The sequence below is a fragment of the Canis lupus genome, chromosome 6 (genome assembly GCF_003254725.2).
Source record: "Canis lupus dingo isolate Sandy chromosome 6, ASM325472v2, whole genome shotgun sequence".
Taxonomy (NCBI): Eukaryota; Metazoa; Chordata; class Mammalia; order Carnivora; family Canidae; genus Canis; species Canis lupus.
The window spans coordinates 68273126-68345214 of record NC_064248.1 but is presented as its reverse complement, the minus strand read 5'-3'; the positions used below and the strand labels follow the sequence as shown (position 1 = coordinate 68345214).

Sequence of the window (72089 nt, the reverse complement as noted above, 5' to 3'; positions counted from 1 at the left end):
CATAGAAGAGAGCTTTCCATGTTCGTTTTGCCATAATAGCCTGAGGACCATGGGCAAGTTCCCAGCCTCTTCTGAGCCTTGTTATCTTCTGAGCCTATCTTTAAAATGTGGAGTTATGGGACACCTGGGTGGCTCAGTGGGTTGAGCATCTGCCTTTGGCTGAGGGTGTGATTCTGGGGTCCTGGGATCAAGTCCTACATCAAGCTTCCCGTGGGGAGCCTTCTTCTCCCTCTGCCTATATGTCTCTGCCTCTCTGTGTCTCTCATGAATAAATAAATAAAATCTTTTTAAAAAAATGTGGCATTACAATAGATGTTCTTGAATTGAACTTTCCCAGGCTGTTATTATTATAGGATTGTGACTTTAGTTCAATAAAATTTGGAGGGAACTAGAGTTATCAGTTATTTGCTGCGCTTGATTAGGCAAGCTACTTAGAATCTTGGAACTTCAGGTTTTTAATCTATATGATGAAGAACAGAATAAGTATTTACCTTCTGGGGTTGTACAGAGGATTCAGAGATGAAGTTTGTGTGGAATTACAGGGAACACTGCCTCGTGCAATCGTAGGCACTCAATAAATATTAGACATTATTGTGATTTATGGTAAAGTTGGCAACGTCTTTTGGAAATGGTCATGTTAATTCCATTCCATTGTTATTTATACAAAACAGTACACTAGAGCCATACATTTAACTTTAAGCTTCCAGTTAGGTTAGATGTAGGACGTTTATTTTAGACATAAAATGGTAGCGAACATTGATAATAGCCAACATGGCTTGAATCTCTTGGTGCTATGCCTGTTGCTGGGCCTGACAATGGTGCGTTGCTCTGCATCCCACTCATCACTTACACTTTTAAGGTAGGTGTTGCTCTCTGTGTTCAATTGCTTCACATGTATACATAATTTACTCTTTATAATACTATTAGGGAGGTGTTTTTTTAAATCCCTATGAACAGATGAGAAAATAGAGGCTTAGCAGTTAAGTAGTGGGGCTGGCTTTCAAACCTAGATATTTATGACTCGAGGGTTCTTAGTCACCATTGCAGATTGCATATCATGTCATGTTATGCATATTCCAATATGGTATCTCTCACTTCTGCTAGAACAGTTTCCCCCACCACCCCCACCTGAAGAACTAGTCTGTTTTCATAGCTTGATAAATTGCCCAACAAGATGTATTAAAGACCTAACAGCTATTTTTTAAAAAATATTTTATTTATTTATTCATGAGAGACACAAAGAGAGAGGCAGAGACACAGGCAGAGAGGCAAGCAGGCTCCCTCAGGGGAGCCAGATGTGGGACTCCGTCCCAGATCCCAGGATCATGACCTGCGCCAAAGGCAGAGGCTCAACCTCTGAGCCACCCAAAGCATCCCACCTAATAGCTATTAGAGAGAAGCCTTTGCTTCTGGTTGTTTCTTCAAGTTTTATAAGTCCCAAATAATCAAGTGATAAAATATATATTTTTAAGAATCAATATTGTGGATTTCCTCTGTGAGGTAATAAACATCTTTAAGAATGGCCAAGTCTAGTATGTCATTCAATAACTGTTGACTGGCTAGATAACATTCTGAATGAATAACTTTAAATATATGTATCCTGAGAAGTAGTCCTTCACGGATATTTTATAGCATATATACAAAACAGAAAGGTGGAGGGCACCTGGGTGGTTCAGTCAGTTAGGCATCTGACCCTGAATTGCTGCTCAGGTCATGATCTCAGGGTCCTGAGATCAAGCCCCATGTCAGGCTCCCCACTCAGCAGGGAGTCCTCTTGAGATTCTCTCTCCCTCTCCTTCTGCCCTCCCCTTGCTGTGCACATGCCCCCCCACCCTTTCTCAAACAAATAAATCTTTAAAAAACCCAAAACCCCACAAAGGTGGATAATAATTTAAAAAAGGGAAACAAATGTATGTGTGGGGTGATATTTCAATCTAGTCATTCATGGGAAATTCATTTTAATAGTAAATTCATTTCTTCCAGAGAAAGAAATGTGCTAAGATGTGGCTGAGTTAATTATGTGAATAATATGAGGCAGTATGGGTTCTTTGAATGCCTTTACCAGATGGAATGGTTCTTAAGATCAGATATGATACATTCGAGCAGATTATATATATATTTTTTTGTTAGGGAGAGAGAAGAGAGGAAGGGCCAGAGGGAGAGGGAGAGAGAGAATCTTGAGCCGACTCTCCACACAGCTTGCAGCCTGATGCAGGGCTTGATCTCACCACCTGGAGATCATGACCTGATTGGAAATCAAGGGTTGGACTCTCAACCAGCTGAGCCACCCAGGCACCCCCAGATATGATACATTCGAATTCTGAACTGTTTTAAGCTACTTGTATGATTCTACCTTATACAGCAGTTTAACTTTACTAATCCAACAGATATTTATTGATTCTTGACTGTGTTCCAGATTTGGGATTGAGATACCTGTGGCAACAAAATGGACAAAAATCCTATTTTTTAAAATTTTTAATTCTTTTAAAAAATATTTTATTTAAATTCAAGTTTCCAACATATAGTATAACATCCAGTGCTCATCCCATCAAATAAATGCCCTCCTTAGTGCTCATCCAAAAGTCCTATTCTTATTGTGATAAGCTGAACCGTTGCCCACCAGAGATGTCCACATCCTAATTCTTGGAATCTGTGAATTTGTTACTTTATGTGGCCAGTAGAACTCTACAGGTATAATTAAGAATCTTGGGATGAGAGATTATCCAGGATTATCCCAGTGAGCCTTAAATATAATTACAAGTGTTTTTACTAGAGGGAGGGACAAGAGGATTTCCTTCATAAGAAGAAAAGGCAATGTGATTATGTAAGCAGAGATTGGGGTGATGTGCTCTGAGGACACAGGAAAGGCCACAAGCTAAGAAGTGTTAGTGGCTGCTAGAAGTTGAAAACGGGAGGGAAACAGAGTATCCCCTCAGAGCCTTCTTCCAGCACCTTGACTTTGACCCAGTGAAACTGATTTTGGGCTTCTGACCTCCAGAACTCTAAGAGAACAAGTCACGTTGTTTTAAGCCACCAAGTCTGTGGTAATTTCTTACAGCAGCCGTGGGAAACTAATGCATTCATGGAGGTTTCATTCTGGAGGAGACAGACAGTAAATAATAATGACAATAAACATCAGATAGTTAGAAGGTAGTAAGTCGTGTATGGACAAGAGGAATGGTAGTGCAGGGTAAGAGGGACAGAGAGGGCCTGATCCATGCAGCGGTGAGCCATGGGGTGAAATTTATAGTGTAAGCAGAATTGACAGACTGGACCTCATTGAGAAGGTGAAATATGAGGGAAGACATGAGTTGGGAAAGGAGTGCGCTAAGTGGATCTGCATGGGAAATATTCCAGGTGGAGAGAGCAACAGTCCGGGAGCCCTAAGACAGGAGCCTGCCTGGAGTGTTCAAGGAAACAGGCCGGGTGATGAAAGTGAGAGGAAGAGGAAGATGTGATGGAAGACCAGAGAGGTATAGCTGTGGGCTGATGAGGTGAGCCCTGGTAGCCCTTGAGGAGCCTACCATTAGGGAGAGGAAACCATTCTACAGATTTACTAGAGTTATTTTCTAAAAGATAATACTTAGCTAGTCAACTTAGTTAAATAATTTTTGATTGAAAAATAATTATTGATAGGCTAAGCTAGAGGTTGACCACAGGCACGGAGGCGTCTCCTAAATTAGTTTCAAACACCAACCAGCTTGGAAGAATGAAATCGAATCAACTGATTGCATGTGTGAGATATAAGTTTTCCATTGCCTTTGAGTGTAAATACACAAGGACTCTACTTGAAGCCAACTGAGTTTCAGCTGCTATCATTGTCTGCTATTTTGGAAAGTTGTGATTATTTTAAGATCTAGCTTTCATAATTTTGATGAAATGATTTCTTAATACAAAATTTTTATTATCTTCTGGCATATGCTGTTGGATTACAGCATCCACTTTTGGTGCAGGCTGTCTCTGGATTCAAGGGATTTGAAACTGTGGCAGATTCTGTGTGTGTGTGTGTGTCGGGGGGTGTCAAAGAAGAGTAGCTAAAGTTCAGTTGTGTGGGTCAGCTGTAAGGCAGAACAGGCCAGACTGATTGCTTTGGGCAAATGTTTTGGCAAGTTGAAGGCCCCACGACACGACTGATACTAGCCTAGTCCTGGCCCGGTGGTTCATTTAATATTCCAGGCACCTTCGGCCTTTCAATGGGATCAAGGTTCACCCAATGTGTTTTCCATTCCACACCCTGATGTGGTTCAATTCTAAAATCACCTGCAGATGTGGGATGATTATGAGCTCAACTTCTCTTCTTCACATGTTACATTTGGATTATGTCTACCATGCCAGTCTCATGAAAGGTCTCTTGCCCACTTAAATCTTGGCTGTATAACTTGATGGCAAACCCACTGCAGAAACAATCTAGAATCATTGCAACATAATTTGGTTCAAGCTAAACAAATAAGTATTTGTTGAATAAATGGATAAACCAACTGGTTGAATTAGCAGGGAGTGTCTGTCCTTGCCTTCCCTGGCTACTCTTAATTTTTAAGGTTTTGCAGATTCTTGGGCCTCTTCTGTTATTAGATGGAGTTGTATCAGTGGACTCAGACTATCAACCAGGGGACCTGGGACAGACTTTGTATATGGGGTACTTGGGATGAGTCCCAGGCACTAGCATGTCTTGTGAGCTGAATCATCCACTAATCTTACTACATTTAATCTTTATAAATAGGCTTCTCTCTTGGTTTCTTATTCTACGCTCAAATTCCTTGAGTGACTAGTTCTCCGTGTGGGATGCTATCCCAACTGGCTGGTGCCTCCACCACCTGCATGGTATAGGGAAGGCCAGTTTCATTTAATGGGCTAGAGTATGATCAGGGGTTTGTATCTGGATTCTCCAGAGAAACATCTAATAGGATATATATGGGAACGCCTGAATAGAACAAAAATGCAGGCTTCTCCAAGGATAAGATATATATAATGTAACCATGTGTATAATGTATGTATATATGTAATCTCTTTCTCTGGATAGATCTCTCTATATTTATGTACACACACACACACACACACACACACACACACACACACACATTAATGATTCTGTTTTTCTGGAGAACTTTGACCAATACAGAATTCTAAAGACTAGCCTAGCCATTTCTCCTCTTTTTCTTTCCTTTGCTTGTTTCTCTCCAGAGTAGGTGGGAGTCCGAAGCTTAGAGGGGTCCAGTGACTTGTCCGAGATAATCAGCTGATTGGTGACTGAGTTGGCATGTTGAACTGTTGATGAGGTGGGGAGAGGAGTGGCATCGGTGATGACGAAGACATTGACCCTCTGGATACCTGGGATTGTCTGGAGGAATAGAGATGCTAGGGAATGTACATATTTTGAGACAAAGTTGTGTTTAAATCACCGATTGTGGTAGAGACGTGCAGAAGTGTTCAGAGTGCAGGAGAGGCGCTCTGGGAAGGGAGACATTTTTCTCTGATGATCATCATATTAAGAATAAAGGTTTGATTATGTGAAAGAAATAATTTCCAACATGTGAAAAAAGCAGTTTCTATTTGTCAAGGACACAGTGTTCTGACAGCAGTTTTGTTCCCTCTGCTTTAGTGATCACTGCCTCTGACGGACACTTTCACAAGATGAGCTCCTCTTCCAATCAGAGTCACACTCTGAATGCCAGGATTTTTTTGAACTTTAAGAAAGAAATTCATGACCACACAGGGCTTTCAATTTGATTTTTAAAAAATTTTACAATAGATGAAACGATGTCACCATGTGAAAGTACGTCATAACAAGCTCTTAGAAAACGAGATGTGAATCTTCAGCTCTGCCTGGACATGGAACATACTGGGGAAAATGTGGGTAGTTAGTTGCACGGTTCAGCCAAGAATGACTTGTCTTTTTCTGCCTTGTGTGTTGGACAATTTGAAAGTATTTTTTGTTTTAATTTACTCAGTCTATAATTTTTTTATCCAGTTCATATTGTCTGGAGAGATATAGTCATTGAGACAAGGGAGAAACACTGTGTATATAATTATTCAATACACATCAAAAGACATCACCAAAGGAATTGCATTGTTTTATGGAAGATGCAAAAATACAGAGGACATAGCCCTTTGTCAGGTTAGCAGGTAGAAGGATTTTAGTTCCATTAAGGAAGAAATTATTATAGGAACTTATTCATTCACTTACCAAATATTTACTGATTGCATTAGGCACTATGACAATGTAGGGGGTATACAGATGATTAAGATCCAGCGTTTAGTGTGGAAGCTGAGAGAGAAATGCCAAAAGCAGGCAAAAAGTACTAGTATCTACAGCTTTTTCATTTCTTTTGTGGTGTCTCTCTCAACTTGCCATGGTTTGTTTTTTGCTATTTGGTGTTCTAAGGAAATAAAAATCAAAATGTTAAATTATTAGCATGAATTTTATTGTTCTTCTCTGTATTGTGCAATGCCAATTCAAATGCAAACATCAGAACATTTCTTTTGTGTGGAGCCACCAAAATTACACAATTTGTATTTTGTGGCTTGTCCTTGGAAGGTGCCTCTAACTGGCCAGAGATAAACTCAAGACAGAATGAAGAAGGTAGGAAGGAAGAAGAGAAGATCCCTAGGCATGGAGCTGCCTGAGGGGGCACTTAGGGCACAAGGATACTTGTGGGGCTGGGCAGATTCTCAGGGGCACCCAGGGTCATGTTCCATGATTTGAGGTGTGTGCACATTTGCTTGGGCCTTATGGGAGGGTTCCTCCTTCCATCAGCCAAGGAACCTATAAATAGCATCCCAGCAGGGGATTAGGTCATAGGAGTCAATCCAAGGGTCTCTTATTTCCATAGACCCCATAACTCCAATCCCTGGTAGATGCCACAGTGTGCGTGCCCAACTCCAACCCTACCCAAGCTCATGGCCAGGCCCCTTGGTAGGTGAAGAGTGACAGTAGTTACAGTTAGATAGGGCAGGGGAGGCTGGCTGGGATGTGGGACAGGAAAATAGGTCATGGAGAACTGGTCACAGGGAGGTCCATCCCAGGAAGGTAGGATTGTGCAGGAACCAGAGGTTCTAATCCCTTGGTGCATGCTCCATTGTCCCATTGGACTTCACTTACAAAACACAAATTCAAACAAAAAATGATTAAAAATGATTAAGAGGGCAGCCCCCATAGCTCAGCAGTTTAACGCCGCCTGCAGCCCAGGGTGTGATCCTGGAGACCCTGGATCGAGTCCCACGTCAGGCTCTCTGCATGGTGCCTGCTTCTCCCTCTGCCTGTGTCTCTGCCTCTCTCTATCTCTCTCTCCTTGTGTCTCTATGAATAAATAATCTTTAAAAAAATGATTAAGAATTTCAAGATGGCACTGGCTATGTACCCAAGAAACTAGTCCTACCCTGGAGTTTAGCTTTTTGACACTATTTCCACAGCTGTGATGGCTTCATCTTTCAGGTAAAGCAGTTTCCTCTTCGTGTTGAGTTAGAGGAATAGCAAGCTATCAATATTTTCCCCTTTAAGCTCTCTCTACTTGAATTGCGGTTCGAGAGAGGAACTTTCCATTTTTTTCTTAAGGAGTGATTTTTTTTTCTTTACTTTTCCAAGGATGTTCTCATCATCCTTCAGGGTAGTTGTAGATCTGCTTTGGATTGGATACTGGTGTTTTGAAACTTCTTTAAAGTGAAGTATCATGTAAAAGTGGTGGACAAGTACTGAATGCAGTCAAGAAATCAAGAGGACCCTGATAACCACTTAACCACAGAAGGAAGTTCCACAACAGCTGCCAATATGTGGACAACCTTGTGTGTCCAACTGCAGTGTGCAGGGGGGTTGTGGCTGCTTATCATTTTCAGTGCGGAACTGTGGCCATGGGTTAAGGGCAAGGATGGCATTGAACAGACCTGAGGCTGAGTTCCTCCTCTACTGTTATATCATTTAACCCCTTAATCTTTCTGTGCCTCTGTTGCCTCATGTGCAAAATGAAGATTGTAGTTTTGCCTTTTCTTAGAGTTCTTGTGCAAGTTAATTGAATACACATATAAAGCACTTATATGGTGCTCGAGACATAGTCAGTTCTCAATAGGTGTAAATTCTATATTTTTTCATATGCAGGCGAGAACCAAAGTAGTGAACAACACTGTGCTCCTTTTTGGTGCCCTGTGCTGGGGTCTCCATTGCCTTCAGGCATTTGTGTGATGCTGCATCTGGTCCACCCTCTTCCATGCAACAAGCCCTTGCTCATTACCTTCACTGTCATATACACTGTCTTGTGTCTATATGTCTTGTGTCCCCTCTGCTCAGGGCCATTTTTTAAAAAAAGATTAATTTATTTGAGAGAGTGAGAGAGCAAGCACAAGTGGGAGGGATAGGGAGAGGGAGAGAGAATCTCAAGCAGACTCTGCACTGAGCATGGAGTCTGACAGGGGCTTGATCTCAGGACCCTGAGATCATGACCTGAGCCAAAACCACAAGCTGGATGCTTAACTGACTGTGACACCCAGGGGCCCTGCACAGGGCCATTTAAAAAAAAGTAGTTTACTGGATGGATTAAATTGGTTTCTTAGTTGGCTCCTAGATACTTATATCAAATATTGAAGTCAGATGTGTCAGGAAGAAAGGTTCCAAAAAATAAAGAGGAGCCTGGAAAAGGATGAAGGTAAAATGGAAAGAAAAAAAAAAAAAAAAAAAAAAGAAAAGAGGGCATTGTTAACAAGAAATAGCATTCCACTCTAGATTTTAAGTTTTTTGGGGGCAGAAACTGGAGCTACCTTATCCCTGCCTTTTAAATGTCCTTAGCATAGATGCCTTGCTCACTTTAGGAGTCCACCAAGTTGGGATCCCTGGGTGGCTCAGCGGTTTGGTGCCTGCCTTCGGCCCAGGGCATGATCCTGGAGACCCGGGATCGAGTCCCACGTCAGGCTCCCTCCATGGAGCCTGCTTCTCCCTCTGCCTGTGTCTCTGCCTCTCTCTCTCTGTGTGTCTCTCATGAATAAATAAATAAAATCCTTAAAAAAAAAAAGAGTCCACCAAATTCTTAGAATAAATAGCAAATAGTGATAGGCACCCAGGGCTCTAACAGAGGGGCCAGGAGCAAAGTCCAGGCTGAAGGGAGGTATGGGAACAGACAGGAAGTTTTTGGGTTTTCTTAAAAGATTTTATTTATTTATTCATGAGAGAGACACAGAGAGAGAGAGGCAGAGACACAGGCAGAGGGATAAGCAGGCTCCGTGCAGGGAGCCTGACGTGGGACTCGACATTAGGACCCTGGGATCACACCCCAAGCCAAAGGCAGATGCTCAACCACTGAGCCACCCAGGTGCCCCCAAACAGGATCCACACTGCCCCCTGCTCTCTGAATGAAGCAGAGGGAACTGGCCATTTCAGGGTTTGGACTGCATCTCACTTTCAGCATAGCTGTGTGATCTTGAACAAATAATGTATGCTCTCTGGGCTATGGTTTCTCCATTTCTTCTCTGAATAGTAAAAGTAAATATAACTACCTGCTGGTGTTAATGTGTATGAGTCTCTCATACTGCTGGGGAGGAAATCAATAAATATTGTTTTATTCGGCCTCTTTCCAATCTTTCCCTTCTTTTTACCTCATAGACTTTTTATTCTGCTACTGTCATAAAGAGTCAACACAAACATTAGTGCTAAAAATGTGCCACCATTGGGTCTTGGATATTGTGAAAGAATGTAGATGAATCATTGAAAAACTTTTTGCACTGAAGGAAAACAGTACAGACATCTGTCCTTCTGGTGGTAGGATTAGTAGCAACAAACCTTGTACATAAAGGACAGCACTGTGTGTTTTATTAAACCCGAAGGCAATATGAAGAGTTGGTTGGAGAATGGGTTTTGTGGTGAGACAGACTTGGTTTTGTCACATGTGCTTGCCATTCTAATCAGGCAAGTTATTTTTCTGTGCTTGGGTTTCCACATCTGTAGTGTACATATTTTGTGTTTGTCTATTCACTCACTCATTCACTCACTCATCATCGTGCATTCATTCATACCTGAGCGCCTCCTCAGCATGTGCAAAATGCAGAAAACACAATGGCAATGGCAGATGTGCAGCTGGCATGATGTACAGATTGCACAGTAATTCTGGGGTGCTGAGCCCCGAAGCCTGAATAGAAGTCAGGCAGCACATGAGAGGTTGAAGGAAGGATGTTAAAGGTGGGGGTGAATGAAGGCCAAGAGACAGGGTTCAGGACCTGAGAATGTCAGTGGTGCTGAGACACTGAGTTTCAGGGGGAGAGGGAGGAATGAGAATTAAGCACTGGGGAGAGGTACCTCAGTAGATTAGGAAGGGTGTTGAAAACCATGTTAAAATGTTCAGAGTATCCTAAGAGTGACAATAGCACTTCCCAAACAGTACTTTCCACAGGGACCAGATGCCTGAGTGTTCTGGTCCCTTCCAGAAGATTCACAATGCACATTAGTATCTGTTATTATTCTTCAATAAAGAGTTCTGTTTCACATTTGTTTGGTAGCTTTCCCAAACCTCATGAATGTTTTTAAGAAATTAATCTCTTATGAACTGAGACCCCAGAGAACCTGCTTGGGGGAAATGATGAGAAATGGGAGGCATTTCAAGATTGTAAGCTGGGGCCCAACATAACCTTATTTGCAGTTTATAAATATATAGTAATGCCCACCACATATGGATCACCAGGTATTCTTCAAAGCACTTAACTAATTTAACTTATTTTAATTCTTACAACAAGTCCATGAGGTAGGTATTGTTATTTTTTACATCGTTAAAATGAGAAAATCAAGGCATAAATGAACTGGGTAATTTCCTAAGTTTATGGAACTAGTTGTAAATGGAGGGCCTTGATCCAAGTTTCCCTTTTTTATTAGGACACCAGTCATTGGGTTAGGCCCATCCTGATGACCTCAATTTATCTTTACTACCTCTGTGAAGACCTTATCTCCAATTAAGGTCACATTCTGAAATACTGGGGGTTAGGGCTTCAGCATATGAATTCAGGGGGCATGCAATTCAACCCATAATTTAGTAATAACACCACGAACATCAGTCATCTATATGGAGGAAGCCCCTGGATTCCCACCTCACTTAATACTTAAAAATCATTATCTGAAAGATTGAAGACTTAAGTATGGAAGGCAAGAATATTAAAATGTTTAGAATATTTTTATAAACTGGAAAAAACTTTTAAAATGTGACACCAGGCGTGAATTGCTGGGAAGGTGGCAGAGTAGGAGGACCGAAGCTCACCGTGTCACATGGATACAACTAGGTAACACCCACATCGGTGTAAATAACTCAGAAGACAACCTGAAGATTGGCAGAACAAACTTCACAACTAAATGTAGAGAAAAGGCCACATCAGAAAGGGTAGGAAGGGTGAGGTGAGGGGGGGAGGGACTCACGGGTGTAGCGAGGGGACAGAAACAGACCATCACAACAAGGAGCTTGCACAGGGAAGATGAATCCCCACAACATTTGGCTTTGAACACCAGAGGGGCTGGATTTCTTGAACTCTTACAAACAGTAGGACTTAAAACATGGAATTTTAAAAATCAGTGGGCTTGACTCTGGGAGAGAGGAGAAGGCAAGAGGAAACTGATTCCCTGCCCCTAAAGAGACAGTACCATAGCCCTTGGAGAGGCAGCACAGAGGTAGCAGTTTGATAAATGCCTAGGGCATATGAGAAGGAGAGTTATTTACTAATCTCAGAGCATCTCTCAGAAGGACAGAGATTGTTGGGAGACTTCTTCAGGAATAAAGGAGCTGGTGGCTGCCATTTTCCACCCCCCTGCCCAGCATAAACATATAGGCACCTAAGGGAACCAGTGTGGCTCTGACATTCTGTATCTAATTTGCTGACACCATGCCTTCCCCCTCCTGCTGTGCTTCATTGAGTCTGTCTCATTCAGCCAGGCCTGCCTTGGTCCCAGTGCTGTGGGTCCCCTCTCTCAAAAAACAAGTGCAAACTTTTCTAACACCACATCCTCTGACATGTGCACTTTGCGGGTCTGTCCCCCCCGCCCCCAACGTGGCTGGCCTCAGTCTTGGCAGTGGCAGTGGCAGGTCCCCTCTTACAGAGGACCAGCATGCAAACCTTACTAAAATGGTGTGCCCTGCCCCGATGCATGTTTTGGATACACCCCCTTCAATATGCTCTTAGTTGGAGCCCATCCAAACCAGGGCCAGAAGACTGGCAGTGTACAAGCAGCCCTGACAGGGGCCAGTACCACTCCAAGGTGACTCCTGCCCTGGGGAGAAGGAAAGAGAACCACACACACCAGTCAGACTATGGCCCCAGCAGTGGGCTGGGGGAAGACAGCTGATTGCAGGTCTTACCCATCAATGAATGTTTCTCCAAGGACAACACAGGGAAAGTGCCTTGCAGTTTGGGTGCTACTGCATCTCTAGCAAATTCCTGGACTTACTCAACTCAAGCCCAAAACAGCCCAGACTGGTCCATTAGCACCACAGGGACCAAGCATTGCCCACAACAAGCAAAAAGAGCCACTATAGATGACTGGACTTGAAGGAAAAATCAGCACAGCCACAATAGCAGGGCACATGCAACACACATAGTACACTTCTCTGAGATGCCAGGTTCTGGTAAACAGGAGATGCTGTACTGCAGGGCACCACAGGACATCTTCTTCATAAGGCCATTACTTTCAAGAGCAGGAATCATAGCTGACCTTCCTAATGCACAGAAACAGAGATACAAAATGAGGAGACAAAGGAATAAGTCCCAAATGAAAGAATAGGATAAAATCACAGCAAGAGACCCAAGCAAAATAGAGATATATAATATGCCTAATAGAAATTTAAAGTAATGATCATAAAGATACTCACTGGACTTGAGAGGAGAGTGGAGGACATCAGTGAGACCCTTAGCAAAGAGATAAAATAGGATCAATCAGAGATGGAAAAAACACAATAAATGAAAGTAAAAATAAGCTAGATGGAATAAATATCAGACTAAAGGAGGCAGAAGAACAAATCAGTGACCTGCAGTACAGGGTAATGGAAAGTAATTACACTGAGCAGGTTAGAGAAAAAAAAATTATAGAAAATGAAAATAGATTTAGGGGACTTAGTGACATCATCAAATGTAATAACATTCACATTACAGGAATCCCAGGAGGAGAGGGAAGAAAAAAGAGGGCAGAAGATTTATATGGAGGAATAATAGCTGAAGACATCCCTAACCTGGGGAAGGAAACAAAAATCTAGATCTAGGAGGCACAGAGAGCCCCCAAAAAGATCAACTCAAGGAGGTCCACACCAAGACACATAGTAATAAAAATGGCAAAAAGTCATGACAAAGAGAATTTTAAAAGCAGCAAGAGAAAAGAAAATGGTTACATATAAAGGATACCCTATAAGACTATCAGGAGACTTTTCAGCAGAAACTTTGTAGGCCAGAGGTTGTACCATGATATATTTAGTGCTACAAGGAAGAAAGAAAAGAGAACTCAAATAAACAAAATCATAAATGAAAGAAGGGAAATAACAACTGACACCAGAGAAATACAAATGATTATAAGAGAATATTAGGAAAAATTATATGCCAACAGTTTGGACAACCTAGAAGAAATCGGTAAATTCCAAGAAACATATAACCTTACAAAACTGAATTAGGAAGAAGTAGAACATTTGAATAGCCCAATTAACAGCAATGAAATTGAATCAGTAATCAAAAAAACTTCCAACAAACAGAAGTCCAGGACCATATAGCTTCACAGATGAATTCAACCAAACATTTAAAGAAGAGTTAATACCTATTCTTCTCAAACTATTCCAAAAAAGAGAAAAGAAAGAAAAACCCATATTCATTCTATGAGGCCTGCATTACCCTGATATCAAAACCAGAGAAAAACACCACAAAAAAGGGAACTACAGGCTAATATCTCTGATGAACATAGATGCAAAATTCCTCAACAAAATACTTGCAAATTGAATCCAGCAATACATTAAAAAAATCATTTACCACAGTCATGTGGGATTTATTCCTGAGATGCAAGAGTGGTTCAGTATTTACAAATCAATGTGATACATCATATCAATAAGAGAAAGCATAAAAACGTGATCACTTAAATAGATGCAGACAAAGCATTTGACAAAGGATAGCATCCGTTCATGATAAAAACCCTCAATAATGTAGGTTCAGAGAAAACATACCTTGAAATAATAAAGGCATTAAATGAAAAACTCATGGCTAACATCATACTCAATGGGGAAAAACTGAGAGCTTTTCCCTTGAGGGCAGGAATAAGACAAAGATGTCTACTCTCATCACTGTTATTGAACATAGCGCTAGAAGTCCTAGCCACAGCAATCAGACAAGAAAAAGGAATATAATGCATCCAAATTGATAAGGAAGGAAGAAATGAAACTTTCATTATTTTCAGATGACATGATAGTACATATAGAAAACCTAAAGACTCTGCCAAAAACTGCTAATAATAATAAACTAATAAATGAAATAAACTAATGAATAAACTAATAAATGAATTCAGTAAGTCATAGGAACAAAATCAGTGTACAGAAATCTAATGCATTTCTATATACTAATAATGAAGCAGCAGAAAGGGAAATTGAAAAAACAATCCCATTTACAATTGCACCAAAAATAATAAAATACCTAGGAATAAACTTAACTAAGGAAGTGAAAAATCTGTAGTCTGAACACTATAAAACATTGATGAACGATATTAGAGCAGACACAAAGAAATGGGAACACATTCCATGGTCATGGACTGGAATAGCAAATATTGTTAACATGTCTATATTACCTAAAGCATTCTACAGATTTAAGGCAATTGTTGTCAAAATACCAACAACATTTTTCACAGAACTGGAAAAAAACAATCCTAAAATTTGTACGGAACCACAACAGACCTCCCAAATAACCAAAGCAGTCTTAAAAAAGAAAAATAGATCTGGACTTATTACAATTCCAGATTTCAAGTGATATGACAAAAGTGTAGTATTCAAAACAGTATGGTACCGACACAAGAATAAACACATAGAAAAATGAAGCAAAGTAGAAAGCCTAGAAGTAAACCCATGATTATATGGTGAATTAATCTTTAACAAAGGAGGCAAGAATATGCAATGGGAAAAAGACAGTCTCTTCAACAAATGTTGTTGGGAAAACAGACAGCTACATGCAAAAGAATGAAACTGGACCACTTTTTTACATCCTAAGTAAAAATAAACTCAAAATGGACTAAAGACCTACATGTGAGACCTGAAACCATAAAAATCCTAGAAGAGAGCATCTGACTTCTGCCGTAGCAACATTTTTCTAGATATGTCTTCTCTGGCAAGGGAAATAAAAGCAAATAAGCTATTGGGACTTCCCCAAAATATAAAACTTCTGCACAGCAAGGAAATAATAAAAGTAAAAGGCAACCTCTGGAATGGGACAAGATATTTGCAAATAACATATTCAATAAAGGGTCAGTATCCAAAATACATAAAGAATTTCTACAAGCCAAGACACAAAAAACAAATAATCCAATTAAAAATGGGCAGAAGACATTTCTCCAAAGAAGACATACAGATAGATGGCCAGGGGACACATGAAAAGATGCTTAACATCACTCATCATTGGGGAGATGCAAATCAAAAGCACAAGGAGATATCATCTCATACCTGTTAGAATGACTAAAATCAGAAACACAACTAGCAAGTGTTGGTAAGGACATAGAGAAAAAGGAACCCTCGTGCATTTTTGATAGGAATGCAAACTCATACATCTTGTGGAAACAGGATAGACATTCCTCAGAAAATTAAAAATGGAAACATTCTATGATCCATTAATCTGGGTCCCGAGTATTTTCCCAAAGAACACAAAAACTCAAAAATTTTAAAAAAGTGTTTTATTTATGAGAGATACAGAGGGAGAGGTAGAGAGAGAAGTGACTCCTCACAGGGAGCCTGATGTGGGACTTGATCCCAGACCCCGGGATCACTCCCTGAGTCGAAGGCAGAGACTCACTGCTGAGCCTCCTAGGCGTCCTTAAAAACACTAATTTGAAAGGATATATGTACCCCTATGTTTATTGCAGCATTACTTACAATGGAAGCAGCCCAAGTGTCCATCAATAGATGAATCGATAAAGAAGATGTCGTATATTATTCAGCCATGAAAAAGAATGAAATCTTGCCATTTGCAATAATGTTGATGGGGCTAGCAAGCATAATGCTAAGAGAAATCAGGTAGAGAAAGACAAATGTCATATGATTTCACTCATATATGGAGTTTATGAAAAGAAAAATACAAAGGAAAAAAAGAGACCAACAAAAACCCAGACTTTTAACTATAAGCAAACAGAAAGTTACCAATGGGGAGGTGGGCGGGGGATGGGCCACAGGTGATGAGGATTAAGAGCACACTCATCGTGATGAGCTGAGTCATGTATAGAATTGTCAAATCACTATATTGTATATATAACACCGTATGTTAACTACACTGGAATTAAATCTTTAAAAAAAGTGACACAAAAATATAATACAAAAGACAAGATTTAAAATATTTAAATTTGGTCACATTAAAATTAAAAACTCATTTGACAATTACATAGTATACAAAATTCTCACCAGGATAAGTGTAGTTACCATCTGTCGCTACATAACATTATTACAGCATTATTGATGATATTCTCTATGCTGTACTTTTCATCCCCATGACTTATTTATTTGATAACTGGAAGCTTGTACCTCTCCTCTGGCAAGTTTGCCCATCTCCTCTGGCAACCACTTGATTGTTATTTGTATTTATCGGTCTGTTTCTTTTCCTGTTGCTGCTGTTTTTTTTTTTTTTTGTTGTTGTTGTTAGTTTTCTTTCCTAGAGTCCATGAAAAGTAAAATCATACATCTTTCTTTGTAGGTGTCCAAGATGATGGACATTTAGGCTGCTTCCATACCTTAGCCATTGTAAGTAATGCTGTAAAAAATCTAGGAGTGCGTATATCTTTGAATCAGTGCTTTTGTCTTCTTCAGGTACATTCCCAGAAGTGGAATTCCTGGATCATACAGTAATTCTATATTGTACGCCTGAAGCTACTGTAATATTATATGTCAACTACATTTCAATTAAAAATACAAAATGCAAAATATGCAAAAAATGAACTGCTCATAAAAAAATGATAGCATAAAGAGAATGAAAAGGCAAGATGTGATTTGGAAAAAAGATGTTTTCAGACGTTAACTGTTAGCGGCTAGTATCTAAAACACAAGAATTATTGAGAAGAAGATGAACAACCCAATAAAAAATTGGATAAAAGAGGCAAACAAGTATTTCATAGATGAATAAACATAAAAGAAAAGGGAAATGTAATTTAGGTCTGCAATCTAACATTTTACTACCATCTGGCTGGTAATAATTAAAAAGCTAGACAATCCCAAGCATTATCACAAATGTGGCTGAAGAGGGAAGCTTATGCACCATTTAAGGAGTGTGAAGTGATACAAGATTTCAGCATTATCTTGCGAAGTTGAACATTTTCACATCCTCTGACCTAGTAATTTCACTCAAGGTGCATATTCTAGAGAAACTCCTACATAAGGAGAAGGACAGGAGACCATACTCATAGCAGAATACTTCCTGAGAACAAAACACCGGAAACAACCCCAAGGGTTAGTGACAGAATAATATTTAAAAATTTGGGATATACAAACATTGAGGTCTTGTAGAAGTTTGTTAAAGAATAAACTACTCTGCATACAATAATAGGCATGAATCTTAAAAATCTTGTATGAAAAAAGCAAGTTATGGAAGGTTAAATCATAAGAGAAGGCAAATTAAATAATATGTTAGTTCACCCGCACATTTATGTGATAAAACAACCCAATTCAAGGGAATGGTGACAAACACACAGTTCAGGATAGTGGTAATCTCTCCATCTCTGCTGGCGGGATACAGAGGAATGGACTTGGAGGCAGAAACATACATGTGGCAATATTAGTAATGTTCTCCTATAGTTCTTGTTATGGATTAAATTGCTCCCCCCAAAAAAAGACATTGATGTCCTAACCCCCAGTATCTCAGAATGTGATCTTATTTGGAAATAGGGTTGTTGGAGATGTAGATAATGAAGACCAGGTCATACTGGAGTAGGGTGGACCCCCTAACTCAAAATAACTGGGGTTTTTAAAAGACCCCATGTGAGATCAGAGACACAGGAAGGATGATGGCATATGATGATGACGGCAGAGACCGAGTGATGCATCCGCAAGCCAAGAAACACTAAAGCTGCGAATCCCCAGAAGGTAGGTATGGGACACGGAATAGATTCTCCCTCACAGCCCTCAGAAGGAACAAAGCTGCCACCACCTTGATTTTGGACTCCTAGCCTCCAGGCTGGAGGACGATAAATTCCCATTGGTTAAGCCACCCACTTTGTGGTACTTGTTACAGCAGCTCCAAGAAACTAATGCAGTCCTTAGATGAGGCAGGAGGAGCATGGGTGTTTGTTTATTTATTTATTTATTATTTATTTACTTATTTATTATAATTCACAATTTACAAATGTGTTACATATGCTGCTTTTCATGTATCAAATAGTTATATAATAAAAATAAAAAGACAGAAGATGTTAGTAATTTCATTACTACCAAACCAGGGCATGTTTGTACTATTAATCTCAATGGCAAATTCCAGAAAAGCTTTTCTGGACAGTTTTATGAAAACCATAAAATTCAACTTCCAACACTCCCTTTAACTTTTATGGAGTTTTTATTGCAACCTCAGTGTCACTGAGTCCCTGTTTCTCTGGCTTTAATTACAGTGCACACATCTTCTGAGCAAAGTGTCCTCCTGCGTCTCATTCTGAGTGGAGGTGATTGCCAAGCTCACACCTGTCATGGGAGGTTAGCTCCACGGACACCGGCTGACGGCAGCTTTGCCTCCGTGGAACACAAAGGGAATCCTGGACATCTAAAATCCCTCCCAGGTTTCCAGTCCCATGTGTCCCAAATGTCAGTGCCTTCCCTTAACCTAGAAGTCCTGCTAGAGGAGGGGCTTTGTATGCTTTGTCCATACAGCCGTATGGGCGCCACCAAGAGGCAGCGCCTGATACAAAATTGGTGCTCAAAAAATTGGTGGAATGAATATATCAATGGATAGTTTTATAAGAGTGTCCACTTCTCAAGAGAAGTAACAGTAGCAACTGCCACATTTCAGAAGAGTTTATCAACCATCCCCTATTATTATTATTATTATTATTATTATTATTATTAGTTTTGATCTGTTTCCTTAGCTACTGAATCACCAGCTCTTTGTCCTTATATAAGCAGTTGAAGGCTGCCTTTGGGAACTTTGATTAGAGGATCAGATTCGGGTCCCCTAAGGCCACACTCACGCACACCAAACACACAGGTGTGTATAATTTTTTCTTTCAAGAATAGTGAGCTGTCTAATCCTCCAAAGCAGTTGGTAACTTGCTCTGCTAATAGTAACATATTCTCCCTCTCGGGAGGAGAAGAGATGTCGGTGCTTTAGAATCTTCTAGTGATCTTCAAGTGAAACGCGTCTCGGTAAGGAGTGGATTCTAAAAGAGAAACTCCAAGAATACATGCAAAGTTAGATGATTTTTAAATTTAATTTAATTTTTATTTTTTAGATGATTTTTTTTAAAAAAATGGGATTTATGTAGTACTTTGAAAAATAAATTGCTATTGTTATGAATACGTTACAAAATGCATATTATGACTTGACGTTACATTATTGAGATTGCTTTGTTTGTTTTTCCCAGTAGCTAGAGCAGCTGATGTTAGTGAGGTGCTCCAGTGACAGATTTCAAGATCTCCGACTCTAATATTGGTACCGCTGATGGTAACGTTGATGAATTCAAGCAACATTTGACAAGTGACCAGGCACAGTCCTAGGTGAGGTTGGAGAGATGGATAAGACCTCTGCAGGAATTCATTTCAGGGGGAGAGACATAAATAAATAGGCAATTGCAATGTAATTGTGTAAGTGTTCTTAATCATTGAGGGAAATAATAGTTCCCTTGGCATTCGCGTTTTCTGTGTAGTTTACCACAGAGTTATTCTTTGGATACTGGCCATCTGGATATTATATTCTTTTACTAACCAGAATATTTGTTTAATCAAATTGTTCAATTCCCTGACCATACCTGAGCAACAGTTTATTTTACAAGTTATGATCATATCATTAAAAAAAAAAAACCCTCAATATCTACTACTGTGGGGAAAACTGTGCATTCTTTCCTATAGTTAATAGCTAATTTATTTTATCTCACTTTAGCATTTTACGATCCTTTTCAATTTTCCAGGAATTTAGAGGCCCCTTCTGACTTTCGAACAGAGTAAGGAGGGTTTATTTCCAGGTGGCACTGGTTTTTCACCTAGGTGGTGGCAACATTGTACTAAAATAAAGAGAGCACAGGTCACCAATAGATTTCCCCCAAGTGCTTAGCTGGAAAAATGAGACACAGGAGGTATGGATCAAAACAATATTAGCAAAAAAAGCAGTTACAGTATTAAAATGACCCAAATCATAATTCCTAATGACATAGTGGGCATTTCTTCACTTGATAATAACATGATTTCCAGAAAATTTAGATTCACAACTCTCTGGGTAAATGTATTATTAGAAATACTGTCGACATTGGGCTTTTAGAAATCATTAAAATGTTGCTAATACCTTATCTGCAGGTGTCCTTCAAGAATACTTCTCATCCCTTTCCCTTTTCACATTCCTTAGAAAGTTAGAGTCCAGGCCTCTGATAGTGAACCCCGAGGCAGTGACTGTTTTCCTTTACAACACGTGGCTTGAATACTTGTTTTGGACTCCCTGGGGGTATGGGCCCCGCTGAGCCCTTTCCTCAAACACACCGGCTCTGTCTGCCTGATTTCTTAACCCTTTTCTTTTTTTTTCTTTTCTTTTTCTTTTCTTTCTTTTCTTTTCTTTCTTTTTTTCTTTTTTCTTTTCTTTTCTTTCTTTTCTTTCTTCTTTCTTTCTTCTTCCTCTTTCTTTCTTTCTCTTTCTTTCTTTCTTTTTCTTTCTGTTTCCTTCTTTTTTCTTTTCTCTTTCTCTTTCTTTCTTTCTCTCTTTCTTTCTCTCTCTTTCTCTTTTCTTTTCTTTCTTTTTTTCTTTCTCTTCTTTCTTTCTTCCTTCCTTTCTCTCTTTCTTTCTTTCTTTCTTTCTTTCTTCTTTCTTTCTTTTTTCCTTCCTTCCTTCCTTCCTTCCTTCCTTCCTTCCTTCCTCTCTCTTCTTTCTTTTTCTTTCTTTCTTTCTTTCTTTCTTTCTTTCTTCTTTCTTTCTCTTCTTTCTTTCTTTCTTTCTTTCTTTCTTTTCTTTCTTTCTCTTCCTTCCTTCCTTACTTTTTCTTTCTTTTTTTCTCTCTTTCTTTTCTTTCTCTCTCTTTCTTTTCTTTCTCTTCTCTTTTTTCTCCTTCCTTCCTTCCTTCCTTCCTTCCTTCCTTCCTTCCTTTTCTTTTCTTTTTCTTTTCTTTCTCCTTCCTTCCTTCCTTCCTTCCTTCCTTCCTTCCTTCCTTCCTTCCTTCCTTCCTTCCTTCCTTCCTTCCTTCCTTCCTTCTCTCCCTCTCTCTTCCTCTCTTTCTTTCTTTGGATTTATTCATGAGAGAGCGAGGCAGAGCCACAGGCAGAGGGAGAGGCAGGCCCCTGCGGGGATGCGGAAGCGGGACTCGATCCCAGGACCCCGGGGTCACGCCCAGCCCCACCCCCGCCCCGGGCGCCCCTCTCTCCTTTGCGGGCCGGATCAGGGACGGACCGAGGGTGCGCTGCGGGGTGCCGGGCGCCTGCACCGTCCCGAGTCCCACTCGGCGCCCTGAGCTCCCCGGGGTGGGAGACGCAGCTTCTCGGCGAGCGGCCGGGCGGCTGCGGGCGCGGGGGGGGGGGGGGGGAGGGGGCGGGGAGGAGAGAGGGGGCGGGGAGGGGAGGGGGACGGGGACCCGGACGGGGAGGGGGACGCGGAGGGGGCGGAGGTCCCCGCGCCCTGCCGCCCGCGCCCGCTGCAGCGCCGCCGGGGCCGAGCGACCGAGGAGCCGCGCGCGCCCGCAGCCTCCAGCGTCGGCGCCGGCGGAGGGGAGCGCGGACGGACGGACGGACGGACGGACGGCGGGACGGCGGGACTGGAGGGGGCCGGGCGCGCGATGGCCCTCGGAGCGGGCCGCCCTTCCCCGCCCGGGCCCTGGCGGCGGCCGCGGATGCGCAGGTAACGGGCCCGGCGGCTGCCTCCGCACGCCGGCCTCGGGATGCTCCGCCCGGGGAGGGGGGGGGGACCCTCCGGCGGCCGCCCCGGGGCGCAGCTGAGGCCGAGCGTGGCCCCACGTCCCGGGCAGACGCCCCGCGGGGCCCCCGGGGCGGGAGTGGGGCCGGCGGGGGGCGCCCCAGGGGCGGGGGGGGGGGGACGCGGGCCCGCGGCGTGCAGTCGGGCCGGGAGGGGTGTCGCGGCGGAGCGCGGCCGGGACGGGACCCGGGGCCCGGGGCTCCCCGGCGGGCTGCTCGGAGGAGGGGGCGGCGGCAAGGCGGAGAGGCGAGCGGGGACGCACACCGGGGCCGCTTGGGCGCCCCGCCGCGGCGGCCCGAGTCCCGGCGAGCCCCCGCCCCCGCCGCGTCCCCGTCCCCGTCCCCGTCCCCGTCCCCGTCCCCGCCCGGGGCTTCTGCGCAGGTGGCCGCCGGACCACAGGGGCCTCCGAGACGCAGCCCTGGCCTCCGCGGGCCCCCAGGCCTGGGGTCGGCCGTGAGCTGAGCTACAGCTGACGGCTCCGAGCGGCGGGGAAGCCAGCAGGGTTCGTCTGCTGCTCCCCCCTGTCCCCTCCCGAAGCCCGGAGGAGGGAGGAGGGTACCTGGCCTGCCTGCCCAACAGGTAGTTCCCTCAAAGAGGACTGGGCGGGGGGGGGGGGCGGGGGGGGACAAGCCCTCCAAAGGCAAACGCAGAAACCGCAGAAGGTCACCTCGTTACTTGAAGAGACTATTGCGCGCATTGAAAAACTTTTTAGGGTTTCCCTCTGATCTTGTTGGTGACCCCATAAACTTTAGAAGTTTCAAGGTGTCTGTGAAATGTAGGGAGGCGATTTGGGAGGCCCCCGTTTGCAGAGGGGCCGCAGAGTTACCCCAAAGCAGGTGCGTGTGTGTGTGTGTGTGTGTGTGTGTGTGTGTGTGAGAGAGAGAGAGAGAGAGACTTTGGGCAGCTTCTTTACCTTGAAAATGAAATGTGGAGCCGCAGGCAGACGTGTGCTGCCCTGGTGTGATGCAACCTCGCCTGTGATAGGCCAGATACCTCCGATTCCCCCCACCGGGTGCTGGGGCACATCAGTCTTAAGTGTCAGATGAGCAGTTATCCAGGGCTCACGATTCCTCTGTCTTTGTGCTGCAGATGTCCGGACTGCAAGCCTGCACTGTGCTGAGAGGGAGATGACTTGAGAGGCCAGCTTTTGATCTCCACAACAATGTCTATGAACAGTTCCAAACAGCCAGTGTCTCCTGCAGCTGGGCTCCTTTCAAATACAACTTGCCAGACGGAAAACCGGCTTTCGGTATTTTTTTCAGTAATCTTCATGACAGTGGGAATCTTGTCAAACAGCCTTGCCATTGCTATTCTCATGAAGGCTTATCAGAGATTTAGACAGAAGTCCAAGGCATCGTTTCTGCTTTTGGCCAGTGCCCTGGTAATCACAGACTTCTTTGGCCACCTCATCAATGGAGCTATAGCAGTCTTTGTGTACGCTTCCGATAAAGACTGGATCCGCTTTGACCAGTCGAACATCCTTTGCAGTATCTTTGGTATCTGCATGGTGTTCTCCGGTCTGTGCCCACTTTTTCTAGGCAGTGTGATGGCCATTGAGCGCTGTATCGGAGTCACCAAACCAATATTTCATTCTACGAAAATTACATCCAAACATGTGAAAATGATGTTGAGTGGAGTGTGCTTGTTTGCCATTTTCATAGCTTTGCTACCCATCCTTGGGCATCGAAACTATAAAATTCAAGCATCGAGGACCTGGTGTTTCTACAAAACAGAACACATCAAAGACTGGGAAGATAGGTTTTACCTTCTGCTCTTTTCTTTTCTGGGGCTCTTAGCCCTTGGCGTTTCATTCTTGTGCAATGCCATCACAGGAATCACACTTTTAAGAGTCAAATTTAAAAGTCAGCAGCACAGACAAGGCAGGTCTCATCATTTTGAAATGGTCATCCAGCTCCTGGCTATAATGTGTGTCTCCTGCATTTGCTGGAGTCCATTTCTGGTAAGAGCCTAACATTTTGACAATTTCTGCTTTCTTCCATTTTTTTCCATGTGTAATACAAGGTTTGTTGTCTTTTTCAAAGTTGTTGGTCTTGATGGGCAACACTATTCAATCTTTTAAATACTGGAGTTTATTCCTACTCAGGACTTACTTCGGCACCCGGCTCTGGCTCAGGATTAAGCTGTCTATGGTACCCATGGTATGATTTTCCAACACTCCTACTTGTGAAATGAAAGAGGACCTGGTGTTTCTACAAAACAGAACACATCAAAGACTGGGAAGATAGGTTTGAAAGAAATGTCTTGCTTAACAATTCTAACTATAGCATAACCTGCTTGCAGAAGAGGATACGGTGATTTTAATAGAGCAACATAGTTTTAATATGCTCAATAGAATTAGTTTCTAAAATGTGAAAAAAAAAACCCGACCAACTATAAATATAGTATTGGAATGGGCTCAACTAAGTCTTGGTAGAAAGTCTATGTGAAAAGGCATATTAGCTACTGGGTTTTTCTAAACGCACAATGCTGGGTCTTGGCTTGCAAAGGGAGGTGATGAGTTGAGATAGTTGGATAGTTGAGGTGAATTCTATGGATAGGTTAGGTGAAGAAGTCACTAGTTCACCAACCCAAGAACAATGCCAATACTTCAAGGAGAGGTATGATTGGTAGGAAAACCTTCCTTTTTCATCCCATTTCTTTAAAAAAAAAATTTTTTTTTTGACGTAGCCAGTAGCTCTGTTTGACAGCATGTTATTTTTATTGGGAAATGAAAGCTAAGGTTAAGGAATTAACAACAAACATAAGTCATTTATATTATCTTCTAGGTAGAAGACAAAATATTTATGATTTTTTTAAGTATGGCCTTAACTCCCTTCATCATTTTACTTTATGATGGAAAGAGTGACAACATGCCATGAAAGAGAGAAAGAATCCTCTATACACAACTAGTGGTGGCAGTAAAGATTATTTTCATTCCTTCTTCTGTACCAGTGAAGAAATGGGATAGACATAGTAATACAGGGGATCCACAGGTAAAGGTGAGGCAAAGTGGGGAGACAGAGGTAGATGGAACCCAGAGGTTGTGATCATACCTTGCCTGGTAGTATGAAGGTGCTTGCGACTGATGCAGTTTTCCTAGACCCTCCAGCAGAGCCACTGTCCAAAAACTGTTGCCAGTGGAGTTTTATTTATTTATATATTTACTTATTTTAAAGATTTTATTTATTTATTTGAGAAAAAGAGAGTGGGAAAGTATAAGCAGGGGGCACAGCAGAGGGAGAAGGAGAAGCACGCTTCCCGCTAAGCAGGGAGCCTGATGTGGGGCTCGATCCCAGGATCCTAGGATCACGACCTGAGCTGGAGGCAGATGCTTAACAGACTGAGCCACCCAGGTGCCCCACCAGTGGAGTTTTTTTTTTTTTTTCACCAGTGGAGTTTTAATAAACAATCCTGATGATCCTGATGCATAAGGAAGTTGTGAGAGCCGCTGTTGCAGACAAATCCTGTGACAGCTGATTTTATTCTCCAAAAGGGTTTCTACTTTTTGAATATTTTCTTTATTCATATTATGTTCTCACAATTTGAATTTAGCTTCTGGAATTGTTAAATCATTTAAATATTTCTTCCTGATATTCTGGAATTGGTCCTAGGAACCCAACCACAGGGAAGCCAGGTTGGGTCTGTCAATGGCAAGTCAACATTTTGAGGCCTGCCTGTCATTTTAGGAGGCCTTAGGTGTAACCAAGCAGAGATCTGATCTGTGTTCATTGTCTGGTTATTTGAATCTGAGTAGCAGAGAACAATTCTATCAATACTTAGGAGTCACTTCAGCATTCATTCTTGAAGAGTTTAATTTATGCCACTCAACAGAGGCAATTCCCTTTGAACGATCCTTTTTTTCCCCCTTAAACATTGAAATAATCTAGCTTTTCAAAATAAAAAGTGACCGTGAGTAGCCCAGAAATCAACTGGGGGTTAGAAAGAGAAGATGAAGAAGGTGAGAAAAATGGAGACAGTAGGCCTGGAGAGAGCCTGAAATCAATGGAATAGTGAGAGGAGAGACAAGTGGTCTGGACAACTGAGGTAATCACTGGTGCTTTCTTTGGTTTATGCTTGTTCTCAGTCACCTTTAAAATTCTGCTTCATTCTAGCTTTTGATTGAGAAATAGGAGTGATAGGTTAACTGCTGTGAGACTGTGGAAGGTAGCAAGATTCCATGCTCATCATGGATATTTTGAATTTATGTTTTTCTCTTCCTGAGTTTTTGGTTTCCTTCTCTGTTAAAGTAGATATTACAGTTTAATCCATATTTTGAACATATTTCTGTTGGAGACATAATTTTGTTTTTGTGAAACATTTTCTGAGTTCTATGTTCTATTTATGAATTATCAACACACCTATTACACCAGTGTATCAATCCTTCTAAAATGCTTTTTAGTGTGAGAATTATTTCTGTGTTCGATGCTCAGTTGATACACCACAGATACTTCTTGACGGGTGATATTTTATTGGAAGCATTCTTTGCATTCCTGGTTTCTCTTGTGGACGCTTGGGTCTTCATAGCAAATTCTGACTAAAGGATTTACAGCTTTTGTGGTCCAGACACATGTGCCTTTGACATTAGGTTAAGGCCGTCAGACAGCTCTAAATGGAACCCCTGTAAAGAAACTCAGGTTTGGGAATGCTGAATAACATCAAGCACTAGCATCTCATTTGAAACATGTCTCTTTTCCCCATTAAATGCTTAGGAAAAATTGCATAGATGTTAATGACTGAGCCATCACTCTCCACCTTATATTTTAAAAACTTCTTAGTTTTTAAACTATTTTAAACTTGATTTTAGCCTCTGAAATCAAGCTTCTGGATCCCCATAGTTGTACTATAACGCTGACAGCTTCTCCCAGTGCCCTACTTTACATTATGTATTTTCTTTCTATGATTGATGAGTATGAATTGTTGGATTTGTAACTTGGATGAACATCTGTGCACACTTTTGACATGTTATCACTGTCATTTTCAAGCCTCAAACTGGAACACAGTTACAGGTGCACACACACGAAAGGTAGCAGGTGAATAATGCAGATGATAGTGGTTGTGCTTGGTGGGATTTATTGTATCAAAACTTATCAATCATGGCATAATTTCTGAAATTATTTAAATTTGTAGCTGATGACAAAGGGAATATTTTATGAATTTCAATGATTGAACCAATACAAAACCAATACAAAAGGGAAGATGATCATGTTGTTTGAGTTTTCATCTGTCTTTTTAATAGACTCTTTTTTCTTGATTAGTTTTAGGTTTACAGGGAAATGAGCGGCAAGCATGGAGTTCACGTTATGCCCTCTCATGTTCCCTCCGACGCCTTCATTAACCCTTATCACTTGTCACAATTCATGACCCAATACCAAATCATTCTTATTGACTAAGGTCTGTCATGTTTTACCATAGTGTTGTATGTTGTATGAGCTTTGATAAATGTATATTGACATGTGTCCATCATTGCAGTATCATACAGAATAATTTCATTGCTCTAAAAATCCCCTGTGGTGGATTTTTAATTTTTTTTAATTTTTAAGATTTAATGTGTTATTTTTCCAAAGGAGGGAATGTATGTTTTCAGGAATTAAGATTTTGAAGAGTAGTACAAATCTACTAGTTTAAGCTATAGCTCATTAAAATGTTAAAACTTAAACTTTTACAGTATCTGGATTTTTATAGTTTTAAACATGGTGAACACATATAAGTTCATTTAATTATAGTCCTAACTGAAAAATAAGGGAAACTACAATGGGCAATTTTTAGTTGACAATTTCATTTAGCAACAAATTAGTACAAAAATCTTTAAGAGTCAAATGACAATTATAAAATTGTCTTCCCTGTATCCTAGGTGAATCACTGTTCCTTAATAAATAAATCTCAAAGACATTCTTTTGATGTTTCTAGGGTGAGAGGAAAAAATAACCTATTTACCAGCCTTTCAAGTAACATTTTCTTAATATCATTTTTGTCTTCATATAAGTAACGATTCTTTTTAATGTTCCGTTTCTAGAATACGTAAGCCTGAAAGGAACTTATTATTATTGCTATTCTTATTTCATCAGTTTGGCAGAGCAATAAATACTTTTCGACTGGTTGACTGTAACTTAGGTAGTATGAATGCCCAAAGATTGCAAATGATTGACCAGAATGTGGATTCTCAGTTTTGTAGGTAAGAGTTAATTAAGCAATTACTGAAACCCAAATGGTAATTTTTAATCTGTTCCCTAAGTCAGCAACTGTAGACACTATTAAACTTCAGCAATCTTTTACCAGAAGGACAGACATTTGTTTACTTTCCCTTCAGGGATAAAGGATTATTTTGATTTGGGAAAAGAGGAGCAAGTATATGAAAAGTAAATAGATTTCTTAGGTAGGTAAGTTTACCCCAGAAAAGTGTTCTCCTGCATATATAAAGTTTGCACTTGATTTCTTAAAGATTTTTCACTCTTATGCTAGTGCTTCTAGCCAGTGTAGTTAAACATTTAGTCACTAAGATGTTTGTCAGCGATAAATAAAAACAGTTGGGTAGCTGATTGAAGTTTGACTGAATTACTAAAGGTATTGGCATCATAATGAACCAGGTCTCAGAGGGCTTATGGCAAATGATGGGTGAGCTTTGCTCTCAGGGGAATTACCCTCAGCCAAAGGAAGCTGCTTTGACCATGGTGCTTGCTGCCTTTCTTTGGTCACTGGGTGTGTGGTGATGGGTGGCTGTGGAGATACAAAGCCCTTGCCCCATTGCCTCGTTTGGAACATTTCTGAAGGGTCGTCCATGCTTCCGAGCTTGCTGAGGCCTTGCAACTGCACTCAGCCCTGCTCCTCCCTTTGCCAAGTCCTGCTTCCCTCACCACCTCGCACTCCCCCAGAACACTCCCTGCACGTAGATGTCTGTCTCCAAGTCTCTTTTCTTGCAGAGTCCAGCTTAGGGCAGTCTTTCAGAAGTCCAGTTGTTCCTGCATTATCAAAATATAAAGTATGTTGCAGATAGGTTTACAGTGCGACTTGACTAATATATTGAGCTATGCATAGGCCTTTGGAGTTGAGTTCCTTCGAGTTTATTTTCTCACTTCATGAAAGTGTATAAGATTGGTCCAGCAGAGGTCAATCAACTAAAAAAGACATTGCTAAGTTGAGAATTTTCATAAAAATCTGTTGCTTTAGATGTGTACAGTGGTGTGGAATACTTTTGGTATTTTAAGTTAATTTACTCTTGGCCAAACATGATTTCCTGTTTTTAAGGAGAAAGAGTTATAAAAATGCCCAGAGATACCATAGACATTGGGAGGGCACTTAAAAACATTTGCTTGAGTGATTCAAGAGTAAATGAATCAGAAACATGTGGATTAGATTTATACCCTCTTGGATATAAAAATCTTCTGGCTTAATGTGTCTTGGGGTTTTTATTAAGCTCCAAAAACATTTAAAGAACAATTCAAGATGTTAATGTGCCCAGAATCTCTCTAGGTTGCCAGTTTTAACGTTGTTTAGTCTTTTCCTTACAGGAGGTTCACAAAATACCTTCCATTTATATCTGCTTCGGAAAGCATTTATAGCCACACCGAATTTTACCTGGTATATCAATGGCATTTTTCTCTATTTACAGAAGACTTCACCCAATAGGAGAAAAACTGTCTGTTGATGGTTGCAAATATTGCTTTTTCGGGGCTTGTGTAAATTAGTCATTCTGTCTATCTTCTGTCCTGAGTGTAAGGATGGTAATGCCACAGAGGAGTCGATGCAGTTGTGGCTTCATCCAGACAGGGAGGTTGTTTTTCTCACTCCTCCTTAGCTAATGAATCCTTAAAAAAAATTCAGATGGTGGAATGCCAAAATGGGGTGGCTGTGGTGTGATGGTGAAAGAGACAGAGACAATTGGATTGCATAAAAGGATTTATTTTAGCTTTTTTGTGCACAGTTTCAAATCAAGCCGTCTCTTAAGATACTGTGGTTATGCAAGTACAGGCAGGAGGGATAGGGTCCCATCCCTACCACCTCTTTGCTGTGACATGGGGCTACTCTAAGCCAACTTTGTATGTCTGTGACCTCATTATAATAATACTACATAGAAGTACTATCAGAAAAAATGATATCACCTCCCTACCTCTCCTATCTCTCCTCCTACGGTGGCTGGCCCGGATTAAGTCTGAAATCCAAAAATCCTCCAAAAGTCTATTGCTTTTACTGCCACCCACCATCTCAATTAGAAAAAAAAATTATCTGTGTTTAGGTCAGGCGTTTTCCATGTTTTCCTCTATTAAGGAGGTTTGGTTGTAGTGGAAAGGAGCAGAGGGAGCGCACAGCTTCAGAAAACTTTTCTTGGACATTCCCACCTGAAGTTTCGCGTTACCTTTCCTTACTTCACTGTCTCACTGGAAGTAAAGATGTTGCCTCCTGATCTTTCGCGTATTTTTTGAATTCAAATACTCTAATAATTTGTAATTATAATAACTTGTAAGGTATTAATTTATAAATTATTGGGATCGAGTTAAAATTAGCCCCAGATTATCGAGACTGTTACGTAAAAGGCACTATGCTTGTGCTGTGAGTAGTTCCAGGGAGTAAGAGGAAAAAGAGCTTGCAGCTTCGTAGAAATAAAGTTATCCTGCTGAGAGTTAAGAAAAGTCCTGTTTCTTCCACTTCCTGGCTATGTGACCTTAACCACTCTGTGCCTGTTTCCTCCTATGGGAGATAGGTATTGAAATGCTTCCTTGGGTTGTTGTGGGGACTAAATAAATTAATAAATGTAAATTAACATAGTGTCGTATGCTTCAGTTATTATACTGTTATTGTTATTGTTGCTGTTACTATTAAACACTACTGCTGCCAGACAATAACTTTGTCAATGAGACAATTGAAGGCACTTTTTAATTAGTTGTTAAATGAACGATGAATGCTACAGTATGTGGCTGTCCCTTGTGATTTGGTGGCCCACAAGTAATTATTTGTTTATACGTTTGACAGATATTTATTGAGCATCCTACCTGTTGTGCCAGGCAGTATTTTAGTTACTACAGTAACAATATCTATGATTTAACCGTTCACAGTATCTTTGCTGTAGGCAGCGATACTCATAGAAGATGAGAAGAGAGGGCATGTGTAGGACATTGAAATATGAAGATATTTGATTATATTTCCTGTTATAGCAGAATAACAGGTATTCTGTTGCGAATATATGTAGATGAGATTATTTTTGATAACATAGAAGTGAAAAATTTCTATAGTACATCATTTAGGAGGAAAAAGTACTGGAAGTAAATGTGATCCTAACTGAAGTGATGTAAATTGTAAAAACCAAGGAGAGAAGAAATAATAATGTATATAATTCCTAGAGGTATAAAAATGTACAAGTAAGAACTTTAGTGTTTGGGACAGACTTTGATAATGTCAGGACACAGCAGGTTGTAATAAATTAATATTAAAAGCTAGAAGAATTTTCAAGTAATGACACATGAGTAGCAGGAAAATTAAATCAGATAGTAATAATTTAATGATTCAAATCAGTCTTTTCTACTATCCAATGATAAGAAAAGTGACTCAAGATAGAAAATAGGAATACATGTAGGTGAAATGAAGCATTACAAAAAATCACCAGGTCTTTGCAAGAATTTGCATTAATAAAGTGTTGGAAACAACTGAAAATAGAAAAAAAAACAATTACTAGGAAATTTAATACTAGAAATGAAGAAAATAAAAAAAATCTACTTATGCTTTAATGCACTTGTTAATTTACTCATTGATTTGCTCATTTGGCAGACTTCTGCTGAGCAGAACGTTGGGTGTCTCTCTCTCGGTGGACCTGAAGCAGGGACAGACTTGGCCTGGGAAAATATTTCTGAGGCACATACTCTAGGAATCATCTTTCTAACTTCTTCATTTGATCCGTGGTTTTTGCACTCTGTTCTTCAACCTCTAACTCATACTTTTCCTTCTCTTTCCAGTTTTCTTTTAAATTTAATTTTTTAAAATTTTCATTTTGAAACAGAGAAAGGGAGAAGGACAGAGGGAGAGGGGGAGAGAGAGAATCTTAAGCAGGCTTCATGCGCAGGGCTCCATCCCACAACCCTGAGATCATAACCTGAGTCTAAATCAAAAGTGGATGTTTAACTGACTGAGACACCCAGGTGCCCCCCCTCTTTCCACTTTTTTAAAAAAATTTATTTATTTATTCAGCAGAGACACAGAGAGAGGCAGAGACACAGGCAGAGGGAGAAGCAGGCTCCCTGTGGGGAGCCCAATACAGGACTTGATCCTTGATCTCCAGGATCACCCCCTGAGCTGCAGGCAGACCTCAACCACTGAGCTACCCAGGGTGCCCCTCTTTCCACTTTTAATGTGGGATAAAATTAACTTTGCATTTTCCTGGCCTTGTCTAGGAGCAGGGCAAAGGGTTAATTGCTGGATTCATTGCTTTAGTAAATAGTGGAGGAACGTGGGCCCAAAGGTGCATTAGCACCCAGGCCCGGCTGGGAGACAGAATGCAGGAGTCGGGAAGAGGAGCAGGGACAAGGAAGGAAGGAAGTGGAGGACCGGGAAGCTGGGGGTGAGACTGGCAAGTGAGCAGAGGTGCCCGGGTCCCAGGAACTGCCCTGGGGAGGAAAGGCTCTTTCTATGTCCACGGGTGTCTTTTCCTTATTGAGGAGTATTACATTTTGTCTATCATATCCTCTCAAGCTACTTTAAAAAAGGCAAAGAAGACTTTATTGTAAAAAAAGATGCAGTACACTACAAATTAAAATTCAGAAAAAGATCTTCCAAATCCCTCTCTCTAGAGATTACAGCTATTAGGATTCCGAGCACATACTTTTACTCATCTGTTGGGGAAAATATAATGGTTTAATTTCTTTGACTAACAGGATAAACTTTCTTTTTCTTGTGTAATTGGGCATTATCTTTTGTGTGAATATGTAGGTTTCTGTAAATGATTTTCAAGAACTCTTTGGATAATGAAGAACAGATAATGCTAATATATAAAAATGATAAAATCAGTTGTTATGAAAGTAGTTGTTTTTCCATGTTTACTGTTAGCCTTTTAATTTAGTATTTTAATTTATAAAAGTAGCGAATGAATCAGTAATTTTCTTTGTGGTTACTGCTTTCAGGTTAAGAAATAATTTTCTCAGGCTGAGATGATACTGATATTCATCTTTTTTTTCTAGCACTTCTGCTTTTTCATTCTTTGTATTCATACTTTTAATACATTTATGGTTTATTTTGTTTAGTTTGCAAATTAATAATATGAATTTTCTTTTGAATGGTGAGCTAGCTGTCCCAAGATAGCTGAATGATTTTTGTCTAACTCTTTAAAATTCTACCTTTATTTTGTATGAAATTGTTAAATGTGTTCGGCTCTTTCTGGACCCTTTATTTCACCCTACTGGTCTGTCTTTGCTTTATGTACAATTAACCATCTTTACATTTTATTTACACGTGCGTTCAATTTATCAGTTACAATATAGAATGTTCCCTTTCATGACCATGATCTCCCATAATTGAAATCATTTCTTGAATAATAATTTACTTTTACTGTGATGAAATTCACATAACATAAAATTCACTATTTTAACCATTTTAAAGGGTACAATTCCATGACAGTTTCTTACATTCAGAATGTTGTGTAACCATCACCACGTTCTTGTCTAGAACATTTTCATCAACCTCAAGAGAAGCCCTGTACCCATGAAGCAATCATTCCCCCATTCCCTGTTTCCCACTCCCTGAAGCCCCTGGCAGCCACTAGTCTGTCTTTATGGATTTGCCTGTGTTGGATATTTCATATACATGGGATCTTAAAATATGTGACTTTTTGTGTTTGGCTTCTTTCACTTAACGTAATGTTTTCAAGGTCAATGCATGTAGTGGCATGTATCAGTACATCATTCTTTTTTTTGTGACCGAATAATATTCATTTCTATGGATACACCACATTTTGTTTATCATTCATTCATTAGTTGATGGACATTTGGGTTGTTTCCACCTTTGGCTATTGTGACTTGTGCTGCCTTGAAGAGTTGTATACAAGGCTTTGTTTCAACACTTGTTTTCAATTCTTTTGGGTACATAACTAGGAGTGAAATTTGCTGGGTCAAATGGTATTATTATGTCTAGCTTTTTGTGGTAACACCAAACTGTTTTCCAAGATGGCTACACCATTATATCCAGCAGTGTATGAGGGTTCCAATATCTCTACATTTTTGCCAAAACTTATTTTTTTTTGGAAACATTCTTTTTTTGTTTGTTTGTTTTTTATTATGGCTGTTTCAGTGGATATCCAGTGGTAGGCAGCTCGTTATAGTTTTGATTTGTATTTCCTTTCTGACTAATGATGTTGAACGTTTTTGTATTTTTGGGGAAACTATTTCGTGCATATTTTAGTGTTTAAAAAAAGTTACATGGATCTATAATTTCCTTCTTTTATTGTATCCTGTTTTTAATATTAGAATTATACTAGTTTAAAAAACAATAGGGAAATTCTGTCTCTACGTACTGGAGTAATTTAAGTAACTTTGATGTCAGCTGTTGTGTGATGACTTGGTATCATTTCAGTGTTTTTTGATAGAGTTTGAGGGGTTTTTTCCCCTTTTTTCTTTCTTTCAAGATTTTATTTAAATCTGGGTTAGTTTACATATTGTAGTATTAGTTTCAGGGGTAGAATTTAGTGATTCATCAGTTGCATACAATACCCAGTGCTCATTACATCAAATCCACATGAGTGAAATCATATGGTGTTTGTGTTTCTCTGACTTATTTTGCTTACTATTATGCTAAGCGAAAGTTAGCATCAGTTCCGTCCACGTTATTGCAAATGGCAAGATTTCATTCTTTTTTGATGGCTGAGTAATATTCTACTACATGTATAAATTATGTATACATATAAAATTATATATATTTATATATAAAATTATATATATACATACGTATATATATATGCACATCACATCTTCTTTATCCATTCATCAGTTGATGGACATTTGGGCTCTTTCCATCTTTTGGCTATTGTGGATAACACTGCTATAAACACTGGGCTGGGGATCCCTGGGTGGCGCAGTGGTTTGGCGCCTGCCTTTGGCCCAGGGCGTGATCCTGGAGACCCGGGATCGAATCCCACATCGGGCTCCCGGTGCATGGAGCCTGCTTCTCCCTCTGCCTATGTCTCTGCCTCTCTCTCTTTCTCTCTCTGTGACTATCATAAATAAATAAAAATTAAAAAAAAAAACACTGGGCTGCATGTGCCTCAGGGTTTTTTTTCTGATTTTTTTTTGGTTTGAGTTTTCTACTTTGTCATGAAGACAACATTGGTATCTTTTGGCATAATTTAATCAATTTCATTGAGAGTATGAATTTAGTAGCAAATTTTTGTACCAAGAATTTTTTATAACTGAAGATATTCTTATCTATTAATTTGTTTTTGTACATTATACATTTATATGTGTTTATTTTACTAATATTTTACATAATATTTATTTTTGTTTTTAAATTTGGCTTTTCAGAAGGTTTAAGAGTTTAAAAATTTCTTATATTAACTTGTAAATCTTACTGTTTTCAAATTAGTTAATTTCTTATTATCAGATTTTATAAATATGTCATGGGCATTTGAAAAGAATCTATATATTTTTAAGTGATAAAGTTCAATAAATAGATATTAAATCAGGATTATTACTTGCAGATCCTATTTTCTTAGGCAATTGTTATTATAATAATAATAACTTTGAATATTCTGGATTTTGTTATGCATTTACTATTATTGATACAGTCTAAGAAACTTTTAGTGCCATTCTTTTTTTTTTAAGATTTTATTTATTCATGAGAGACATAGAGAGAGAGAGGCAGAGACAGGCAGAGGGAGAAGCAGGCTCCATGCAGGGAGCCCAACATGGGACTCGATCCCGGGTCTCCAGGATCACACCCTGGGCTGAAGGCAATGCTGAACCACTGAGCCACCCGGGCTGTCCTAGTGCCATTCTTATGAATACGTTATAGCATCATCATAACATTCAAACAGAACAAGAATTTTTTCCCCCTCTCTCTTATGTCCCTATACCTCCTGGTTGGGCTCCAGAATTCTGACATTGAAAAGAAAATAAGGTGGTTCTTCTTATTTTCCATTCCCTATATTCTGATAGATGCTTTAGTTTTACTGATTTAGGAATATGAAGTTAAATAAGAAGGAAGTCAATGATTGGAAGAACGCGGTTAAATTTGCAGTTTAGAAAGCAAGTTGATTCTGATTAGTCCCAGGAATTTGCTCTTGACCACCCTGGACATCAGCACCTATAACTGGCCTATCCTTCATCCAGCTCTGCCTGAGGTCTGGTTTAGAACTGCCCAAGACCTGTGTACTAGGAAGATAGTCCTGAGACTATTCCTCCAACCTAGCATGTTCTTTGGGTCTGTTGACATTACAAATGCACTTTTTGGAGAAAAGCTGGACTAGAACTGCATCTAGAAAGAAAGAACTTTGTGAATGCCTTCTTACTCCTCATTTCCTACCGTGAAAGCTTATTTCCAAATTGCAGCACAAAAGTAGCAACAGACATTCTTTATCATTACGTAGTGCATGGAGAATTCGTTTTTGATGTAGTTTAATCTTTATGTGCTTCTATAACTACATATTTTTGCAACTGACAATTCCAATATTTCTCTTGTACATTATTTCTGAATAAAAAAATCTACCTAATGTATCCAAGAATTTTTAAAAATCCCAGAGTTTTTATAAACTTTGATAGCATGAGGTGGTTTTGAAACAATTGTAGGTTGTGTGGTGATTCTTTTCTCTACCGAAAGTCCAAAGACAGCTAAGGCAGACTCTTTCTTATTTCAAAGGAATATAAAGAATTGCTGGGGAAAAAAAGAGAGAAAATACATACCTAGCAGTTCTAAATGAGATCTTTGGTTTTTTTAGTTCATCCCTCAAAGTTTATATAGCAGGCTGGTCTATGGATATGGGTGCTGAAGTCAGTTTGCTAAATGCTCTCCTGGATGGTGGCAAATCCGGCAGTCTGTCTAGGAATAATTTCCTCTGTGTGCTATTGACCTTCTACTAATTGCATGCTTTAAGTTTATCTGTATAAGCTAAATGGCAGTAATACAAAGCCATTCTGCTTATTTAGATAGTTTTAGATCGATGTGGATTTCCACATGGTCGATTTAGCACGCCATGTATACTTGGCTGTAAAGATGAATGGCTATTGGCGCCCTTGTCTCTAATACCTACCTTGCGTGTGAATTGACATTAAGATGTAGCCACAGTGTTAGTGCTATCCTTCTCTTGAATTTCTTGGTTTGTTTATATGGTTGCTAAAATCGCAAGTTCAAATCAGTTAAGCTCACCCAGAGATTATTTACCTGCTAAACAATATAAAGAGACAGTCAAGCAATCAATTAAAAATCACGCATCACCATGATTTTTGAGTGATGCCCTGTATATTCAGGTACTGAGCAAAATAATAGAACCCAAAGAGTCCTGAGGAATTTCTGTTATCCTCCTCCTCTACTCCCATCTCAAGTCAGGCCGAAATACTAAACAATGTTTTAGCTTGAAAAATGGAGATCTCTATTTTGGAATTAACTTCATTTTCCCTGTCTACTGAAGGCTACTCTTTGTGGTGGGTGGAGGGAGAAACACAGCTTTAGGCATTCCTCCTCAGTGACCCACCCAGCCTGAAGAGGGGAAGGAGGGGTGAATGTGCTGTGGCTTTCATAATAGGTAAATACTTTCATTAAATAATGTTTATAATCAGAGTCAGAATTCTCACATATGAATGCTGATTGAGTAACCTGAATATTTTTCATTTCAAACTTGCTTGAAGAAAGGCTGTTTCATAAATAAAATGCCAAAGTTATATAGTTTAGCCTGAAGTGTAGTCAATGTGTATATGCCTGGTGGCTAAAAATCATCTCTGTAAGAATATGTTACTATAGTACATTATGCTGATTCAAGTCAGATTTCTTTTTATTAGAGGAATTATAATTCTGAAATCCTTTATTTTGTTTACATTTGTAATAATTTTCTCCATAAAACCTGTTCTGATTATTCTAGTCCATTTATCTCTCTATGGATAAAATATAATATCTAATTCTATATAACAATAAAATTCACACTGTTTGTTTTGTGATTGTCTAATCTCTTAAATAGATAGGGAGCTCTTTAGTGACAGAGTCAATGTCATATGTTTCTGCTCTGTTTCTTATAATGTCTGGTATACTTCTTGGAAGGGTTCAAGGAAAATGCAGCTCATCTTTAGAATTCTTTAATCATAAATGAAATTAGTTATGAAACAACATCTTTATAGCTATGGTTATTAAATACATATGAATGTCACATAAGGATTTTATTTTTTAAGTGTAATTTTTTGAAAAAAAGTAAGTTTTTGAAATACAGCTATAAAACTAATAGTGATGATCATTTTAAATGTAAAGTTCATTCTTGCTTAGAAATTTTGTTTTGTAGTGTAAGGATTAATTAACTTGAAAACTTCATCTATAACTCCTACCACATGCCAGACATAATGCTCTCAGCATTCAATATTAACCCATTGAATCCTTAATATCCTTTCAGTTGTGTTTTTTCTCAGGCATGACTCTGAATGTGCAGTGGGTTTGCCCAAAGGATGCAATCATAGAGGGCTTGCTGTACTTGCATTTAGCATCAAGAGCAGTTACACAACTTCTTGGTCATGCATTGTAACTGAAATTTTAGTTAAAATTAAAGTGTCTTCAGATTTAAGTTAAGATTCATGAGAAAGAGCTCTCATAGGAAGACAGTTCAAAGACAATGGGCTGATTGGGATTTGTGGAGAAAGATGAGCATGATTAGAGGAGGATTGTTTTTGTACTCATTATTGTTCTGACACAAGCCTGATTGAAAGTAAATCTTTGAACAAATTTGCTAAAAAGGCTGCCTTCAAAAACAATTTTTTTTTCTTCTCTTCTCCCTTCTAGAGCATTGACAGTCTCCTTAGTCTCCTACCTCCCCCTGTCTCCAGCCTAGAGGGGTTCTAATTTATCTGTGTAAATTTAAAATTACAAGCTGAAACAAATATGGCAGCTTTTTAAGTTGCTATTTTTTTAAGATTTTTAAAAATTTATTGATTAGAGACAGACAGAGAGACAGAGGCAGAGACACAGCCAGAGGGAGAAGCAGGCTCCATGCAGGGAGCCCTATGTGGGACTCGATCCTGTGTCTCCAGGATCATGCCCTGGGCTGAAGGCGGCGCTAAACCTCTAAGACACCGGGGCTGCCCTTAAGTTGCTATTGAGTATTAAAAATAACCTGGATTTTGGCAGAACCTTTTTACTCTTTGAGAAGTGTTCTTTTTCTTCTCTTCTGTCATTGAAAGGTTAAAGCCTCTTCCAGGAGAGAGGTCTTTGCTGAATGTTTGAGGGACCAGTGAGGCTTTGATTAAAACCAGAGGGTGCCATGAGGATTACAACAAAACAAACTTTTATGTTGAAAATATGTTCGTCTTTCACTGAACAGCCTGTTTATTCCAAATGTCTTGCAAAATCTGATGGTTTGGGTATCAGGACACTACTCTTTGCAACCATACCCAGGCATGTTTGTAGTTGGTGGATGCCATAGTTCCTAATTTTTAAAAAGAGCAAAAGATATGGCCTTAGTGAGAATTTGCTATGAAAGGCAATTAATTAAAACACATCTATAAATATAACATGTTTAGAAATGCTCGTTGATTTATTCAGTATATATTTTTCTTAGTGCCTTCCAAGTGTCAGACACTGTTCTGGGTGCTAGGCTATGATGCTGGACAAGACAGGCAATATTCCCTCTCTTATGAATGTTACATTCCTTTACAGTGGTGGTTGCGAAGGCCTAGGGGCTCCTTGGAGAGACAGAGAGGGAGATAATAAGTAAAGAAATTAATGGGATGATTTCAAGTGGTGAGTCCTGTCACTGAGGGTGGGGCTAGGACTCTTAGATTGGATGGTCAAGGAAGGCCTCATTATGAGGTTAGCCTTGGGTGACAAAAAGGAGGCAGCCATGGGGAGATATGTGGGCAGAGTGGTCAGGTGAGGGAACAGCCAGCACAAAAACCCAGTGGTGGGGTTGAGCTGTTGTAATGAGGGACAAAACAAAGGCCATTACCTGGAGCAAGGGAGTGCTGGTGAAAGTGGTAGGATTTGAGGTTGGAGAGGGAAGTGGGGCCAGATTGTCTTACGGGTCATGGTAGCTTGGGGTTGAAATCCATTTAGAAACCTTTGGAGAGTTTCTTAATGAGGGAAAGACATGATCTGATACATGGTTTAAAAAGATCTCTTGGGCTGCCAGATAAAAGAAGGGATTGCCGTGGAGAAGAACTATAGCAGAAGGATGTTTGTTTGAAATTACATTTGATGCATGAGTAATGAATTAAGTATTTTTCTAGAATTTATATTGGGAAGTAATGCAAATAATAAATCACTATTAAATAAAAATTAGCTTGTGAGTAACAAAGGAAACACTTTCAAAGTGATTCTCCTTTAGGCTTGGAGTATAATTATAAAGGAAACATTTCATTACACCTTATCTATTCTACTTGATTAATAATTTCAGTGTATCTTCTCTGTTGGCTGAGTGAAGGGCGCTTTGATGGGCATTAGTTTGGCTGAGAATATGCAATTATCCATCTGCGTTTTGCTCGAGAGATGAAGTTATTTGTCCCTCTTTTAATTCTTTTTAATTATCATTAACTTTTTGGCTCTGGTTTTGCATAGCATTACATACACATGCACACAAAATTAGGTAATTTCGTGTTTTGGTTACAAATGGCTTTCTGCTTCTTGACTCTCGAGAAATCAGCTTTGAAATGCCCTAATAATTATTTTAATACAAAAGAGAAATTGTTCAGTCATCCCTGCATATAGGATTATGATATGAAGGGTACATATGTACATGCACTTATAGGAAAGTGTGTATTACATGCCAGCTGGATCATGGACCAGGAGTTTATATAGCCCTTGTCTGGGATTTATTTAAGGTTTGACTTTGGAATAAAAGCCTTTTTTTTTCTATTGATTTTAATACCACAGTTTCCAATATTTAAACTGTGTCAGATACGGACAGGGTATATAATTTTATTTTGCGGAGCTTTTCTATAGGGTCCTAAAATAGTTTAAACCTTGAGTACCCCGCAGAAGTGAATCTCTCTGGGCAGAGAAAGACAGCTGGCCCCGACCTAACAAACCTCAGCAAATTCTGACTTAAGAGGCAGCGCTTTTCTGAGTCAGGGTGCTTAACTATTCTCTACCTTGTGTTATTGGAAAGAAAGGATCAGTATTTGTTCCCAGTTGAATGGCATAATTAGGACCTTGGTAGGATTCCCTAACTTGGAAAACTGGTAGAGTTTTCAACCCCAGTGGTGCATTCACCAACCAGATATTTAGCAGGCACCTATTATATGCAAAGATATCTCAATTTATGTTGTCTTTATCAATGAGCATCTTCTTTGGTGTTGACTCCACAACTCTACTGAATCTCCTTAGCCTACCCTTGAATCTCTACTTCTAATTAGGTGAGCTCCTATAGCCTATTGTAGTATGCAGACATTTCTCACTATCTGAGTTTGGACAGACTGGCCACATGTCCTTTGGAAAATTACTAAGAATCTTTGTGAGCCTTAATTTTAACTTCTGTAAAATATGAATAATGATACTGACTACATCATCACTGATTTAATCAAGCAACATAAGTCTTCCCATGATACCTGGTAAGCATCCCATAAAAGGTTCTGTGTGATGGTTATTATTACTGTTATGACCATTATTCCATTTGGTACCATAATAAAACCCAGTGGCAATTTGAAAACCATTTATTGAGTGCTTAGCCTCGGCATTTGCGCATGTGCTACACGCATATATAAACATGACTAAAATGGGATCTTCACTTCAAAGGAATTCGTAGTTTACTTGGGGAGGCATGAGCAGAACCAGCTCTATTGCAAAAGAACTAGTGTGAGCAAGTGCCCATGGCCTTCCAAGGCACAGCTTTGCTGAGAAGTGTCATCTGTGTTTAGTTTCCACCAAGAGAGGAAGGGTAGTGAATTCTTGACTGAAGCTCCCTTGAGTTCAGGTTCATTGTGGTCTCTGGTGGTCCTTGGGTTTAGTGAAATAGGCTCTTACCCCCCAGTTGTGAGACTGGGTTCTCTCCTAAGAATGTAATTTTTTCGTCTTTTGATTTAATTGTTGACTTATAAACTTTCTGGTTTCTTTTCTTCCTTGGGTGAAATGACCTCATCTTTTTCCTTACTGATTTCTTTTCCATAGACTTGTAGTAAATGCCATTTTAGGTTTATACCTCCTCTTTTCTTTTCATGATCTGCTTCTTAATATGAATGTGTTTAATAAGGTCAGTGCTCCTCTAAGATGCCAACCAGACACTGTTTTACCTTCTGGGATTTTGGACCTTTACCTTCAGGACTGAAGGAGTCTTGGCCCTTCTATCTTTCCCTGGTTAATCCAACCAGGGAAATCTGAAGGCTAGTTAATCCCGTTTTCTTTATCAAATCACTTACCTGAATGCAAAGCCTAACCTCTTGTTGATTACATGCTTTTATTACCTCTCATTTACTTCTGAGAAAAGTCGGGTTTTTTTGTTTGTTTTGTTTTTTTAAGTGAGGCCATTTTTTTGTGGTATTATCTGCAAAATCTCTTAAGAGTACAACCATGGAGGAAAGGCTTGGCTTTCTGGTATTGCAAATAATACCACAGAACTTGGTAATTTGATGGAAAAAAATAACAGAATTAATACTGAAAAGAAGGAAGTGGAATTTGAGCCACAGTTTTATAGTATGCAAGGAAGAAATTTCATGAGTTTTTACTGATAGTCTCCTAAGGAGAACAGTCTTGGTATTTTTGGTGGTTATTTTCAGACCTGCTCATAGGATCGCTTAGACCTTTCTTGGTGATGTGAATATATCATTGTGCAATTTGTGACGATTTGCCTTCAGTGTGGGCTTGATCATGGTTAAGGTATACAGAGGGTGTCTCCATTGCTTACCTTGATTATGTTTACAATGTGACAATAATTTGACCTCTTAAGCTGTTTTTTATATTGAATATATATCGTGCTCTGGTGGATTTTGTAAAGGTCCTTATTAAGTATGTTGTGCATTAATCATTATCTTTTGATTACCCCTGGGATCTGCAAATCAAATTCCATGAGGGATCTTTGACCTCGTCATTTCATAACCTTGACTTTAACTTTGTCATTTCATAACTTGAAGGCAGGTAATGGCAAGGTCCCTCACATTCTCATTCTTGGAACAACTGAGTTCATGCAGAGAGATGGAATCTACAAAAACTACTGCACTTTTTTTTTGTTCTGTCTCCTCAGGCGGGAAAGGATGGTTAGATGCAGACCACGTGAGCTAATTCCCTGTTTTGCTTTTCCATTCTCCAGGCTTACAGACACGTCCTTCTCCTTTCCAGGCCAGCTGGGTTTTTGCTGCCTGCAATCTTTCCAGTAAACCACCCTGCCTCCTTCATATAATTCTGCTCTGTTCCCTCTTTCCTGACTATAGGAGAAATAATTGAGAGAAAAACCTCAGAGAAGGTAGAGGCCTGAAGTTTGTCTTCCCAGGCAATTCAGAGAGGGAAATATAATAATCACTTAATTAACAATTACAAGGTACAAGGCTGAACTGCTTATTTATTGTCTGTGCCATTTTGATTGAGTGGTGCCAATGTTCTAAGCATTTTGAATATCACCATTGTTATGGTCTATTTTTATTAGCAAAGTAATATATACTTGTTATATTAAATTTGAAAAATATAGAAAAAGACACAATTAAAAATGTAAGCCCCTCTTAAGGTCTTGTTTATTTTTAATTCCTAGACCCTTTATCATTTCTATGCTGTTTTGAATGGTATTTTTAATTATGTTCTATAGTTGGTTGTGTTAATTAGGGAAGTGTCTGATTTATCCAGGTTCATATATTCAGCAACTTGCTCAACTCTTTGGTTTCAATCATTAACTAATTCTCATCATTTCTAGCTTAACAGAAGTGTATCTCTTTTCTTGTAATTCTTATATACCTCATTTTTTCCTCAAAGCATTAGCCAGGAATTGCCATATAATGTTAAGCAGTGGTAGTCATGATGGGTATCTGTGTCCTGTTCCAGATCTTAAAATGTATCTATATTTTCTCCATTAAGTATAATGGAAATATAGGTGTAATGGCTGTTGTAGATTTCTGACTATGAATTTTACTATTTTCCTAATTTTAAGTCCTTCATAAGTACTGTTTTGGCTTTCTCTTACTACATAACAAATTCCAATAAACCGAGCAGCTTGAAACAGCACCCACTTCAAAATGTCATAGTTGTGTAGGTCAGAAGTCTAGGTGGGTTCAGCTGGGTTCTCTGCTCAGGGAACTGAAAGCAAAGGACAAGCAAGGTTGGGCTCTTACCTGCAAGTTTGGGAGAAGAATCCACTTCAAAGTTCACTCAGGTTGTTGGCAGAACCCAGCAGCTGCAGATCCAAGGTCCCCTTTTCCTGGCTGGCTGGCAGTTGGCAGCTGCTCTCTGGCTTCTCGTGCTATGAGCTGGAGAAAGTTCTCTGCTATTAAAGGAGCTCATGTGATTATATTAGGCCCACTTGGATAACCTCACTGTGTCATCTGTGTCATGTAACATAATCATGGGAGTTACGACTCATAATAACAGGTTCCAGGGATTAGGAGCATTGCCCCCAGGGACTGGGCCATTTTTAAGAGGCCATTTTAGAATTTTTTTTTTTTTTGACCTAAGTGCATACCCAGTCTCTGTTAAGTACTGTTACATTTTTGCTTATACTCCCATGCTTTTCTCAAAACACACACATTACATATTAGAGAGACTGTATTAAGAGTATGACTTTGGGAGCCAGATTACCCTTACTAACGATTTGACCTTGGATAAGTTAATCAATTTTCTTTTGTCTCTTTTTTTTTAATCATTGGAAATGGGAATATTGGTAGTACCTATCTCAGAAGGTACACAGTAATAATGCAATCAGTTGTAGCTATTGTGATAATTATTATATTCATCAAACTGAAATGCTATTATTTTGCAATCTTTATTTTCTAAACTATAACATAAATATTTTATCTTATCTGTAAGCATTCTTAGGCAACGTCATTTTAATGGCCACAAGCTACTCCATTGTGTACGTATACTAGAACCAATTTTGTTGGGATTTGCTTCTGTTTTTTCTGTTTTATAAGCAACACTGAGATGAAAATCCTGTGGGTTTTGCAGACTATTTCTATTTACTTGATTAGAACAGTTTCATGGACATGAAATCAGTACTTTAAAGGGGAGCTACCTTATGAAGGCTTGTGAGATATTTTTGCTACATTGCCTTGCAAAAAGATTGAACTAGGCTGTACATTTCCTTCTCTTTCCCTCCCAAGAGTTTCACTTATTTTTTAAATTATGGAATAATATTGTGGGAGAGTGAGTCCAAATGGTAAGTCCCTTATAGCAGTGGAAGGAGGAGAAATAGTTCAATTCAAAGCTCACGGGGGGGGGGGGGGGGCGGGGGGGAGATGGTCACTATTAGAAGAAGTCTGAGTTGGAGAACTGGTTTTGGGGAAGAGGAGAATGTGAAAGACAAGTATAAGTACCTTTGGACTAACAAGGAAATAGGGATTCCAGAAGTTGGAACTCTATATAGCATTCAGATGTGACATAAAGTGCAATATAGAAAACAATTTTTTTGGTATGGATTACTAATATTGCAGCAGAATTTTAATTTTTTTTGTGTTAAAAAATTGTGGCACACTATTTTAAATTTGCTTACTCAGTAAGTAGACTATATTATTATGGTGAGCTATATTCTGTACTCTAAAGGATAACTTACAAATGAGTGCTATTTCAAAAGTTTGTAAATTGGGGACTGTCTGCATGCCATTGTTTTATTTTTTATTTTTATTTATTTATTTATCTATCTATCTATCTATCTATCTATTTATTTATTTATTTATTTATTTATTTTTTTGCATGCCATTGTTTTAAAAAGAGATCCAGACGGCTTTCATTCATTTGTTCCATTTATTTCATTCATGGTAATTCATTAGTTCGCGTACTGTCCTGATGCACTCCTAACTCTTGAGAACTGTAAAGCTAGGGTATCTAAAAGTGGCCTACAATGCAGCAAAAGTATCAGTGCCAGATTTCTGAAGAGAAATTCTCAGCAACACTTCCGGCACACAGAAACGTAGTTGTAACCGACAGCATATTAAGCAGTGTATGGGTTGCTTAATGTTGGTGATGCCTTTTTGCTGCTGGTATATAATCAGCTGCTCATTAGTAGAGAATCATATAACTTGATGTGGGTACTTATTCAAGGCTAGTAAGAACTTTTCCATCTCTGTACGTGTCCCTTTCAACTCCCACCCCACTCACACCACATTCAGCAACTGCACACACCCAAATCTGGTTGATTTAGTTTGACCCAGAACATACTGGAGCAGGGTTACTCCATCTGGCTCTAACAAAATGAAGAAAAGGATAAATGCGTACTATCTGTAGCATTGGGCTTTTCCTGAAGTGACTCCAGAACCAGAAAATCCTAATAATAACCACTATAGCAATGACAACTATAATAATTATGGTACTGTTCATAAGCAAATACTAGATATAATTTTTTAGGAACTTATTATGTACTTGACACAATACTGAGGGTTTAAACACATTATTTTACTTAATCTTTTTCACTTCTACAATTGTTTTAAATTCCCATTTTACTGATGAGGAAGCTAAGGCACAGAGAGATTAAGGAATTTGCTCAAGGTCACATTGCCAGAAAGTAATAGAACCATGTTTTATTTTTTTTATTTTATTTTTTTTAGAACCATGTTTTAAACCCAGGACTCTGACTCCAAAAATCTCTATTTCTTTAGAAAATACATGTAAGCTTTAACATTTCTTAAATTTTATTTTTAATTTTTTAATTTTTTAATTTTTAGCTTTAACATTTTTAAAAAATAATTTTGGATGTACTGAAGAGTTTGCAGAATTATTACAGAGTTCTCGTATATGCTCTAGTCAGTTTCCTCTAATATTAATACTTTGCCTTATCATAGTACAATTGTCAAAACTAAGAAATCGCATTAATACAGTGTAATTAACTTAAGTAAAGACTTTATTTGGATCACCGGATTTTCTACTTACATCTTTTTTCTGTTCTACTGTCCAATTTAAGATCCACCATTATATTGTCATGACAGCATTCATTGTCACGTCTCCTTGGTCTTTCCTTGTCTTGCATGACCTTGGTACTTTTGAAGAGTTCTTGCATTATTTTATAGGATGGCCCACAGTCTGGCTTTGTCTGATAATAAAACTGATATTCTCAACTGGCAGTCCTCTCAACAAAGATTTATTGTATTTTCTAGATGGGTATATTGTTTTTGTCTAATTAGTTTACATTTGTGAGTTTTGATGGACTGTACCTCTTTGAGGCCCTGGAATCCTGAGAAGCAAAAGTGTGCACAAGCAGCAGCATCCCCTCTGCGATTCCTTATAGAATTGGAGAGCTTCATGTTGGACGTACTCCTACAGCCAGAGTCTCTTACTTGCTTCTCCCTTTGGACAGTGCCTTGGCCACTCAAGGCGCTGGGCATCTGAGGGGCTGTCCTTAAACGTTCTTACATCTCAGCTGTGGGTGCCTGATTCTATGTGCTTCACATTCCTTCATCACTTGAGCCAAGAATTACAGAACTGAGTTTTCATTGTTCAGACAAGGATCAATTTTGCATTCTTTATCACAAGACTTCTGTAATAGAGGCTGAAGAATACAAAGTTAGAGGTGTACCTTCTTCATAGCTTTGGAAAAGTCGCTGTGGGTGCTGAGCCACGGAGAGAGGAAAGCAGCAAAAGAAGCAAGCCTTCCTGTTGAGAGCGTCAAGCAGATTGGCAAAATCATGTCCCACGTATGCAGTTGGGAGGTTCAGTTTTTCTTTCTTTGCTTAAAGTCGTCTAATAACTTGACATGTCTGCAGAATAAGAGCCAAATCCTTTAGTTTGGCAGAAAAGTCCCTTCCACAATATTCACAGCTTTTTTCACGGTGCTCCCTTGTGGCCTTGATTGCAGGACTTACACAGTTGCATTTCTGTTTTTATGAAGGATGGAGGTCCACTCATTAGAAAAGATGGGCCTAATCATTCATCTTGACATCTCTAAATGCCTAGTACTGATTTATAATAGATGCTTTATAAATGCTTCTAGAATGCTGAATATCTGCATAGGCTACCCCTTTGGTTATGTTTTGTCAGCAGAAATGTAAAGAAGACATTAAAAGTGCTACATTAATGATCAGTAGAAGACAAGACATTTGATCATATCCTGCACACCCGTTTTTGCTGTCTCTCTCAGTGGCAAGACAACTGGACTAGAATGTATCTGCCTTAGTTCCTGAACAGTGTCTTACCACAAGGAGCATGAGAATTGCAGTGTGATTTTAGATATTACAGCATTTCTCTTGTTCCAGCTTAGACATTAAGTAGCTAATCACTGGGCAAATCACTGATCTTCCTGGCCCCTTTCCTCCCTGTGAAATGGACAAATTAGGTCACATGATTTTTAAGGTCCTTTCCAGTCCCAACCTTTGGTCTTTTCTATAATGAAATAAATTGTCTTAAATGTCAGTCAGAGGGGGATTGTGGGTATAACTCGATTCAAAATTCTACACTTTGAACAAAATGCTGAGAATTTTTTTTTAACTGCTCGTTATACCTAGGATAACCATCACAGCTTAATTGAAAAGTTCATGTATATCCTCCCAACTGCTTGTTAATGGTATGAAAATGGTTTCCAGCTCCAACATGCAAGATCAGTATCAGGATGCCTAAACTGAAGCCATCCAGGCTATTGCAATACTTCCAGCCTTACTTCATCTTTGTCACTCTGACATACTCAAAGATGTAACAAGGTACCTGCAATGCAATTCTGATGCTAACTGCCTCGAGTTATTTCAGATTTCACAGATTAGGGGCGCAGTCTCCCTCAAGACTGCCCTCATTTCAGACACTAGCTGAAAGCCTGAGGATTTCCAGGCCCTTTGCTTTTCTGACCAATTGGCTACAAAATCAGGAGTTCCTATTTCTTCAGATTTGTTAATTCTTTAGAATGACTCACAGAACTCAGGAATATACTATACTCATGATGACAGCTTTATTGTAAAAGATACTCTCAGGCTACCATGGCGTGAGATCTGGGAGGACCCCCAACACCAAGCTTCCATGTCTTCAGGATGTTTTCACCCTCCTAGTACATCAATCTGTAGCTGTAAGCAGGAAAGCTCACCTGAGCTTTGAGTGTCCAGAGCTTTTATTGGATTTCATGACCTATGCATGATTGATTGAATCATTGACTATGTCAATCTCCAGGTCAGGCTAATATTTCATAGCTCAAAGCCCAACCCATCACAGATCTTCCTCGACTTATGACAGGATTATGTCCCGATAAACCCGTTGTAACTTGAAAATATTGTAAGTCAAAATGCTTTCAATACATCTAAACTACTGATCATCATAGCTTGGCCTAACCTACCTTAAACATGTTTGAACACTCACATTAGCCTACGGTTGCAAAATTATCTAACACATAGCCTATTTTATAATAAGGTTGTTCCCTGTCTCAGGTAGTTTATTGGATATTATACTGAAAATGAAAAACAGAACAGTTGTATAGGTACTGAAGAGTTAAGTGTATTATTTATTTACCTTGATGATTGAGTGGCTGACTGGGAGCTTTGGCTTGCTGCCACTCACTGCCCAGCATCACAAGAGAGGATCATACTACATATGGCTAGTCTGGGAAAAGATTAAAATTCAAAATATGACATATGGTTTCTGCTGAACGTGTACAGCTTTTGTACTATTGTAAAGTTGAAAACTCCTAAGTTGAACTGTTGTAAGTTACGGACCATTCATAATTACATGAGTGGTCTTTCCACCATGGCCTGCCCCAATCCCAAAACTATCTAGGGCTTCAGCAGGAATCACCTCATGAGAATAAACACCCATGATTCCAGGGGCCCACCATGAATAATAAAGGCACACCCATCATTTAGGAAATTCCAAGGGTTTAGAGGCTCCCTCCCAAGAATGAAGGACAATGGCCAGCCAAATTCTTTATTATTCCACAATACTAAAAGTTGTATAACAGCATTTTGCTTGTTGCTTTGAAATCTTAGAAACTGTTCCAATCAATAGTTATTTTTTTTTTCCAATCAATAGTTATAAAGTGGAAGCAGTCTTCTGGAATTGGTGATATGCTTATGTAATAATTTGTCACATAATGATTACACCAAGGAGAACTGTAGTTGACATTGGTGTGTTATTGACATGTACTATTTTTTTTTCCAGAGAGAGAAAAGAGAGAGAGAGAGAGAGAGGTGGGGAGGTAGTACGGAGCCCAATGTGGGGCTTGATCTCACAACCCAGAGGTCATGACCTGAGCTGATACTCAGGAGTCCAACTCTTGACTGATTGAGCCACCCAGGCACCCTGTTACTGAGTCTTGGTTATACCAGATGCAGATGTGCCTTTAAAAAGCTAAAATAAACAAATATACCCCCGCCCCCGGGTCCTGCTCTATACTACAAGAGCTATACACAATTTAAATTATCTGTTGGAACGAAAAAAATTATTGCTAGACCTTTATTTTGAAGCGATATCCCGTTCAGTGACAGAAAATTGAAGACAACTGATACCTTTTTTTGAGAGGCTGCTGAAATATAGGGTTAATGTAGCGTCAAATCCAACACTCTTCTGAGATCCCAGGAGGGAGGAGCATGCCTGAACCTCCTCCTCTACATGCATGATTCATTTCTAGAGAGAGTCTTACACAAGGTGGTTGAATTGTGCTGGGCATATGCTGATACTTTTGCCTTTTGCTTTGTCGGGGGTCACTTGTCAGCAAGAATGATTGAAATGTGCGGTGTCAGGTGACGTGTTCAACTTATATAACCCTAACCCCCAATTTGCTGTGGATATCCAGGGTCCTGAACATCAAGGCGAAAGGACAAGAGCAAGGTCCGCAAAATTGGACAAAGAGAAACAATGGGATCACCACATATCACTGTTCAGTAAGCTACAAGTGAGGCAGTGAGCAGTATCTAGTCGGTAGCATGGCAAGGAAGTACCCATGACAGACATCGTGATCTTTGAGAGGAATGGGAGTGAGGTACCTTCGGTGAGACAGAAGTATGGGGTTGATAGGGAATCCAGGGACATTTCGTGGCTGGGTTACAGTAACTCATTAAAAAAGATGGCATGAACTTGTGTTCATTATGGAAATAACCATGACTTATCCGTAAGATAATGGAGAACTCAATCTGCTTTAGAAAAAGCCAGATCTTGCAAGACCGAGCATGAACCCTTGTGAAGGGTAAATGATAGCATGGTTGATGTGTCCTTTCTAGGTGACATCTTTGACACATTCCCAAAAGTTTTCTTATACTTTACTATAAGCCCTAGGTTTCAACTACAGTGGTAGCAGATGGAGTTCATATTAGCTAAACTATGAATTTTTTAGGTAAAATAAATCTGGCAATTAGTACTTTTTTCCAGAAAGAACATCAGCTCAACCTAATAACTCTATATTCTGGATTGTAAAAATCTTTTTATTTAAAAGTTGGATTTTTGTGATTTTTTTAAAGCAATTGGAATCTGTATTTAGAAATTTAAATGACATAAATGTGGTAATTTTTCATATTTTGGTAACATTGATTTTTTAAAAAAGATTTTTGTTTATTCATGAGAGACACACAGAGAGAGGCAGAGACACAGACAGAGGGAAAAGCAGGCTCCCTGCGGGAGCCTATGGGACTGGATCCCAGGACCCTGGGATCATGACCTGAGCCAAAGGCAGATCAACCACCTGAGCCACCCAGGCATCCTTAGTAAAATTAATTTTTGGACAATGATTGCTGGTCTCTCAGTCTTACCTGTAACTGAGAAGAATTTAGCGCAATTTATTATTATTATTTTTAAATTATTATGCTGATACAGTGGCTCATGATTGACTTTTTTGAAGTCTCAGGGAAATAACAATTAATGGAATTTAAAAATATCATAATCGCATCCCAAACAATACATTGCTGACATGTTTGTGCTAAACTTCCAAGGCCCAAGTTTAGCACTTTACATAAGTCATTGGTCTTTATATAACTTTTGGTCTCTTACCAAAAATAAGTAAATCAGTAAAATAAAATGAATTTAAAAAGATCTCCTCACCCCCCCCTTAAGATCCCACAGCCCATTGAATCTGTCTTCTATTGGATGTTGAACATAATGGTATCATGAGCTTGGTGAAAGCTTATCCATTGATGATGACAGTGTGGTGGCCGTTGGAGTAAAATCGTTTTGTGCATTATAGAGAAAGTTGTATGCCAATTAATAGTTAGGCACCCACTCTGCCCAGCACAGTGTAAAATAATAGTCATGGTTTGTGGCCTCCATGGACGCTAAAATTTCTTCTTATTCACTTATTTCTTCATTTGGCATTTATCGAGTGCCTGTTGTGTACCAAGTATCGGGCGTGGCGCTGAGGATAAAGGAGTCCACAAGATAAAGTGTTTTTCTTGATGTGGTTGATGGAGTTATGGTATCTGCTGCTGAGACAGTTGGAGAATAGATCATGGATAGTTTTTTATTTTTAAAGGGACACTCATTTCATTAAAAATTCTCTCTAATGGATTACTGTCCTAGAGCTCAGAGAATGCTTCAGAAATTCTTTCTGAACTTCTGTAATAGTAAACTAACTTTGCCAGTTGGAAATTAAATTTCTTCTTGGAAAAACAGTGTATTTCAGAGCAGATGTTTTCCTGAAACACCTTCTTCTACGGTCTGTTTTTGCCATTGAAAACAGCGTTGCCAACAGTCAAAGTAGTCTTTTGTTTCTGAAACAGTGTGGCTCCCAGACGGAGACTAATTTCTAACTAGGTCTTTTCTCTCTAACTCATAGAAGAGTTGCTAATAATTACTTTAGTTATGACATGTTAGTTAAAAAGTTCTTGGTTAGGATGAAAATGTCTTCCATGTCTGTCATTGCCAATGTCTAAGGCATAAACCATGTTTTGTTGGTTTAACTAATCACTGCTAGTTAGAACTAGAGTTTACAGTGCTCTTAAAAGCATAGTTCAAAGTAAAATGCCTTAAATTACTTTTATAACAAGGCAAGGCATATAAACCAACACATATAGTCTCATACACATGTTTTCTTATAAGACCTACAAATTTTGCCTGCTCATTTTTTATTTTCATCGGCTCCAAAGAACAGAAATGATGGAATAAGGATAACAGTTATAAAATGTGGATTAAAAAAAAAAGTGAGATCCAAAAGGACATCTGAAGACCAGTCAAAAAGGATGAAAGAGGATCCTAAAATGAAAATTATGCCATTCATCGTGGGGTGGATAGGAAGAAAAAAGAGAAAGGATGCTGGGTTTTGTCTTACTGTCTGCATCACTTTATATCCATTAGTTAATATATATAAAAATTTTTTTTCCCTTCCAAATAGATAGTTTTCTTTGCTCTGGCATCTTTTCTGACAAGCGTGCTTTGAAGGACACCTCAGCCGTGTGGTCCTCCCGCAACTGACCTACGTGTCACTTACGTCTGTTGGTACGGGCGCGAGAGATTTGGAGCAACATATTTAATAGCATACAACCTTGATTTTAACAAAGATACTAGTGAAAGTGACTTGATAGGAACACTGGGCTAAAAAGTGCTAGAATCAGCTAGAAGGAACACCAGATATGGGCAGAAAGAAATAGAAACCTAGTGAGTTAAAAATGAGATCTACTAATGCCAAGAAGGCAATACATCCTCACTCAGCATCTCTAGCTCTTCACATCCTGACCGCATTTCTTTTAATTCCGTGACCTTGGGCAAGTTCATCTTGCTTCAGCTACTTCATCTTGACATTGGGGTAATACTGCTTTCCTCAAGGAGTTAACAGGATTCGATATGATAATAGATGTAAAATTTTAAAACAGTGTCTGGGGGCACCTGGGTGGCTCAGTTGGTTAAGTGTTTGACTTTGGCTCAGATCATCTCAGGGTCCTGGGATGGAGCCCTGGTCCGTCAGGCCCACTGCTCAGCAGGGAGCCTGCATCTCCCTCTCCCTCTGCTGCTCCCTTTGCCTGTGCTCTCTCTCTCTTTCTGTCAAATAAATAAATAAAATCTTAAGAAAAAATAAAAGTGTCCAGAACATAGTAAAGTACTCATACATGCTTATTATTTTCTGTTTATCATCTTGATCATAAATATACAATTATTGGTCTCATTACTGGGAATCGTTTAGTAAAATTAGATTGTGAGTTTTGAAGCCAGGTAGATGGGTTTAAATCCTGCCTCTGCCACTTACCAGCAGTGTGAACTCTGGCAACTTAATGTCTCTGTGGTTTTGTTTTCTTATCTGCAGCACCAGAAAAATTGTAACTATAGCTGGGAGTTTGGTGAAGATGAAATAGTTAAAGTATTAAATGCCAACGAGACTTTTCCCTTCCCTTTCTCTCCTTTCCTGAAGACACATTAGGGCAAAGAAATTCCATTATTCCTGGGGTGCCTAAGTCACCCCAGTGGACCGGTGTGGTCTTTCTGCATCTCCCCTGTGGCTGGAGCTGTCACGTAGTGACAGGAAGAGTCAGTGGTAGGCCAAAGCTTTTCTAAAGTTAAATCAAATTCACTAACTGATCAGTGACTTTGGTTTAATAGCCTTTGAGTCTAACAACTTATTATGCAAGAGGTGCAGGGATGGCAAAAGCCCTTTAGCCCAGATTGAGACCTTAAAACAGACAAGTCTCTGTTGTAGTTTTTTAAAAATATTTTATTTATTTATTCATGAGAAACACAAAGAGAGGCAGAGACAGAGGCAGGGGGAGAAGCAGGCTCCTCGCAGGGAGCCCGATGTGGGACTCGATCCGAGGACCCTGGGATCACGCCCTGGGCCAAAGGCAGACGCTCAACCACTGAGCCCCCCAGGCGTCCCTCTTGTAGATTTAAAATGTACCCCTTCTACCCCGACCCTCGCCACCCTTTCCAGGCCCCCAAACCCTTCTGGGATATGACTGGGTTGGAATCTCTGCATCTGTGCCTCTGTTCTTTACCCTCCACAACGATTTTCAATTTTAACCAGAGACTGGGGATCCTTTCCTAAACCAAGTAAATGTTTGATTTATCACCTTAAAAATTTTAAAAATTTCAAACTAACTTTAACTGTACCAGGTTCCTTTAATAAGTACAGAGCCACTCCGGGCAGGCTGGAGATGAATGGTCTCAGAGGCTGAGGCATTCTTTGAAACACGAGTCCATATAAGCTTTCATATGCTTCTCCTGTTTTTCACCTCAAATCCTTGACTTCTTGGATCTGGGGCTGCCTGGCCTTTCTGCTCAACCCTCCAAAATTCTGTGCTTGAAGCTACCTGTTCCTTCTTGTCTTTCATCTCGACTGCAGGAGTCTTTTCCCACTTACCCTGTCAAAAGTAGAGGAGAAAGATTTGAGAAGGTTAAAGATGTGAGGCACTTACAGTACAATTGAAGGACTATGATGCTGCATTTTCTAATTATAATATATTTTGCACAAGGTGCTGATACTGTGTCTATCAGTGCTAGTGGGATGGTGGCAAGTGTGATGGGAGGTAAGGAGCTGTAGCGAGCTTAGGAAAGGCTTTCTGGAGAAGACGGGATAGGAAGGGTGGAGGATTTGGACAGGTCCTTCCCATTGAGGGAAGGACAGGGAAAGTGACATATTGTGGCATTTATGAAGTGTTTGAAAATACAGTGAACACGTGGAAATAAGATAAATGAATAAGTAAATTGTGTCTGGAGGACCAGTTAGGAGCCCATAATAGAATGGGCTTGTTTTTAAGTGCTATGACAGCAAATGAGAGAGGACAGGGCGTCTGAGACACATCATGGGAGTGGGTCAAAGAGAAGGTACAGGGGTCCTACCCTGGGTTTGACATCTGAGGCTCCAGAATTGGATATTTATACCACAAAGCAGATCCATTAAGACAAAGTCACACATCTGTGACTGTAACTATGCATGTTTATATCTAAATATTGATACATCCATACATAAGTCTGAATAATTTGGAAACAAGCAGGGAAATGTGAAGGTTGTCACGCTCCACATAGTCACTTAGGATTACATTTAATAAGTAAGGAGCTTACCTCCCGTGACGTTCTGGGAGCTAGGATCCAATCAAAGGAGAAACTAGGTGGCATTGTCCTGGAGGCTCAGATAGGAGTGGTTTGTCTGCCTTTTAAGAAATGATTGTTTCACTGAGCTCTGTCCCTGTTGGACTGTATAGAGAGTGTATGTTTTATTTCTCACCAGTGCATTTTTTTTTAAAGGAAGATGGAGAAACTAGTGGATGAGAGGCGGACAGCCAGGCATTTGCAAGTCATGTTGGGTGAGGAGCAGTAGAAGACATGGAGAAATAGATACAAGCCAGTGTTAGTTTTCAAGCATATGAAAAGCTGCCAACACTTCTTCCGTGATGCTCTGGAGACCAAAACTAGAGTTTTCAGTTCCTGATGATAGGAGAACGTTCAACAACCCACACAGTTTATTTTTTTTGAATTCTTTTAGAGAGAGGGTGTGTGTGTGCAGGTGTGAGGGGGAAGCAGCTGGAGAGGGGAGAGAGAGAGAGAGAGAGAGAGAGAGAGAATATCTTAAGCAGGCTCCACGCTCAGTGCGGAGCCTGACATGGGGCTTGATCTCATGATCCTGAGATCATGACCGGAGCTGAAATCAAGGGTTGGACGCTGAACCGACCGAGCCATCTAGGGGCCCCAACAAAGCACACAGCTTAAATGGAAGAAATTCTCCCATGAGTAGTGCTGAGTCTTTTCCATCCGATACTTAAAGACACCTGCAAGGAATTTCTGAACTGGACTGGATGAAGGAAAACTTCCCTGCTTTTTCTAAGATTTTATGACTCACATAGGAATCATAAGATTTTGTCACTTCTCATAGGAAGTGATATAGAGTTCTGTGTGTTTATAGTAAGTGACACCTATTTTGTCTCCCCTTGCGTACTCTGAATCCCTTCAGTCACATTCCTGCTTTACTTTCTGAAGTATGAACTTGTACCTTAGTGGTTGTGATCACATGAACATAATTGTTTACTTACGATCATCTGTAGCTTTAGACTGAGAAACTCGAACAGAATTCCCTGGGTCTTTTGGACTAGGAGACCTCAATCCTAAATCTCATTTAGTTGCCGCTGTCTTGTCATCTTGGGGGCAAGGTGTGTGTTTCTGTGTTAATCTTAAGGGAGAAAGGGAAAAAGGCTTCTTCGGGCCTTTTTACGATGGGAACAGGGTCTCAGTTCTGCATTTTTTTCTCCTTCTATGCCAGCACTGGCTCAGGGTGGCTGGGGAAGTGGCAGGAACAGGGCCAAGGAAATGCCCTTTCTTTAATGCAGAAATCAATTCTGAGGTGTCCTTCCCTAGGTGTGGCGGCTGTGAGTTCCCTGTTCCTCTAGGCAAGTCCCTCCCATAGTGTCTCCCACTCCTTAGGAAGCTTTCTCTACTCTTTCTGGGTGACGTTTGGTAAGAGTATTGAGCAAGTACACTGCAGGGCCCGTAGGCAATCTAAGTGTAGTAATTAAAGGGACAGGCCCTGGACAGGCTCTGACGCTTCCCATGGACTGGTCCCTTATCTAGTGGAACCATACTTTCCTTATCTGGAAGATGCAGATAACAATACATATGTCACAGGGTTGTTAGGAGGATTATTTGGCCTATATATAAAAAGAGGCTTCCAAGCACGGGAAAATACTCAGTTCTAGTTTTTGATGTTAGTGTTCGTGGCTGTGTTTCTCACTCCTAGGTGGCATGTTCTGGTTTACAGGAGACTTTCCGCCTTTCTCATGATTCGAGATCCCCTAACTGTCCGAATGACCAGTTCTTCTGGGCTAGTGCTCACCTGTGTTTTCAGAGTGGTCAAGTTCTATGATGGATCTGCATTTTGTAATAAGGATGTTCTCTTAATTGTGCGGTTAAGAATGTCCTCATTCAGTTAGGAATACTTTGCTTTTATTGTAACTTAGTACAACCTCTATTTGGTCTTTGAAGTATATCTTCTGGTCATCTTTATTTTACATCTTCTGTAGTTTTTCCTAAAGAAGTGATCACATTTGACAGGATATATATGCATTTTATTTATCTTAAATTTTGTTATATTTGATATTCTGGGATAAGTGGTTATATTTTATTCCCTTAAAAAGTGTCAGAAATGTTCAGGCAATTCTGTGGCACCTCATTCACATACACACAGGCATGCATAAATAATCCAAATTAGTTCTGATTCTCGAGTACGAAAGTATATTTCAACAAACTGGAAAAATGCACAGATTACAAAAGCAGTGCATGATCTATCCAAAAATTAGTAAGTTAGAGATTAACCAAAGGTGAAAATCAAAATCCTCTGTAATTCTACTGTCTAGAGATAACCAATTGAAATACTGATACAGACCTTAGTCTTTTTTCTACACGTGCACAAAATAATGTATTTGGGTTTGGTTTTCCTTTTTTTTATAAGACTAGGATCACTTAGTTGATACAGTTTAGTAACTTGCTTTTTAAAAAGTTAACAGTGAATCACAAACATTAATGTTTACATATTTTTCCATTACACGAAATTACCATAATTTATCTTTTGTTGGATACTTAGATTGTCCTGAATTTTCGAGACTATACCATAATCAGTAATATACTAAAAAGTATATTAATGTACTTCTCCTAGTAGAGTATGTAGCACAGTTGGTGACCACACCGCTGTTTTCAGGGAGAAAGAAGTATCGGAGAAGTGCATGCCATGTAACTCAGGTGTTTTTAATTTTCATGTCTCTAAACCAGGCCCAGCTGTTCCAGCCAATTACACGAAGCATCTTTGTTCCCAACTATACAGAGCAGGTTCTAGACTGGGCTCTGAGATTCCTAGAAACATATATAGTCATTAATAGGAAATACATTCATTCAATACTCACAAGGCAAGAGAAATACTTATTCATTCATACTTGAAACAATCACCAACCCTCCTCCCCCCAAACCCCAGCAAGAAGATTGTAAATACCATGAAGACAGGCACATGTCTCCTTTGTTTGCCTTTGTAGCCTCAGTGTTTAGCACATTGCTGAGCACATAGCAAATAATCAATATATATTTGATGAGTAAAGAAAACTATAAAATGAAAATATCTCAATCCAATTGCCCATTGGGTCTTGGCTCTGCTTTCTTCTCCCTCCTTTCCCTCCCTTCCTTCCTCCCTCCCTCCCTCCCTCTCTCTCTCTCTCTCTTTCTCTCTTTCTCTTTCTTTCTTTCTTTCTTTCTTTCTTTCTTTCTTTCTTTCTTTCTTTCTTTCTTTCTTTCTTTCTTCTTTTTTTCTTTCTTTCTTTCTTTCTTTCTTTCTTTCTTTCTTCTTTCTTTCTTCTTTCAAGATTTTATTTAATTGACAGAGAAAGAGAAAACAAGCAGGGGAAGTGGCAGTCAGAGGGAGAGGGAAAAGCAGGCTCCCCACTGAGCAGAGAGCCCAAGGTGGGGCTCTATCCCAGGACTCTGGGATCATGACCTGAGCCAAAGGCAGATGCTTAACCAACTGAGTCACCCAGGTGCCCCAGCTCTGCTTTCTTCTAAGAGAAACTGGGCCCATATAGGTTTTCTTATTCTATCCTAATGGCTAACGTGGGGAACAGTGACATAAGAGTCTATACCTGACCCAGGTACTATTGGGTGAGGATTAGGATATTTTTTTGTGTGTGTTGATACTTGGTTGGCCTTATTTAGCTACAGAATGTTTAGGGCTACAGTTTGATTCTCATAGGAAATGAACTCTGAGGCAAAGAACCATTTCCCAAGGAATTTGTAAGATCCTGTTCTTTTGAGTGACAAGAAACCACTTTGGAATCCTTTACTAATGGATGGATTAAAGCTTTCAGAGATATTTTAAGCCTCAAAATATTAGACCATTATAATGGATGATCAGTTGTTTCTCTGATGACTAGTTCCTGTGCTTCTAGAGATAGCTTCAGTGAATAGAAAACCATACAATTTAATTCCAACTCTTACTGAGTACATCCTAGGTGTCGGTTTTTGAACTGGGTACTAGGGGAAAAAAAGGGGAAAAAGAAGAGGTGCATATAGGTATAGAAATGAATGCATAATTATCATACAGTGTGGTAAGTGATACAACTGGCTATGGACAGGGGGGCTCTGAAAGAACAGAGGGGGAGTAACTTGCTAATTCATCTTGGTAAAGTTGGAGAAAGTTTCATGGAGATGAGCCCATTTTTACTAGGGTGGATAGGAGTTTATCAGACAGGAAGGGGGAGTAGGAGTACAAAATAAAGTCCCATAAGCCACAGCTCAGAAGAGCGTGGTGGATTTGGGACAGGTGAGGCCTTCACAGCAAATTGGACAATAAGGTATTTGCAGGGGAGATGAGATTGTAGCTGACTTTAGATATATCATCAAGGAACCAACTAGGGAGTTTGTACTTTGTTGTGTAGATAATGAAGGTTTTGATAAGGGACATTTATCCTTCAACCACTAATATCATCAAAGCCAAATTAAGACATTTCCTTCTGATAATGGTCCATTAAGAAGACAAGAAAAACTTTTCTTTTCATTTGGGTTTTAGGCTTCGTTACATCCTCTCTTAATGCTGGTGGCATAATGGTCCCACGGTTCTTATGGTCCAGTGATTCTTAATTTTTCAGTTTCACTTTTTATTCATTTATGTCTTATTTGTGATTATAGCCAAGGTGTTTTCAAAGCCTTCTTGTTTGTTTATTATGCAGCTGTTGATTTGGAAGTCAAAACTGGTCTCAGTGATTAGACCAGTTCTAACATATAGCTGGGGCCATTTATGGGACTTATTCCACAAAATGATGTCTTTAACCTCATGAATGGTGAGAAAATAGATACAGGGGACCAAATCTACATTGTTATTGTTAACTCAATGGTAGTATAGACGGGAGTCATTTCCTTCAAAACCCTTACAAAATTCCATTACATTTTTGAAATATTTTAGCCAAGTTAAGGCTAGGGTGAAGGATGCAGAGAAGGGAATATGAGATAAGAAGAAATTGGTATTGTAGTTACCAAGCAGAAAAGTCTAAAAGTAACATTCCAGAACACTAACATTTCCATGTGCAAATTGTATTCTAAAAAATCTCGTATCTATAGTTGATCTGTACTTTAATTTTACATAAATAAACTTTAGGGTTTTTTTTTTTTCATTGAAACATACAAATGTGTGTTGGCTTTGAACTTACTATTCCCAGAAGTAAGAAAAGATCAGTTACCAGTAGCAATGTTTGTTCTCCCTTGGGTCATTCTATTTGTGCACATTTGACTTGCCATATAAGTTATCATTTTTGTAGTTCTAATGTCAATTTGAACTCAAAGGATCCAGATATCTACATCAATGTTTCCGCTACTCTTCATTTCTTTTTGTCAGTATTTTGGAAAATAACACCATTTTGTGGAAAGTGAAATGGATGCCATGTAGCCTTGCTAGTTCAGTTAAACAACTATAGGACCAAGAAAATAGCTGTATCAATGGATTTTGTTGTTTTGTTTGTTTTGCAGGTGACAATGGCCAACATTGGAATAAATGGAGATCATTCTCTGGAGACCTGTAAAACAATACTTTTTGCTCTCCGAATGGCAACGTGGAATCAAATCTTAGATCCTTGGGTGTACATTCTGCTGCGGAAGGCCGTCCTTAAGAATCTCTACAAACTTGCCAGACGCTGCTGTGGAGTGCATGTCATCAGCTTGCATGGGTGGGAGCTTAGCTCCATTAAAAATTCTCTAAAGGTTGCTGCTATTTCTGAGTCTCCAGTTACAGAGAAAATAAATCAGCAAGCACCTGGTTTAATAGGACAGTAAAGCAGTGTAGGTCTAGGACAAAATTCAGAAAAGATTTGTCAATATTTCAGTTAATTGGATAGGGATAGAAAGCCAAACTGGAAAATTCAGACCTCAGCAGTTAGTGTGGGGCCACTTTTGTCAGATCTGGCTGTTGAGATTTGCTAAATTCACTGTACAACTGTATCTTTTCACTTGTTTTTTGTCAACTGGAGGTAAACATGATGAGATAATGCCATGGAGTCCAACTGAAAAAAATTGGAGCTTATTTGTGTTATTCACGCTTTTGAATGAATGAAGCCTAAAGCATTTACTTGGCCTATTTGTCAAAGAACATCTTAATACTTACCTGCACAGTCAAATAGCTGTTTGGGGGTCACTGCTCTGCAACTGTTCCTTATAAACGAGGCTCAATGAAGTGGAGCACCCTCACTGTTGGGTCTGGTCTGTTATACTCCTCATTATGTAGCTTCAATCAGTAGATGTAGGGTCATGTCTCATGGGATTCACTGTGGCTTGTTATAATGACCTCCATGACACCAGATGTGGCTGTCAGGTTGCCTGACCTCACGAGCCTCTTCAAAATGAGCCTGTCCTTGTCATTTTGACAAATATAACTACTTGCATGTATTATTGTGAAGGTAAATTCTTGTTTGAAGGTTTTCTGTGTGAGTCATAGATTTGCACAGTTTTCAAATAATCTCCTTTTCCTGTGAAAATTCTAGTGCGCAGTAAATAATTTTTAGAGAAACACAGGCTCTATTTCAGCACATGTATAGGCTATTTGCATTATAGCAGTTCCTATGAAGCTCTGCCATGGATAATACAAACTAAACTTAAACCCCAGGGATGGTTACAAAGAATGTTGGCAAAGGACCTCTACTTGGACTTGTCATTTCTGTATCAGAGAACAAAAGAAACATAATCCATATGCAATATTTAAAAACTATCTGCAGCTAGTGTGTTTGTGCTTTCTATGCATGCACACACACACACATAAGCATATCAAAAATTTCTGTTGAAAGCTGGTTCATTAAATCTGTAGGATGGCATCTTCTAAAGCCTATGCTGTGTCAAGGGGAAAATTGGCAATTAGTTGGGTGCTTGGAGATCATTCTTATGGTTACCCAAGAGATCAGGGGATAAAGATCTCTCCTCAAATTTCCCAGTAACACTTTCGGCTTCTTTGCTTATTTGTATAATTCACCCCTCCCCTAAATTTTAGTAATCATTGAAAATGTCCTGGGGCTATCAGAACATAGGGTAGATAGTTCTGCTTCATAGTAAAGAAATGTATTTCTGTAAAAGAATTTTTGCCTTCCTTACCTGTGGTCCATTTAAAAATTAACCTTCTCTGTGAGACTGAGTTCATATTCTCCGGGAAATCTATGTGGTTCAACTAGACTTAAATTATTATATCCACAAATTTTTGCTTTTGACTAGAATTTACACTGGAAGTTGTTGAACTTCAGTGAATTTTGGTATATTCTTATGAATAAACTAAAAGAAATTAAGCAAATAGCTTCATTGAAGATGTAAAGGAAACCACTTTTTCCAGTGAATTTAAAAACAAGATACATGCACACACACAGAGGCACACGATATTCTTAATTTAAGACCAGTAAATGATGAATTACACAAGGTTTGGTTATTCTCATATATGGAACACATAGTATATGCTCAAAGAACACTTGCCAAATTGAATTACAGGTAAGAATATTTTTGATGCAAAATGAACATGGAATTGCAACAATTTTGTGCATTTTTATTTAAAATGACGATTACATATTGGTTATTTTGATATATATGTGTGTGTGTGTATGTATATTTGAATATCCAGTGTAGACACTTTAAAAAAAAAAAGCCATTGCAATTTGTGATTGCTGTTACATTACATGAATGTTCTCATGTGTTACAAGAGCACTTAAAGCCCAGAAATTATAGATGGTTTTGAGCAGACATTTATTTCCCAGAGTTAAGAGTGTTGGTGTCCTGGAAGCTGAGGCACAAGGAACCACAGCTTCATCCTTCCTCCTCATGCTGGATAGGATGCTACAGCAAACACTTCCATGCATTGTGACCCAGGAGAGGCGTGCAGAGAAACTCTCGTTCAGGGTTCCAGGCCTCTTCTCCGTAAGGCTTCTAAGTAGATGGCATCACGGTTGCTCTATTGCTGTGATGTCACCTAGGCCACGTGTATCTATATTGAGGAGCTACTGTGACATTACCATATATGGGAGTGCATGGGTGTGTAAGGTGTTAGGGAATGACAGAGAGTCACTCTCTGCATATCCTGGAAGGATTATCTTTATTAGCTGAGTACAGGTGTAGGGTAATGAAGTTGGTTTTAGAATGAGGTCAAACTCGAGTAGTAGACACTAAAAACTGAAAAAAAAATGTAGTGAAAGAATATGTGTTGACATTGTGTTAGGCCTTTTGTCCAAGGAAAATGAAATAAAGTGAACACAACAATATGCATATATTTGACTTCAGAACTTTGTTTCTATTATTATATACATTTCACTGTAGTTTGGCATCTTATTATATGTTGAATAATAGAATGTAGCATCCATCAACAACTTTCATGTGAGCATTCCAAGTGAAAGTACATTTGTGCAGTTACTGGAAAGAAATTGTACAAATAGTGTTCAGCAGGTTAACCAATTCTGAAACTCTAAGCTCTGTTTTAAAATTTATAATCAGACCCTCAGAGCAACTGAAATTCCCTTCTCACTGGGTAAAGTAGTATCTAAGCAACTTCACATAGTATTTGATCATGTTATTCCTGGGGAATTTTATTATTCGGGGCAAATGACTGGCAAGTGACAGGTTTTTTTCTTTTGTTAGTGAATTTAAAAATGACAGAAAAAGCCAATGGCATATGGTTTTTATGATCATGGATACCAAGACAGATAATGCAGACTCATAGTTAGTTGTAGGTGCATCCCATTGCATCCCACTTGTCAATGAGGATTTAAGTAAGTGACAGAAATAGTCTAATTTTTTCCCCAAGGGTTGAATGTTGCTAATTATTTGTATTGCTGAAGTGCAAATTACCTAAAAGTTAACATGTACACACACACACACACACACACAGAAATATATCTGTCTTATTCAATAAATGGTCTTTTTTGTGCACTTTCAGTCTTTAAAAGAAAAACCGGTCTTACTTTTGCTCTAATCTGAATTTAGAGCCCAGATAAAAGCACTTGCTAAACACCTAGAAACAACTTTTTTGTGAAACTTGCTGCTAACTTCACCTGTATCACCATCATTGCTCCAAATTAATAAACTAAGGTCAGGATATGAAAGATGGGAATGTACATCATCTTACTTCTTCATTTGGGTGTCAGACTATTTTACCATGTGGCAAATAATGTTGGACTTCAACTTGTTACTGAGATATTTCAACAGTAGATGTTATGTGAATAAATGTATTTTGTGTCCTTCGTACTTGCTGGACTATATGAGATTGAACAGTAATATGTATATTTTGTTGCTTGTATTAGTGTGCAACTCATGTAATTCTAGTGTTTTGACTAGTTTAAAACTTCAAACAAATGATTTATAATAAACTTGGACTAGTGTTTATCAAGAGTGGCTATTTTTAGGAAGGTCATATGAAGCTTGAAACTTTTGAACCTAAACTTCCGTTTTATCTATCCAATGGGAAGAATTTCAAATTCTTTTTATTACCTTTTTTTTTGTGGTCCACCTAGGCAGGGTCATAGATTTGGATGAGAATCTGATAATTTTCAAAACACACTGGCCTAGGCATGTCAGGATAGCAGAGAAATGTCTGTGATAACAAATGACCCCCCAAAAAACTTTGTGCCATAACCCTCAAAGATTTATATCTCACCTATGGCTCCTGCCCACTCAGAAGGGAAGCTCTGTTCATTTTAATCACTCAGAGACCTCAGGTGACAAAGCAGCCACCATCTTATATGTTGCTGTTTGCCTTGCTTCAGGGAAGAAAAAGCATATTGAACCATGAACTGGCTCTTGGAGCTTTCACCTAGGGGTAACGCCTGTTACTTTTGCTCACACATCTCTGGCCAAAGCCAGTGATCACCCTACTACCTTCAAGGAAGCAAGTTAGTGCAATACTATGATGTGGCCTGGAGGGGAACCGAAAATAAGTGGTGGACAGCATGAATGATTTCCATCTCAGGTCACATTTTTCATTCTTGTCATTCTAACATATTTCAAACTAGAACTTTTTAAAAAGGTCATCTATTTAAGAAAATCATGGAATGAAAGCATTTAGGATTCATTCTTCCAAGTAGCTTGTAATCTATAAAGATAAGGTGGAATGAATGCCATATTTGTGGTTTGCAATAAATGGAAATTTTATTTTATTTTAAAGATTTTACTTATTTGAGACAGGGAGGGGGTGAGCAGGAGAGAGCGCATGAATGGGGCAGAGAGAGAGGGAGAAGCAGACTCTGCTGAGCAGGGAGCCTGATGCAGGACTCGATCCCGGAACCCCGAGATCATGATGTGAGCTGAAGGCAGGTGCTTAACCGACTGAGTCATCTGGTTGCCCCAATAAAAATTTTAGAAGATAAAAAACCACTATAGAATAAAGTAGTGAAAAAAATTTTTTTTTAATTTGAGAGAGAGCGAGAACATGTGCATACAAGAGTTGGGGGGTTGAGGTGAGAGGGACAAAGGGAGAGAATCCCAAGCAGATTGCTCCCAGCCAGAGCCCACAGAGCCCTCGATCTCACAACCTTGAGATCATGACCTGAGTTGAAACCAAGAGTTGGATGCTTAACTGACTGTGCCCCCGAGGGACCCTGAAAATACCATTATATATCCTTATTCATAGCAAAGTAGAGGCAGGATTGCTAAAATTTAAAGGAACTGTATTTTGGATTTGAAGTGTACTTCACACTTCACATCTCCACTTACAAAAGCGTGTAAACTCTTACAGTTTTGTATTTAGTAACATTTGAATTCTTTCTTAATATCTGATTGGTAAAACCCCAAATTAACAAAATGCCTTCTGTTGCTGTAGTGCTAACTTTCCTACCTTAAATAAGGCAATCCTATGCTAGTATACACCTAAATCATTTTAGTTGAGAAAAAAAAAATGAGATTCTACTAGACATACATACAATGTATACATGTGTTGTAAAACTTTTGTTTTTCAAAAACCCGTGTTGGTACATGCAGAGTATTCTTTTTTTTTTTTAAGAAAAAAATTTTATTTATTCATGAGAGACAGAGAGAGGAGAGAGGCAGAGACACAGGCAGAGGGAGAAGCAGGCTCCATGCAGGGAGCCCGATGTGAGACTCGATCCCGGGTCTCCAGGATCACGCCCCGACCAGAAGGCAGATGCTTAACCACTGAGCTACCCAGGTGTCCCCAGAGTATTCTTTTTAGCAACTAAACACTCTTACCTAATACAAGTGTACTATAATTTAAATGACAATTTTCCTATTGAAGGAGGATTGTTTTTGTTTTCAGTCATTTCCCTCTTTCCAATTAGGCTGTTTCAATAGGCACATCCTTGTCCTTTTTTGTGTTCTGTGGGATTGCGGGGCTACAGGCCTGTACATTTTCAATATCCAGAGAAACTGCCACATTGTGACATGTGTACTCTCATTCTTTTCTTAAGAAAAGGCTCTATTTCTGACACTACCTGCTGTTTATTTCAGCAATCTTTTTATTGTCACCCGTGTGATTGGCAAAAATAAATCATACTTCATGCTTTGTTATGTTACTCGTACTTCCCATTGCTAATGAAGCTGAGCATCTTTTCATACCTTTATTAGTCATTTCCACTTCCTCTCTAAATTTTCTGTTCCTGACCTTTATCTATTTTTAATGTCAATTTTTTTCTTACCGACTTGCAGGAGGATTGTGTATATTAAGGATATTGTCTTAGTCAGCTTGGGCTGCTATCACAAAATACCACGGACCGGGTGCATAAGCAAGAGAAATTGATTCCTCACAGTTCTGGAGGCTGAGAAGTCCAAGCCAATTAGGTACCTGATGAGAGCTCTCTTCCTAGCCATCTTCTTGCAGTTTCCTTACATGGTGGTGGTAGGGGGGAGATAGCAGGGAGGGGGGGTGTGGAGGAGAGAGGAGAGAGGAGAGAGAAAGAGAGATCTGGTCCCAAAGGCACAAATCTCATGAAGATCCCACCCCTCACGACCTCATCTAAACCTAGTTACCTCCCAAATGTCCTATCTTCAAAGATCATCACACTGAGGAATAGGGCTTAAACACATAAATTTTGAGAGGGGACACAATTCAGTCCATACCAGACTTTATTTTTCATGAATGTTTCAAATATTTTTCTCCCAAGGCTGCCATTTTTTTCTGCGTTGAAGATATCTTTCACCATACTAGAGTTTTATATTTTTTTTACTTAGGCGACACTAACCTTTCATGGATTCTTTGTTTTGTTTCATGTTTAGAAAGACTTTCTGTTCTCAAAGATTATGAATATATTCCCCTATGTCATTTTTTATAGTTAGAATTTTTTTTTATCTTTAGATTTTGTATTTTTCATGGAATTTATTTATTTATTTATTTTTGTGCCATGTAAGTTAGGAACCTTTTTTTTTTTTTTTTTTAATGCCAAATGTATAACCAATAGACCCAACATCATGACGAAATTTTAGAAAAAAAATATTTTCAGTTCTATTCTTGGAGTGTTATCTGGGGTACATTTCACTAGGCTTTTTGACCTGGGCTCTATTACTAATTCAGGTCTAGACCACACAATAATGAAAGTAATACTACCCTTAGGATTCAACAATGACCCTAAGACCTAAGATCAAGTAGGACATGGGCTTTGAATTGCTTTTTTTAATAAAGAAATCTTATGTGTAGGCCACATAATTTTATGTAATGCTATTTCCCTTTTTACCAGACGTCTGCTGTGACCAACAGTTTCCAGATGGCTACGTGTGTTAATTAGGAGGTGTGTTAGTGTGCTAGGGCTGCTGCAACGAAGTACCACAGACTGGGTGGCTTAAAAAACAGAGATGTATTTCCTCACAATTCTGGAGGCTATAAATCTGAGATGAAGATGTTGGTAAGGTTGATTTCTCCTGAGGCCTGTCTCCCTGTCTTGGAGGTGGTTGTCTTCTCCTTGTGTCTTCACATGGCCTTTCGTCAGTACCTAATCTCCTCTTCTTATAAGGACACCGGATTATTGGACGAGGGCCCTCCCTAGTGACCTCATTTAACCTTTAATTGGTCCTTTAGAAGCCCTATCTCTAAATCCAGTAGCCTTCAGTGGAACTGGGAGATTAGGACTTGAACATATTAATTTTGGAGGGACACAATACAGCCCTAACAAGAGTGTAGTCTGAGATATTGAGATAAAGTTACAGTAACTGGCCCACGCAGGGATTGAGCTTGTTATTACAGGTATATTATGCAGTGGCTCTCAAATGTTAGTATGCATTTGTTTTACATGAGACTTGCTAAATGAGATTGCTGGGCTCCACCCCAGTGACTGATTCAGTCAGTCTTAAGGGCCAGAAAATTTATATTTCTAACAAGGTCTCAGGGAAGGTCCCAGGCACTGCTGATCTGAAGGACACACTTTGAGAACCGCTGACTTAATCAACTATGCTAACCAGTCACAGATGGCCTGATATGAAACACACAAAGAACAGGGAAGCTTTTCGGCAATGAGAGATTGTAACATTATTTTATTTTATTTTTATTTTTTTTAAATATTTAATTTATTTATTCATGAGAGATACAGAGAGAGAGAAGCAGAGACACGGGCAGAGGGAGAAGCAGGCTCCATGCAGGGAGCCCGATGTGGGACTCGATCCCGGGACTCCAGGATCATGCCCTGAGCCGAAGGCAGATGCTCAATCACTGAGCCACCCACGCATCCCTGTAGCACTATTTTAGTGCTAGCAACTTGGTTTCTTTTCTAAGGACAGTTTTTGCTCCAACCTGAAACAAATTGGACCTAAAAAAATGTCAGAGCTATGCAGGAAGAAGATAGAAGAATGCAGGATGCTATAGACTGACAGTAAGAGTCACATTGAAAAAGACAAAGCAAACCTAAGTGAGGCCATAGTTAGGCTGGTCATATATCTCTTATTGGTGTCAGGAAGACTTTTCTGTCATATAGATAGACAAATTCCCATAGTAGTCTGGAAATATAGCTTACATTTTATCACTAAACAAAAACCTCTTTTTTTTTTTAAAGAAAAACAAGGCTATTTGCATTAATTTTATGTTTTCTTCCCTTCCTCTTCCAATGTTTATAATCTTCTTTGATCTTTATATTTTCCACTCTTATTTGAGCCCAGTTGGTCTTTTTTTTATTTTTTTTTAAATTTTTATTTATTTATGATAGTCATCACACACACAGAGAGAGAGAGAGAGAGTCAGAGACATAGGCAGAGGGAGAAGCAGGCTCCATACACCGGGAGCCCGACGTGGGATTCGATCCGGAGTCTCCAGGATCGCGCCCTGGGCCAAAGGCAGGCGCCAAACCGCTGCGCCACCCAGGGATCCCGAGCCCAGTTGGTCTTAAAATAATTTCCTACTTCAGGGGAATACATCTTGAGTCAGTTGTTGGCTTTCAAGAGGAAAGGGGACGATTGAAACTTTTTCAGTTTCCAAATAAAACACAATACTTCTACTTTTGGGACAAGTAGATTTTTATAGTGGACTATACTCAGAACAATTAAAATGACAGTAGAGAATAAATGGACCCAAACTAAGTAAAAATACTTGAGCTGAAAAAAATCTCATTCTAAAGACATTAAAATACAGCATCTTTTGTAGAAATTCAAGGAAATGGTATTTCTAAAGTCCGGGGAATGGGGGATGGGGAGAGCTACAGAAGAAAAAACCTAGGTTGAAGTTTTCAAGAGATGGTTCCATTCAGAAAAATTCTCCTTCTTATAGAAGAGTATGTCATTGGTCTCTGGGAGACTCACAAAGAATATCAAACATACATGCAGATAAAAATGTTTTAAGTAGTTATTTAAATATATCATTCTGAGATCTCAAAGTAAAGTATACCAATTTGTGAAATTTCAACTATTAGAAGAATTGAAAACAGCAACAGGATATAGTTTCCTGATGATTGTCAGATTTGTCATCACTTACGATTATGGTTTTATAAGATTAGTGATTTCCTCAGAGCAATAGTCAAAAGAAAATGCAAAACAGAGAGCTCAAAATGTTCTGAGAATTAAAGAAGCTAAAATTAGAAGTACTACATAGCTATTTGCTTTCTAAATTGTGGTTAGGCAAATATTAAGATTGTCCTTTAGTGATGCTTCTAGTGGTGCCTTAAAAAACAATGGCATTTCCCATGAGGTCAAATTCTCCAGAAGATCTAGCTATAGCCCTTTGGATTTTACCCTTTTTCTGATTTGTGGCACACATTTCCCGAGCCCTTATTAATGGCACTAATAAGCAACTTGTAATCATTGGGAGGAATCTTCTATGAAGAACCCCATGTGCCAAGGTTTTGAGGTGAAGAGGATCTGGCTTTGTGTGGTGGCTGTGGTTTCGGGCTACAATAAACAGGTTTCAACTGATTTCCATTTCCTACATTCCCTAACCATGTTAGCCCATCCTTCAGGCCTGTGAAGGTAGGTTGTTGGTCCTCTACTGGTTTAAGCCCATCACTGCTTACATCCAACTAAAATATAAGTGTATTTTGGACCAGTTTGCCTTTACATGTGAAGGGACCCCATTGTGGATTGGGATTTAATCCAGAATGGAGGCAGCAGTTCATTTTGACCTAATGAAGCATTATCAAGACTTAGCCCATGGGCTGGCATTGCTGCCATTCACTTATACATGTGTTTAGGAACTTTCATGAGTAATCATGGAGTGGGATTAAGAGGGAGACAATTTTAGTATCTCTAGCCTCAGAAGAAAAATCTCTGCAGATCTCAAGAATAGAAGATTCTCTACCATCACATTGCAACATTGCTCCTGGAAATACTTCAACTCT

At 39.4% G+C, this 72089-nt stretch overlaps 1 protein-coding gene across 2 annotated transcripts; it reads left to right on the top strand.

Moving 5' to 3' along the window:
* Window positions 1–22031: 22031 nt before the first annotated feature.
* On the top strand, window positions 22032–65715 carry PTGFR (prostaglandin F receptor). 2 transcript variants are annotated; one of them, XM_025417890.3, is made up of 3 exons: window positions 22032–22179; window positions 23344–24214; window positions 61843–65715. In XM_025417890.3, the coding sequence occupies exons 2-3, from the start codon at window positions 23417–23419 to the stop codon at window positions 62143–62145; spliced, it is 1101 nt and encodes a 366-aa protein (XP_025273675.1). In that variant the 5' UTR covers window positions 22032–22179; window positions 23344–23416; the 3' UTR covers window positions 62146–65715. The 2 variants fall into 2 exon arrangements, with proteins under 2 accessions (XP_025273675.1, XP_025273676.1); XM_025417891.3 differs by lacking the exon at window positions 22032–22179 and adding an exon at window positions 22611–22833.
* Window positions 65716–72089: the final 6374 nt, after the last annotated feature.

Coding starts and splice junctions, on each gene's coding strand:
- PTGFR (XM_025417890.3), top strand. CDS start 23,417: ATGTCTATGAACAGTTCCAAACAGCCAGTGTCTCCTGCAGCTGGGCTC. Junction 24,215..61,842: donor TTTGCTGGAGTCCATTTCTG/GTAAGAGCCTAA, acceptor TTTGTTTTGCAG/GTGACAATGGCCAACATTGG.